Source organism: Aedes albopictus, chromosome 3 (assembly GCF_035046485.1).
Source record: "Aedes albopictus strain Foshan chromosome 3, AalbF5, whole genome shotgun sequence".
Taxonomy (NCBI): domain Eukaryota; kingdom Metazoa; phylum Arthropoda; class Insecta; order Diptera; family Culicidae; genus Aedes; species Aedes albopictus.
The window spans coordinates 5792684-5864772 of record NC_085138.1 but is presented as its reverse complement, the minus strand read 5'-3'; the positions used below and the strand labels follow the sequence as shown (position 1 = coordinate 5864772).

The 72089-nt window shown below is 39.5% G+C and overlaps 2 protein-coding genes across 2 annotated transcripts; both read left to right on the top strand.

The window, feature by feature from the left end:
• Positions 1–63555: 63555 nt before the first annotated feature.
• Positions 63556–64766, top strand: LOC109414201 (astacin-like metalloprotease toxin 2). The gene is made up of 5 exons (XM_062842442.1): positions 63556–63653; positions 63839–63915; positions 63957–64073; positions 64137–64294; positions 64354–64766. Exons 1-5 carry the CDS (start codon positions 63556–63558, stop codon positions 64723–64725), a joined length of 822 nt encoding a protein of 273 aa, XP_062698426.1. The 3' UTR covers positions 64726–64766.
• A 172-nt stretch (positions 64767–64938) lies between these two features.
• On the top strand, positions 64939–66569 carry LOC109414202 (hatching enzyme 1.2). The gene is made up of 3 exons (XM_019687998.3): positions 64939–65107; positions 65170–65349; positions 65569–66569. Exons 1-3 carry the CDS (start codon positions 64993–64995, stop codon positions 66303–66305), a joined length of 1032 nt encoding a protein of 343 aa, XP_019543543.3. The 5' UTR covers positions 64939–64992; the 3' UTR covers positions 66306–66569.
• The last annotated feature ends 5520 nt before the right edge of the window (positions 66570–72089 follow it).

Here is a 72089-nt window from a genome sequence, read left to right as displayed (position 1 = left end):
ATTTATTACAGTGGAGACGTTATGCCAAGAAGAAAAAGGAGAACATCTGATACGGAGCTATTACTGCCTTAAGCCTTCAGTACACGCCAAGTGTGCAAATTCTTCCGCACGCATAACCCGGCAGGCCAACAGCGGTCGCAACACTGACAAAACATCGGAAATGTCAAACGTTTGCATTTATGTTGGTTGATGCTTGCGGAATCGAGCCCGTCATCCCCAGCATAATCCTGCTGAATATCCACGCTTTTACAACTGTGGCTATATGGGCCCTATATAAGAGATTCAAGTCTCAAATTACCACCTTATACAACATCCACTTGTTTATGATGACCAACAAGTAAGGGAAAAGTAGTTGCAACTTATTAATTTTTATTTGTGGATCTATATTTTTATCCGGTACTGTACTTTTTTTTTCTAATGAGGTGCATTTGACATTTGTACAAGTAGTTTTATTTGATGAATATGATGGTTAAAATTACATATCAATAACATCATTTGAATAACTCTGCAACAAATTTTACAAAACTTGTTAAAGCGTTTATATTACATCTAGGTAACATTTGTTCAGCATATGTATTCATTGGTTTTATTTTTGATTTTTGGTACTTATCACAACGCCAAAATAACAGTATTATACCTTATTGCCAAGCCTGGCGAAATCTATCGAACTGTCAAAATATTATTAAAAGTAAACACCAACACCAATAATTCTGGTAATAGTCCATTGCTCGTTATTGTTTTGTAGTTCCCGTGGGATTTAACAAGAGCCCGAAATAATCCACAATTGTGCGGTTCACGGTTGGAAAAAATAGCCTGCAGCTCCCAGGGATGCGATCAATGGCAATGCAGTTCATCAGATCAAGACAGTGGCGGACCGCGACTCGTGGTGGTGATGTGACCGTGATGCGATGTAATGGCCGGATTGGGGATTTGGTTGTGGCTCCTTTTTTACCGACCAGAATGTGAAGCGCACCGACGGGATGCTAGCCAGGATTGCAGATGTTGATCCTTTGATGACGTAACGGGAAAAGCGGCGCGAATAAAGATGCGACCCCTGTAGCGCGTCTTGCAGGAGAATCCTGCTTGATAGATAGCTGGTTCTCAGTTGGGTGTCAAGCAGTTTCGTCCCATTTCAACTCAAGTGATGTTCGATTCTGCTGGTGTTTAGTTTTGTTAACAAGTAACTTTATATTTTGAAAAAAATCTTTGGTGTATACTTCGCTGATGAAAAAACAATTTGGCTGGAGCGTGGTCATAATGTTTGTTATGATTGAGTAAAAAAGTGAACATTGCGTATTGCCAAGATTATAAGAAGAACATAAACAATGCTCTATAAGTGTTGTATAATCACATAATCATCAAATTTCGAGCATGATGAAGTTAATTATATTCTTTGCTTATTTGTTATGAGCCAACATAAATAAAACTAAATAAAAACATAAGATGTTTTCTAATACGCTTATAACTCTTTTATAAAACATCTTTTGAAGTTAAGATTTCTAAAGATGTTTTCTGTGTTGATTGGGTACATTCCACCTGACACAGGTCCTTACAGGTCATGGTTGCTTCCGACAGTATCTACACCGTTTCGGGCATTCGGATTCTCCCGAATGCCCAGTGTGCAATGGTTTAGAGGAAACGGCGGAACACGTTTTGTTCGTGTGCCCGCGTTTTCGCACAATGCGTGACCGCATGCTTGCCACATGCGGGGAGGACACAACTCCGGACAACTTGGTCCAGAGAATGTGTAGGGATGAGATTAGCTGGAATGCCGTTTCAACGGCTATCACCCATATCGTCTGGGAGCTACAGAGGAGGTGGCGCGTGGACTCGGAGAATGGCTAGTCCAGATGCAGTACAAGAGGTGGTCCAGGGGTTCGGAGTCGGCTTCGTAGGTCATACCGGTGCCCTGCGGTCGAGATCGACCCTTACAGCGATTAAGTGGCCGCGGAGAGGAAGTCCCGGTAGCGGTGCTGTCGTGGCGTCAGTCTACTGGGTTGGATCCGAGCCCGCGGTTGGAAAGGGGTCCCCGGCAAGTGTCGGGGTAGGTGAGACCCTGCTGTCTGCAACCTACGGATGCATCTGATAGGGCCTGAAGGGTAGTGATACCCTTCCTTACGGGCAGGTCAGATCGGGTTGCATGTGGGCATCAGTTCTTGATGTCCGCTCAGCAGTAGGGCGCGGGCGGGGTTGACCCTGCCCGCCTTCCGAGGACAAAGGGAGTGGCGAGGGCCACTCGGGAAACTGGCTAAGCGCCAGCATGCTATCGTGATGGACTCTCCAGAGCGAGTCATCGATGTTCGTTGCTGCTAGGCTACGGCAGCTAACCTTGAGGGTGCGATATGCACTAGCCCCTCTCTGAAGCAATACCTTCTTGGTGGTTCCGGAGAGACGTAGGGTTTGGCGACCATAGGAATGTGTTTTAGTGGGTCGAGGAGAGAGTAGTCCTGGCTTCTACTGGCGTTGTAGAAGACGGCCTTAACCCCACACTACCCCAAACTTCCTGTTAGGGTGTCTGATGAGCAGATTTATCCCCTATGGTTTAGAAGGAAAAAAATACCGATAGTGTTGTGAGTGGAGCAGCGATCACTACACACATCAAGCCACTGTGTGCAGCCACTGACCCAGTGTTAGTCGGATGTGTATTTATTTAAAGGGCGTGTTATTTTTATGGATAGATACCTTACCTTACCTTACCTTGTTGGCTACAGAGTAACTTTACTCCAATGCCGAGCGTATAGTAGAGCACCATCTTTGTCGGTCTTGGGCGATGTTCCTCCAGTTTCCCCGAACGTGTAGGGATCGCAGATCTTCTTCAACCGCGTGCAGCCAGCGAGTTCGCGGCCGCCCACGAAGTCGCCTACCTCTACCGGGTTCTCTGCTGAATATTGTTTTCGCTATTCTTTCTTCCGACATTCGCACTACGTGTCCAGCCCACTGAAGTCTGCCGTATTTTATACGTTTCACAATATTCGCCTCTTCGTACACTTGGTACAACTCGTGATTCATGCGTCTGCGCCACACTCCATCTTCTTGTTTCCCACCGAGAATTGTCCGCAGCACTTTGCGCTCAAAAACTCCAAAAGCTTTTGGTCTACCTCCTTTAACGTCCACGCTTCGTGACCGTAGAGGGCAACCGGAAGAATCAGCGTCTTGTACAGAGCGAATTTTGTTTGCGTTTGCAAGTTACGGATAGAGGGATAGAGGGAATATGAAATTGCGGTGGAGTCAGCAAGTAATAATTGTAACCGCTGGTTACAATTTCTCAAATGTTACATCTGTTTGTCTGTGATTAATCCATAGGTTAATCTCAATTGATGGTTTCGGCACAGACAAACAGACGTATCACTGTGTGTTTCGGTGAAGGAGGACTAGGACTAGCATCCAAAACAACAAAAACAACCGAACATGATTTGCCGGTCAAGTTATTAATCAAAGAGAAAATCGATGAAGAGAAATCGATCATTGTAGATACACCCGTATGATACTGAGCGCGAGATTTCTATTGTATCTACCACTCGAATAATTAAGTCTAGTAGTAAAGTATTTACAACAGTTAAATATTTTCTGTGTAAACGTAGCAATCACCAAGGCAATCTTGGATTATTTTATTCGCAATTTTATGAAACATATCAAGAAACAGAGAATCATGGCTTACGCAGATATTTACGTTGCTTAGTGAACCCCCTTAATGTGTTCTATTCCAACGGGGAAGAGTTCAGTAGCAACGAATGTAAGGGTTAAACAAGTTTCTAGATTGTTTTTGAAGGTTAGGTATACGAAATAGCATTTTTCAATGAAACTGTGCGAAATCAGTACCATAACTTATTATGACCCCATGAAACTAGCATTTGAGTTGAATAGGAATATAATCTGCAGCACTACTTTTAAAATTGCCATATATTTACATACAGCTCTTCAAAGCCCGTAAACATCATGACGTGACGTGTCAATAAAAAGCAACCATGTGGATATTCTTTTCGCATCAAAACCAAATAACTCTATGAACTTTCAATATTTGCATCACTGGCAGACTGCTGCAAATATTGAGTCTATCACTTTTTCCATTTCTCCGTCGTTTCCATTTTTTTATCCTGCATAATTCTGTCCATGTCAGCATTTTTTCCCCTCTTCTTGTCGATGACGTTTGAGAAAATATTAATAAATTTCCAGTCAGCGAGCGGACCGAACCAACAACGTCTGGTAAATTTCCCGGATCAAGAGTTGGTCGGTGGGTACAGGTGACATTCGATAGAATGCACTCTCGAATCTTGATGAACCATACACATTTTCAAAGACCTCATATTGGGTTTTTAAATTAAGAAAAATGTATCGATTTTTTGATTTTATACGAAAGAGCACCTTTTTCTGAGCCACTATGATTTTTTTCAGATTTTTAGAACTTTATTTTGGTACCTAAAATTAATTTCAAAGAGATTTTTTGAAATCACCTTTTGACAGCTGGGTAACTGTTTGACAGCTCCACCCAGTACAAAATGCGACGAGGGGTGATTCGACAAATCGCTCCCATACAAACTTCAAATTGATTTTTCAATAGGTTCCCGGGCACCAAAATTCATGAAAATTTGGATTTCGGCTCAGTTTCGCATGCAGATTCAGAATATGGAATTATCTCAACACCGCTAAAGAAGCCAATTGCTTATTTTAAAAATCATTGTTCCTGGCAGCATGCAAAAATGCAAGTCAAATCGAACTATGTGATCATAGCAAAACATTTGTATGAAAACTTTTATCGATTTATAATTGTAACTAGTTTGTAATGAAAAACTTTATTACATTTGTTGCTTCGATTTGACGTAAAGCTGCGCAACGCGTACAAACAACTTAACATCGTACGTTATTGCGACATTTGCACCCATTTAGACTCGGCCGAAATTCATTATCATCACAGTCGAATTTCGCACACGACTTCGCAGCGGCTAGCATGCACAAGTTTGTGAGTTCGTGACAGTGGCGTCGGATGCACGACAGGTAAACAAAATAAGTTTGATTAGTGTAAAATTTCGAAAAGATTCACTGGATTCTCAAATTATCACAGTAGTCTAAACATTGATGAGAAACCCAATATAACGAAGCTTATCTGTAATTCGCTCTTCTGCCAGACAGAATCGTTTCTGCATCGATACCCGGCTCGTTTCAGCAGCGGGATGGCACCAAATTATGATCGTCAGCTTTAATGTCAGTAAACTGTAAATAAGGAAAGTCATTTTTTTTTCATATAATGCAAACAACTGCAACGACTAGGGTACGAAGCAACGTTGCATCTTTATTTCCCTCCCACCCCACCTAGAAGAAAAACTTTCGCAAAAACTATGTGAATAACGATAATATTCAACGGTTTTCATTAAAAATTTATAAACTGCTCGGTCAAGTTGATGATAGCGCGCGAAAGAAATCAAGCGAAACTATCAGCACCACTTTTGGTGCGGAATGGTGGCGAACGGAAATTGTGCTTGGGAAAAATGCATAAAGTTGGACGGGGACCACGTTGGCGCTGGATCGCGCGATGTTTATGAATAAGATGGCACTTTTTACCCCAAATGTCTTTTGTTGTGAAGAAACGATGAGCAGCGCCCATTATCATGAAGCAGATGACGATAGCGCAACGGTGGGGGTATCAGGCGAGAACGCAGCTGATTACACAGAGCTCAGTTGACACACTTTGATGCCCGTTCTTCCCAGCTACTAGCTGCTTCAACGGCGACTAATGATTAGGGAACAATATCTCAAAATGCTCCCATGGCGTTAGAGAAGGGCAACTTAATATGAAATTACGAATTGTTTCATTTAAAAACACATCCAGGACAACATTCTGTAACAGTAATTACTCGAGCAAAGGCAGATAACAAAATAATAACAAGTTTTGCTACCTGGTTATCATTCGTTTGATAATTGAGTTTGTTATTATTTAGGTTGAATTAAGAGCCAACATAACAAAAATGATAACCCAAATTTACTCCACGAATACCAAAATGATAAGAAGTTATGTTATCATTGAGTTCAAGTTGATAACTCATTGTGTTATACAGTATTTTATTCAATATTACATTTAGTTATCAATATGAAAAAATACAGCTGATTGATAACAGATTTTGTTATCATTTAGTCATCGTTCAGAGCTATTTTACCGACCAAAATAGTAAAAATCTACTTTACCGACATAGTTAGCAGTTGAAAAAAGTTTCTTGTAATTATAATTGATGTTTTCAACTATTGCGCCCAGTGGGTCTCGAACCCTGATCGAGTAATTACCGGTCACAGCCGATACAGCTGTACCAACGGGACTCAGTGAGAGGGAGAGTGGTTGAAGGCTACGCTTTCGTACTGCAGTCGCATTGAAGATGGAAAGCGGAATCTATTTTTAGATTCGAAGCCCACCAGACCCTTAGCTTTTGGAAAGCTTTGAAAAGTGCGTTTGGAAACTGATAACATATTTTGTTATCATTTAGTATTTTTATGTTATCGCGATAGACTAAAATTATTGATAACTAAAATTGTTATCATCTGATTATCATCAATTAGAAAAGATGATGACAAACATAACAAAATGATAACACCGATAACATAGCTCATTATCAAGGTGATATCACTTAGTTATATGTCTTTGCTCGGGTATTCATTTGATTCGTAAGGGGTCGTTCATCAACCACGTAGATTTTTTGGGAAAGGTCTACGCTCCATACAAATTTTGAAATTTTTGTATGGACAAAAGTCTACGAGGGAGGGTTTGTCTACGTGGTTTATAAACAACCCCTAATAGCTGTCTGTCAAGTGAAGTCACCGGACAGATAGGGCCTATCAAACAAGCCAAATTTGTCTTGCGTTTCGAATCCCACTCCCGACAAACTTGCAAAATGTGAGTTCTTCCTTCGGAAGGGAAGCAATGCGTGGGTCCCGAGATGCGTAAAATCTCGTAATACAGATAAAAAAAAACGTTTGAAATCGAACATCGAAACTAGGCACGTTGTATCGGAGAACAAACTTTTTTCTAAGTTTTGTTGAGAATGCTTTTTTGTACCGGAAAATTATCCTTCTTTTTTTTATTCATCTTCTTCTCAGCGTAACATCCCACTGCAACAAAGAATGCTTCTCATCTTAGTTTTCTATGAGCACTTCCTCTGCCAATGACAATTTTGGCCCTTTGGCTATGCCCATACATGTATGTAGAAAAAAAAACGCAATAGGCCAAAATATAAACGACTCATAAAGAAGTGCCATTTTCCGTAACAAAATCAGAAATTGCCAATAAAGAAGTAGGGATGGGATCTATAATAAACTACAAAATTTCCATAAACAAATCAAAAAGTGCATGAATAAATCAAAATTTCCCAAAAATAATTGGGAATAAATTGGCAATTAGAAGAATGATGTACCGATATTTGATATATTTTTATTACATATGAAAATGTTGATTGTTGCCAAATGCGTTTGTTCCCAAATCCAGGTGGGTAGGGGAGGGGGTGAATTCCAAAATCGGAATCCCACCGTTAAAGCAAGTCCCACAAATCCACAAATGTATGGGTGGCCATCAGAAAATTATATATCTGAACATTAAGAAAAAAAAATGCCGTGGCCCGTGGCGTAGTTGGTCACACGTTCGCTTCATATGCGGATGGTCATGGGTTTGATTCCCAGCCCCGGCACTTGCAATTTTTCGTCAGATGCTTTTCCCCCGAGAGCAACTGACACTGACCCTCTTCTGAGCCCCATGGCTCAAACGGACCCGGATACCTGGACATCGGCGAACTGCTACTCATAATGGACCCCCAATCGGACTGGAAAGGAACAACGGCCATCCATCATCATCCTTGTGCTCATCATTCTACTAGGTATAAAGTAGAAAAAGTGAAAGTAGCAGAAAGGCAACCAGTTCGATAAAGTAGAATCTAGGCGCTGTACAAAATGTAAGTCCAGCTGTCAATTGAGATTGCTCACGTAGTGCCCCAGTGGACAATAGAGCTGTAAAATTAGGTTAAGTGATTTTAAAAAAAAATTAAGAAAAAAAACATAAAAAAATTGAAAAATTGATTCCTAAAGTCTTAAAAAGTATTTATAAATTTAAAGTCAATTTGCAAAATGCCTTTGTTTTTTAATTTAACGATTTTTTTTTTCTGAAGAAAGGAAATATAATTGTTTAAAAGTTCGCCATACAACGCAGAATGATAACTGTGAAAGATTTTTTTGTTCTTTGTTAATTTTAAATTTACAATTATTATAATTTGTTCTTTAATTGTTTATTTTGAATGGGTAAGACACGATATCATAAAACACGAAATTCGATGTTCTGTTTGTGTCAATGAAAACTCAAGAGGTTTTATTCATAGAGGTTACTTTTTTATCTTACTTTTTTATCTTGTTAGTTATACATACACTAGCTGCATGTCCCGCCAAACGTCGTACTACCTGCCTACTTCGTTTTTTTACATACAGCTCCATAGAAAAGTGATCTGCGAATTCATTTGTAGAATTCCCTTTTTCCAGAGATAGGAGGGGTTTCATACCATGCTAAGAACCTTCCCCGAAACTCATACAAACGGGCGATTACCCTAAAACTTGTGAATATTTGAAATTTTTTAATGTTGGGAAAAAAAAAGATTGTAGAATTATCATTATTTTATATTATTTTATTGTCATAAAGATTCATCATGAAAACCTAATCTCAACGGTAGATATCTAAGAGAGTTCGACTAATATAAGAGACATACATGACACCGATAATCCTATGCTCAGCTTAACAAATAATGACTAATCAGAATGTAATTCAACCAAAAATACACCAAAATTCCCGCCACCAATAAATATCCCAATACAGTTTCCCTTCGAAGAAGACTCGCGATAGAGTCGAAACGTCGGGAAAAATCTAAAGCATTCGTTTTGGTTCCACAAGACTGTAGCGCCAATAAAAGTAGCTAAAACCTAACCTCAACTCAAGTACGGGTACAATGTACAACCCGGTACAAGGAACGGAGTCGATGGGATGGAAGGTTCGACAAAGACAATTTCGGAAGAGAAAAACGAAGCGCGGGCGGCAGGCAAAGCTGCAGAAAAGATTTCGGCAGAACGTGGAACAATACTTGCAGAAAAGGAAACAGCATTTTCTCTTTCGAGCGAAAAAATGGAACTGCGATGCCGTTCACAAAAAAAAAACACGGAAGTTCTGCGAGAAGCTCAATGCATACTGCAACGGCTTTGTGCAACGGATAAAACGTGAGCCTCTTGACGGACGGACGTGAGGAGATTGAAAAGTGGAAGCCACACTTCGATGAGCACCTGAATCGGCCACCTGCATGCACTGATTGAAAGTCAGTATCTGGAAAACCGAACAGCTACCGGAGGTGTGAAAGGAAGAAGTACTCTGTCCCATTCACAAGAAAGACGACCATTTGGCGAACGATCACCATTGCTCGAAGAGCAAGCACTTGTAGATTTCGGTGACGCGTGCTAAGGACGACCCACCCTTGGCGGTGTGCCGGAGATCAGTATGTGACGGCGAAGGATAACCACGAGTTGGCTGCACTGTACGGCAATCCAGCATCCAAAAGGTAGCTGGCAGGTAACGGTTAGCAGGGCGTGTTGCAAGAATACAATCTTGGTCCTTAATAGGGTAATATTCCAATTATTGCATAGCTAAAAACTCGCCTATTGCTGCACACTCCATGTTATTCTTATGAGGTGTGCAACAACTGGTGAATTTTTAGCAGTACGATACTCAACAAAAGTGGTTACAAAACTCCCTCTTGAGAGCATCTATAAACACTTCAATCCCTAAACGCTACTTCAAATGCCGAGAAGAGCTGTCGAGTTTGCAGCATTGATGAAATCAATAGGTAACAATATAGCGCATTTAGTTCACTACTGGACTATCGCACTAGTTTTCAAGAGTGCGCACTTATGAAGACTCAGTGCGCAGTCCAGTGGTGAACTAAATGCGGTATAATTGATGATTATTATTATTGCGTGAGGTTTTCAATATAGCACGTTGTCGAAAGCACCCTCTATATCAACCCGGGTAGAGGCTAATGGCAAACAAAGGATAAAATAATAACTGGCTTTGCCATCATATCTCGTTTTGCCATTCTTCTGTTATTTTAAAAAACTTAAAATGGCAAATCAATAGCAAAATATACAATCATAGCAAATCTTGTCATTGATATGTTATTCATGAATAATGCTTAATAACACATCAATAACAAAAATTATCATCATGGTAAAACTTGCAATTTAGCACCTTTTATAATGAATTGTATAAAATATCAAAACAATAACATAATTTACATTCCTAGCTAAATTTGCCATTATTTTGATATTGTGAGAAATTATTTATAAACATTAGGCACCATAACATATTTTTATCTTAATATATCATTAACTATTATAGCACCCCGTAGGGATTGCGATGGAGAAATCCAAAATGGTTAATAAGCATATTGCGAATGTTATCGCAAACAACCCTACGCTGCGCAAACGTCCCTAAATAGGAGAAGCCAGAGTAGATTTTTAAGTTTGTTCCGTTTTGAGTTTTTAATTTCCACAAAATAAAACTGTTTTTACATTGATTGATGTACTTAAATTTTATTAAAAAAAAAAAGAAATAGCTGAATCTACCATTATTTTAAAATTGAATTTGAACAACTAAACCTACCATTATTTTGATCGCCACATAAACAACTAAATTTGTTCTTATTCTGTTATCAATAACTCAAGAATGTCATATTTTGTTATTCACCGATAACAGTTAATTTGGGTCTTATTTTGTTATCAATATCTCAATAATAACTTATTTTGTTCTTCAATTTAATCCGCATGCTTTACCATTACTTTGTTACTACAATGGCAAAATAAGTTATTTTTAAGTTTTTATGCTACCAAAATTTTGTTATTATTTTTGTTATTTTAACTCTTATTTCAAACAAACAAATAACACATTTTGCCATTCAAACATTCTGTTTTAATGGTAAAATTTGCCATTCTTTTGCCATTAAGCTCTACCCGGGAAATAAAACGCGAAGGTTGTTAAGGCCGTAAAGCGTTGAATTCCTCGACTAAGACCCTTCGCATATTTACTATTGAACACCCCAACCAATTGTATTTCTTTTGTATTCAATACCGCTATGAGCAGGGCCGGATCTAAGGGGGGGGCCGGGGGGGGGGGGGGCATGGCCCCGGGCCCCCACATTTTAGGGGCCCCACAAAAACCAATTTTGGTTCAAATACTGCTCAAAAGCAAAGAAAAACTGTATTGCTCATCGCATTTGTACATCCGACGGGCCTTCACAACAGCTCGGGCCCCGGCCCCCCACAATCCTTAATCCGGGCCTGGCTATGAGTTTTCTATGAATAAGTGATATTTCATATGTATGTAACTAAGGGTTCTCTCTTTGCTCACTATTACAAGTACCAATGATAGAGACAAATTGTGTTCTACTAAAGATGGACATAAACCTCTTTGTAATTACCTACCACATTGTATAAGAACCATATATAAGTCCAAGTGACAATCATTACCAGGAGAGTGACATTTCGAGACAGTAATAGAAGAATCGTTACACCAATCAGTCGTAATACCAGTGAACTTTATCCGAAATATGTTCTGTTGCTACCAGATAGTTCAAGTGTACAAGTGAACTAGATACCGTAATAATCCATGTTTTAGTGATTTAATGATGATGAAACGAACCATCCCAGTGTACCTAAACCAGACCATTGTCTACGAATTGAGCTTCTGGCATTAACAAAGGTTATATTGCTTTAACCCTTTGGGGACGGGTGGGTCATATGTGCTCAGCCGAGAAAATCGACCATCACAAACGTGTTCTAGTCCAGCGAGGTGGTATCCAGAAAGGAGAAAATTCCGTCTCCAAAGGTTTAAGGGGAATTTGTATAGTTTCCACGAACTCATCGACTTTACGAAACTTGCCAAAACCTAAATGGTGCACCTACTATAACCTTCCCCTGTTTCATTTGAGTGCAAAATTGCAGCACTTTCGCCTACTTCAGGATAATGGAACACGAAAATCAAAAGAAAGGAAAACATGGCTGTTGAAGGACTCGCCTCTTTCGTCGTTTGACATGCTGTTAAGTTAATGAGGTAAAAACCTGTTGGAAGAGTTCAAGCCTCGGCAGTCAAGAAGAGTGATGCAAGTGCCACCCCGAAACAAACGTGAGTACTTGTAATGTCAGTAGGTCAGGTGACACATGATATTTGCGAACTGTTGTGATGATTGAAGTTTGGGAAAAAGGGTGATGAAAGTGACTGTGATATTCACTGGAGTTTTCAAAGACATAGTATACCTCAATCAAGTTTGTTCAAATATGAGATAGAATCTACTATCTTTCATGTAACAGTACACCTGAATTATACGAGTCCGACGTTCGAGCTCAAAATTGAATTTCTTTCCCATCAGTAATTGCATTCTTAGTTATTTTCGATATAGGTATTTAGCCCCAACAACACTTTTTCATTATCGTTTTCCTCTTAAACCACGTCAGAAGCATTTATTCTGTCCGCATTGCCAGTATTGCGTGAAATCAACCGTTACAATCTAGACCCATAAATTTCTAAATCCCTGCTCCAGTCCTCCAGTTTTCTTCCTTCCAGTTTTGCTAGGAAAGCTGCGTAGATCTGCGCTCAAACCAAGGTTCCTTTCCCCCATTGTGTTATTTTTGCCCCCAAGGCGAATGGTACAATCGTTTTCCGTAGAGCCGAGCATGTTCGTTCAAAATCCCGTCCCCGTAACTCAATCCCAACTTGCTCTTTTGTTTTTTCCTCTGTTTTTAATTCCGACAACTGCACCGTTTCCATCCAGTTTATTGTTTTAAAGTAGGAAAGAAAAGTTTTACAAAAGCATCTGGCTGGCTCGGTGCGGTGCCTGCCTCTTCCTTTACCATGCTCCATCGAGGAATCTTCGACTCCATCTTCGGCCATCTGGAAAATTCGTCTGGACGCAGATTCAGCTGTTCTTCGACTCTCCTCGCCGGCTAAGCTTAAATTGATATATTTTTCCGTCCCATTCATTCGTCCGTCTCTGCGCCAATGATGGATTTCGTTCGGCTTTACGGATTTGCTCATCCCGTCCACCACGTCACGTGGAGAATGGATATTGTTTTGGATGCGAATAAATTTAATTTTGCACGATTTTTTGCTGCGCGATGTCCTTTTTCTGCGAAATCCTTTGAAATGACTTTTCCTGCGATGGAACACAGAGGAAAAAAAATGAATCCGGCAAGAACTTTTCCGCTGATTATTGTCCTTTTAAAACATTATTCTCATTTCCTGAAGCGGACAAGTCTCATTTTTTGTTTAGTCAGTATGGAGGTGGTGCCGGCTGCCTACGCCCGGGAGGGATGCATAACAAAAAGACTGCATGCAGGCGAAAGAAATGGAACCGATAAAGCAGTCACCATTTTTTTTCTTCCGTGTTGCCGCACTTTTAAGTTCTCTGGCTGTCCACAAATATGGGATAAAAGACGCAAAAGTTTTCCGATTTCCTAGCAACTTATTGCCACCGAAGAGCAAAGCAAACAATGGAAAGCGAAAGAAAATGCGCGCAACTTTGGATGAGATGAAAATGTTATTCTCTCTCTCTCTCTCTCTTCTTGGCGTAACGTCCCCACTGGGACAAAGCCTGCTTCTCAGCTTAGTGTTCTATGAGCACTTCCACAGTTATTAACTGAGAGCTTCCTCTGCCAATGACCATTTTGCATGCGTATATCGTGTGGCAGGCACGAAGATACTCTATGCCCAAGGAAGTCAAGGAAATTTCCTTTACGAAAAGATCCTGAACCGACCGGGAATCGAACCCGTCACCCTCAGCATGGTCATGCTGAATACCCGTGCGTTTACCGCCTCGGCTATATGGGCCCTCAAAATGTTATTCAAATTGTGCATTTCTTTGGTATTTTTCTTTCTTGGGAGCATGCTGGGTAGCATCAGGTTGCAAAATTGCTGAAGTTTGCACTTGAAGGGTTGTTATTGCTGAAGACGATAGCCCTAAGGATCAGGTCTCATTTTTCTACAAGTGTTTCCGACATTGAAGACGAACATCGAATAATCCCAACATGGCTGCCATCATAATGGCCGGCTTATACCTAGTCACGCGTTACTTTTTGTGTTGTCATGTTTAATAACAACCGTTGTAACAAAAATGCTAAAAGAACTGAGTTTGGCCGACCATGAACTAGATGACGGTAGTGGGCAAACGTCAAACTCGATCAAAAACGATGCAAGCGCCATGGGTGGGCAGTTGGTCAACTATATTTTTTTTTTAATAGACCGTTAAATCGGCGTACGATGAGAATTATATCATGCTGTGTTATAATGTTACAATTTTTTATGTGACTTATTCAGTTGAAAACTAGATGCCGGTTTATAAATTGGAACCTCTTTGTAAGCGCATGGCTGGGGTTGCATGAATTAAAAGGATATAAAAAGAGGGAAATTAATGCATAAATTAAGTTTGGGCTTTAAAGAGGAAATCCAGTTCGCGAAAACAGGTCTTGCTCCTAGGCATTTGAAGTGGGGCTAAGGGGGTTTCCAGAATGTTTCCAGAGAGACCATAAGAGAGAATTCCAAGGGGCATCAGGGGAGGAGTTTCAGGAGGTTGTTTCAGGTTTTGTTGGCATTTTAATGGGATTACTAGGAATTTAGGGGCATTTCAATAGTAATAAGGGGGTGAGTATTGTGTTGTTCTTTGCTGTGCATGCATCGCTCCTGTAAGGGGTGAGTATGGCAGCATAATCGATCGCGTTCGCTATTGTCTCGAGTGAAAATCAAAACAGTAGATGCGCGGGTGTTTAGTTTTCAGTATTGTGTTGTTCTTTGCTGATTATTGTGTTGTTCTTTACAGAGAAGAACATTAATCAAGACAATTAGATGATCGGCATTGAACCACAAAAACCCCACAACAATGGATTACCGACAGGGAGTGCGTTCAATGTTGCTCAACAGGAGTAAAATCATTTTATTTTGTATGGCGAAAAGCATCTAAACTCGAATTTCTCGAAATGGAAAGCTTTAACCGAAAAAATATTTGGTAGGCACCAAACTGGTCATCATTGTGCACAACCGCTACCAAATATTTTTTCGAATAATGTGTTACACTTCGAGAAATACGCTATTAGGTGCTATTCGCCATACAATATTTTTGCGATTTACTTTTAGCGATCTTTCGCGCATAGAAGCTAGCGCCACGTTGGTCGATGCGGAGAGTAGGAAAACAGTCAAAGCATTTAATTCATTGGTGAGATCTTTCCAATATTATTTATTTATAAATAATTCTACTTCAGTATATTTACTGTATAACTGCATATAAGTTGAAAATTCGCTATTTTCAACATCCTTTCATCTATTGGAAGATGCTTCAGTTCTGGGCTTTTTCTAAGTTGATGAAGGGATTTATAAATGCTTGCAAGGACTTTGCCAGGTGTGTGGAGCTGAGTGAATCTATGACATTGTAGATAGTAGCGACATCAGCAATGTCAATGGAAATATTCAGCTTTGCAACTCCATCCAAGATTTGTGCAAGTATTCATGCTATGCTATGCTATGCATTGCTATTTCAATAGTAAGAAGGGGGTTTCAGAGACGCTTCAATGGGCTCTAAGGGCAATTTAGGGGGTCTCAGGAGCCTTTAATGGGCGTTGCAAGGAGTTTAAGCGGCGTTTCAAAGCATTTCAGAGAATTACAAGGGGTTTCAGGAACATGTTAATAGCGTTTCAAGAGGTTTTAGAGGCGTTTGATGGCATTCCAGGGACGTTTCAAGGGATTTTTGGAACCTACAAAAGCGTTCAAATAAATTTAAAAGGAATTTCAATGTGACCATAATGACTTCGAGGGCGTTACAATGGGATTGGATTACGGAGGTTTTAGAGGCGTTTCGAGGCATTTCAGGTCAGGGTTGTATCAGGGGGTTTCAAAAACACTCTTAAAGGGTATTTTATAGGTGTTTCAAAAGATATTGTGATGGGATCTCTGAATCCCCCCTCAGATCCTTTCGGATTCCATGTAACGTACCTGATTCACTCCGAAACACACGAAAACGCCTGCGTAACGCCTCTGAACCCCGCCGAAAATGCTCTAAAAACTCTTGAAATGCCTCTTAAATCCCATAAAACCCCATCTAACCCCATGTAACGCATCTGAGACCCTCCGAAACCCCCAAAATCGCCTCTGAAACTAACCTACCCAAGTAACAATTTTAGTTTTATCAAAGTTTTTTAGCGATTTAAAAACCCCAAACATAAAACCATTGATGCCGACTTGCAAATGCTCTCGAGTTCTTGTATGCCTCAATAAGCCTACGTTCTGGCTAGTTGGTTTAGTCTTTTTAGCGTCTACAGGACTTCGTATGCAAACCGGCTTAGAATTTCGGGTTGTATCATAGTTTTATCGTATCCCCGATACAACCGTCTAAATAAAACCATCTTCTGACTTGTCAAATATTTGTTTTGATTATTTTTCACTCTCAATGTTCGATCATCAGACTAAATTATGCTTAGTTGTTTATCCAGCCATCAATTGGAAAGATGCCGATCTGGAATTCAGATTTGTTTTCCTATTTAATACGTGCCAGGAGACATGCCACGGAAAATTTGTGGTGAATGTGACTGGTGATAATGACAAAAACTAAGTGCACCACACAAACTATGCATAATTTGGAAGTTGAATGCATTTGATTTACTCGGCGGAATTGGGTGCAAAAAGAGGTTTTTTCAACACAGCGGCGTTTAAAAGACATTATGTAATTTTTCTGACAAAATAAAATGACGCAAACGTGTTGTATGGTTTAATTAATTTGATCTTAAGCAGTACGTGAAATCATAAAATTGAGTCATGATTTTTCTGTATTTACATAAATTATCCCGGTTAAGCGACATATTTTTCTGATTAAACTCTGTGTTTCTGATGATTTCTCCAATAGGGCTAACCCTCCTGAGGTGGTCATAACTGAGCTCAGAATAAAACTAACGGTTTTATCACAGCATTTTTTGGTCTATGTTACGGCCACGAAATCTTTTGTTGGTTTTATGCATTGCCTAACAGTTTTGTGTATTTGTTTACAAAAAAACTCCGACAACAACCACAAATGCAAGTTTTATTGAAATGGTATATAATAAAGTGATAAAACCAATTCATGTCTACTTGCAAGTCTATAACTGAAGATGTTTATAGCAGAAGCAATATGATAGTTTTATGGAACGCCAAAGGTGCAAAGTTAAAAACTACCACATAAAACTAATTTAGAACAACTAGCTTTTTCACATGTCGTATAAAACCTGGATAAAACATGAATAAACCTTCAAGGCATGCTGATTGTTACTTGGCTCTGAGACTTCCTGAAATGCCTCCGAAACCCTTTTAACACTCACCCGGACCCCATGTAGCGCACGGAGACCCTCGGAAACCCCCGGAAAAGGTACCTGAAACGCGTCCGAAATCCGTCGAAAATCTTCTGAAACTCTGCAATGATTTCGACCCCTGAGAACTCCTGGTACTCCGCTGAAATGCCCCTGCAACTTTCCTTTGCTCTCTCCTAAGCACGCCCTGGCCGCCATTGCAATAGTTACCTTCAATAGTTACCTACACTGGTTCTGAGTAGTTTTCCCTCTTTTTATGCAGTGCATAAATCAAAAGTGCATAAAAATAGCATGCATAAAAAGAGGTTTAGTGTATAAAAATCACCGTTCCAATCAAAAACATAGCTTATTATGTTACAATTATATCAAAATTATAACAAACCGAGCTTTGGCTTTAAAACAACAGGTTCTGATATTCCGAATATCCCGGTATCATTCAATGCTGAATCAATTTTTCATTGTTTGCTTATAGACTGTCACTTCTTTTTATGCCTTGTATTGGGGTCCATAAATTAAAAATGAATGTAAATTAAAACAAAACATTAAAAGAGTAAGTTTTTCACATAAATTAATTCTGCACTTACCATGAGGGAACTTTATTCTGGAGAAGAGGTTTTGCTCCTGGGGGGTTGGCGTTTTAGAGGAATTCAGGGGGCTCCTGGGCCCTGAAGTACCTGAAACTCCTTGAAACACCCCTGAAAATCTCTTGAAACGTCATTGAGACCTCCTGGAACCCCTCTTAAAACCCCTGAGCCCCATGAAAAGTCCACTGAACTGACACCCCATAGAAGTCCCTTGAAACGCCTCTGAGACCCTCTGAAAATAAACCACCACCCCCTGTGGTATATTCCAGTATTCCTGACAACACTTGCCATGCCATGCTGCTGCGATAGCATTCGATGGGGTTGAATGTTTATGAACTGATCAACTTTCGTCGTGTCAGCATTGCATATGCGGTGCGGTCTCATGGTTTGTTCTGACCGCAGTTCAAAGACACACATCGATCGTATGATCGCCCAAGCCTCTCCCCAATCCAACTTTGTATGTGTTGGTAATTAAGTAGGTCTGAAGAAAGATCATGAATAAAGCACAAGCCATTATTGTCAGAACCAACAGAGAGTGCAGTTCCATTCCTTTAAAAGAACTCCTGGAAAACGTAATCTACCTCATCCCTCCAGAAACCATTTAAAGCCTCCTCAAGCACCCCGAAAACCTTTTGAGACTTGACAAGTGACAACCCCACAAGACATAAAGGTTCTTAATTTCTTAGTGACTGGAGCGCAGTGAAACACTACTGGGACCCCCATAAATCTCCCTAGAACCCCTTAAGAGTCCCTGAATACCCCTGAAGCGGTTCTCAGATCTCCTGATACTCCCTGAAGCCCCTGAGATACCCTTAAAAATCTCATGGGACCCCCTGACCGTTTCGTACTTTCGCCGTTCGACGACCCTCTTGAAACTCATTTAGACTCTCTGAAAGGCCTCTGGGGTGTTTCAGGGGATCCCAGGGGGTTTATCCCCTGAAACACCTCTGCCTAAGTACCGGCCTGGGACACGGCGCTTAGTATCAAAAGCTTCCGTGCTAAGCTGGAAAGTACTTATAGGCTAATGTGGCTGAGGGTTGCAAGCGCGTACTGTACCGTGTCACACGATGCACTCTGCGTCGTCACCGGTATAGTTCCTATCGATACCTTTATTGGGCCTACTTCGAAATACACGAAATAGAGGCATACGCAGGACTGCCAGGTTAGACTCCATGGTCAAATGGCAGCGCGCGTGGGACAGTTCCATCAACTGAAGGTGGACCCATATAGGTTGATCCTGAGGGTAGATACTTGACAGGCGCCATGTGGAAGTAACATTCCACCAGACTCAGGTCCTTTCAGGCCATGGTTGCTTCCAACCGTATGTACGTCGTTTCGGTCATGCGAGTTCTCCCGAATGTCCGGTTTGTGCTGGTTTACAGGAAACGGCGTGCCCGCGTATGCCCGCGTTTTCGCACAATCCAGTTTGGCTGAAATGCCTTTTCAATGGCTATCGCCCACATCGTCTTGAAGCTACAGAAGAGTTGGCGCGTGAACTCGGAAAATAGCTAGCTCAAATGCTATACACGGCGATCCAAGGGTTCAGATTCAGCTACGTATAGATCATACCGGTGCCCTGCTGTCGCAATCGACCCTTACAGCGATTAAGTGGCCGCGGTAGCGTTGCTGTCGTGGCGTCGTTCTACTGGGTTGAATCCGAGCCCGATGTTGGAAAGGGGTCCTTGACAAGGTCGGGGAAGGTGGAGGCCCCATGTCGGCACGTCCTTCTGTATGCTGGCTGATAGGGCCTTACTTACGGTCAGGCGTGGTGTCGGCCCTGCCTGCCTTCCGAGGACAAAAAGAGTGGTAAGGACTACTCGAAAAACTGGAGTCATCGATGTTCGTTACTGCAGGCTACGCAGCTAACTTGACGGTGCGATGTGCACTAGCTCCTCTCTAAAGCAATACCTTTTTGTTGGTTCCGGAGAAGGCGAAGGGTTTGGCGACCATGGGAATGATGTTCAGTGGATCAAGGAAAGAGTAGTCCTGGCTTTCCCTTTTTTGTAGATGATGGTCCTTAATCTCACACTACCTGGACCTCCCTGTTCAGGTGTCTGTTGAGCAGATTATCCCCCATGGTTAAGAAAAAAATAACGTTTTGATGACCAATAAGTCTTGTAGAAGTTTTGAGAACCGTTATAAGTTATCTGATTTTGGTTTTATGATGGTTCTGAGAACCTGTGACTACCTGAAATGCTCCCGAAACCCCTGGAACCTTCCTGAAACCTCCTCACGGTGTGCCAAAAACCGTTATTAACAAATAAAAATGTCCACTCAAGTGACACCCGGCATTCGAAAGATATACTAGGGTAATTCGCTAATTGTTGAACACCACCCAAATGTTGAACAGTTTCTGAAAATGTTATTATAAATCTAACTTAAGTAATTTTCGCTCATCGTAAACGTATGATGTAGATGCGTATACATGTGTGTCACGATATTGATCCAATTAAGTTACAAAATTATACATATTTTACGTCAAAAATATTGATCGCAAATTTCGTACCGCTGATGACACGAAAACTGCAAAATTCTTAAGATTAATTTTAATAAATTGCTCTTACGAAATAAGCTTTGCTGGCAAATCGGCCACAAATATCAAAGTCACACCATAGTTACAAGAACTGGAAGGATGTCCTTAACAGTTTAACATTGTTTGAAATCACATTTTCATTGTAATTTCATGTGTAAAAAATATTTTTCTTACCACACTATCATTATGCATCTGGGATCCAATTGTTGAACACTGTCATAACCTACGATGTTAGCATGGCTGCCAGATTTTTTTTTTTTCCATTTTACCTAATCGTGCATGTCATGGGGTTTCAAGGGCGTTCCAGGGATGCTCCAGGGGTGTTGCAGAGGGCTTCAGGATGGTTCCAGAGGTTTTCAATGGGTTCAAGGGAGTTCCAGAGGTGTTCCATAGGGATTCAGAGTGTTAAGGTGGTCCCAGAAGTATTTCAGGGCGTTCCAGAGGGGTTTAGGAACGATCCACGAGTTTGCAAGGAATTTCAGAGTCATTGCAGGGGTGTTCTAGGGGGTTGAGTGGGTCCCATGGGTATCCAGGAGTGTTTCAGGGGCTTTCTAAGGCGTTCTTTTCTTCAATCGTTTTCGCTTCTAGTCAAATCTTTTCAGTCATTTTTTACATCTAGTCATGTTTAAAACGATTTCAGTTCACTAGAGCACTTTTCAAATTAGAAGCGATTCCCTGTCATTTGAATAAATTGCCACTCAAATAACTTACTGGCCACAAAACACGAAAAATCAGGAAAAATTCCGCCAGAGTGAAAAATTATCGGATGTCGGGTCAAAGTCGGGTCAAATTTTATCAAATGTTGGACCACTGTTGGACCCACATCGGATAACTGTAGGGTCTATGTTGGGTTTGGAAGCCAAAATAAAAACAGGTCAATGATAGGTTGATGTCGGGTTATACCTCATCAACTACGAACAAAGCTTGATCCGTTCAACAATTAGCGAGAATCGTTCAACATTAGGATGAGCTAGCTTAAGGAAGCGTTCAACATTTGGGTAACAGGCTTCCCATACAAATGTTCTATTTTCTCTTAGAAAATGGAAATTAAGGGAATTTAAATTCAATGGGGAGTATAAGGAATGAGTGGATCTAGACTTTCACTGGATATTTTTCAAGTAAAGTGGAATTATGCACGGAAAAATAAACGAAAACAAAAATGCCAGTACTAACCGTTCAACAATTGGCGAATCACCCTACTCTAGTATCTCCTCTGAAAATTTGAAAATGTTTCATCGAGGGAAACTAAAGTTTTTGTAATTTGAAGATTTTGAGCCATTTCTATAGGATTTTCTTATATGAGTAAATATACACGCACGGTGTGCCTGATACCACTATTAACAAATAAAAATGTACTCCAAACTCACACCCGGCATTCGAAAGATATACTATTCTAGTATCTCCTCTGAAAATTTGAAAATATTTTATCGAGGAAAACCAAAGTTTTTACTGTTTGAAGATTTTCCTCTATTTTCATAGAATAAGCTCATATATGGCAATATTGTCATAGGATGTTTCATTGGCTCTGTTGGGTACACAACTTCTCTGGGGGTAGGTTCGTTGCACTTACCTGGATTAGCAGCACCAACGACCAAGCCAACGACTTACCCAGAGCCACCGTCTGCTGGAACGCCGACAACCGTGCGCGCCACGGTCACCAGCCACCGATGAAGGGATGCCGACGGCTGCGCTCGTTGCAGCCACCGACGGAGAAACACAATCGCTTCCGACGACCGTGCTCGCCACCAGCCGACGTTGGGGATTGCCGACAGCTGCACTCGTTGCAGCCACCGACCACTCAATGCCGACGACCGTGCACACCACGGTTATCAGCCACCGCTACCAAAAACCTCAGCTCGAAGGACCACGGCTGGATTGCCGAACTCTCGCTCGATCTGCCCGCCGCTGCTTGTTTGCCGACGATAACGCGTGAGGAGGGACGCCAAAAAGGAAGGAAAATATTTCCGAATAACTATAGAATAACTCTTGGCATCCACTCCTTCGGTATCACGACCAATCAAGCACGGCAATAACCACAGCTACTCCTCTCGATGCACCGAACCGACCGCACCACGGATCGGTTAACGACGACGCTGAACAGGACACAACACGTTCTCTTTGCGCACCAGCTCCGACACACACAAACTCGCCACCGGCTCGGGGTGGAAGGGAAGAGGGAAATGCCAGCCGATCCTCGCACTGATCGGGCTAGCCACCACTACCACTATTCTTTCGGCACACGTTCAGAAAAACACTTGCTGCTCCGTTCAAGACGACGGTTTAATAATGACTGAACTTGAAAATGACAATGACATACAATATATAAGATTTTACTTCAATGAAATGTGTCAGCCCGCACTCGCTTCGCCGCGCAGCAAGCTCCGCCCATGCGAAGCACAACATGCTAGAAACCGCCTGGCTGTCAATGTTCTGCTTGTATATAATTGACGGTCGACGCCGTAGTGGCCTTCATTTGCTCTGCACGCGTACAGGCTCTTCATATCATAAACAAATATTAATAAGTTTCACAAACACCATTCCAAAGATACAATATTCAAACAACTTCTCTGAAAATTTGACTGCATTTCATTGAAACGATTGCAAATTACAGTGGTTTGAAAATATAAGATATGATAAAGTATATTGAAAATGTAGAAACTTCATGGATTACTACTTCAATTTCTCATGTTAATCATTCCTCGCAATGAATATATATTTTGTAACTCATCTAAAACATTGATTATATATCACATTTTTTGCGATACTATTACAAAACTCAGTAGGTGTTTTTAACCATGTTTATAGATAAAGCGATAGTATGCATATCTCTAATGAAATTTAAATCAAAGCTTAAAATTGTTGTTAGTGATGATCATTCAAATATGAAATTTTTAAATTCACGGAAGACACGCTAGTAAAGTGACGTATAAAAGCTGGGTAGTAAAACGATTGGCATTTAGGTTTACTTTAAAAGCTTCAATATCTTAAACATTATACCAACGATTTACAAAGCTTCTTAGTAATAAAAAACATTTGGCTGTTAAATCAGTTTAACTCTCGTTTCACCATGAAACGTTTTCAAATTCACCGACAAGATACCAACATATTTAAAACGTGCTTAAAAACAAAAAAAACGGTGCTAACACTTAGAAAGTTTCTGTAATCAACGCTCACGGCGTTCCACATTTTTATCGAGTATGAAATATTAATAAGATTCTCAAACTACGGTAATTGGCATTCCTCTCAATGAAATGTTGCAAATGTGGAGCGGACCTGGTGTGATGGTTAGAACACTTGACTATCACGCCGAGTACCTGAGATCGAATCCCACTCCCGACAAACTCACAAAATGTGAATTCTACCTTCGGAAGGGAAGTAAAGCGTGGGACCCGAGATGAACTACACAGCAAAAAATAAATGCAACCCGCCCGATGTAACTCATTCCGATGTACTAAATAATCAATGTAATCACGATTCCTATGTACGATTACATCGTTTTGATGTAAAATCTTTTGTTCTTATGTGTACATCGTCCTGTGTAATATTCATGCTACCGATGTATTGATCGGGTTGCAGCAGTTCAGATGTAATATTACACAACAGTTTTTTTCTGTGTAGCCTAGGGCTAAAAATCTCGTTGATACAGATAAAAAATGTTGCCAAATTTTCAGAAAAGTTGCTTGAATATTTATTGTACTTTTGGAATTTGTGAAACTCACGACACCGTTCAGCACTAGTTCGCATTATGGGATGAGAAAATAATAATAATAGGGGTTTGGGACCCTAGAAACTCTAATGCGTATATCAATTGAACACCCCAAGTTCTGAACTGTGATGTTCCGTTCCAATATTTTTCGAAAATTCTTTCACTATGGCACTTCTTGGGTTCCAAAACCCTGTCCTTTTTTTCATCGCATAATACAAAGTTTTTTTTAAATTTTGTTTAGCAGTGTTATTATTTGTTTAAGATATGAAGAGCACCGTAGACAATATTTCCATATATGAGCTAATTCTATGAGAATATAGAAAATCTTCAAACAGTAAAAACTTTGGTTTCCCTCGATAAAACATTTTCAAATTTTCGGAGGAGATACTAGAATAGTGTATCGTTAGAATGCCGGGTGTGAGTTTGGAGTACATTTTTATTTGTTAATAGTAGTATCAGGCACACCGTGCGTGCATATTTACTCATATAAGAAAATCCTATAGAAATGGCTCAAAATCTTCAAATCACAAAAACTTTAGTTTCCCTCGATGAAACATTTTCAAATTTTCGGAGGAGATACTAGAATAGTATATCTTTCGAATGCCAGGTGTCACTTGGGTGGACATTTTTATTTGTTAATAACGGTTTTCGGCACACCGTGTCCTGAGATCCTCTGAATCGCTCCTGCGCTCCTTGAAACTAATTTAAACCTCCTGAAATGCCTCTTATACTCCTGGGACCCCTCTGAAACGGAGAGATGAACCAACCAAGAGCTGAAAGTCTCTTAAATAAAGACAAATCAATTAATCAACCCTCTGAAACGCTTCCGAGACCATCTGAAATGCCCCTGAGACACATGCTCCCTGAAACTCTCTGAGGTGACCTGAATCGCCTCTGATACCCCATGGGTACCCCCTAAAATGCCTCTGAGACCCATGTAATGCCCTTAAGACCCCTTTTAACATCCTTGAAACCTCCTGAAATGTCCATAAACGCCCCTTAAATCATCTAGAATCCCCCTGAAATCCCCTGAGGCCTCTTGAAGTGTCTCTGAGACCTACTGGAACCGCCATGAAACCCTTTGAAGCACCCTGAGGCCCCCTGTAGCGACCCTATGATCCCCTGAAACTTCCTTGGACCCCCTGCAATGCCTCTGAGACCCCTGGAACTCCCTAGAACACACTGAGATCCATCCCCTGAAACGTCCTTGAAACACCTTGGGACCCCCGTGGAGCTTCCCTGAGATCCTCTGAATCCTCCTGTGACCTTTCGAAACTCCCCCGAGAATTCTTGTAATGCCTTTTTCTGGTAGGAATTGGTCAAGAAACTTCTTGAGCGATTTCTTTTGAACAAGAAACTGGGTTTATTGCACATCCAACTTAATTGGTTGAGGTTCGTAATATTCCTTACAATAGCTCAAATATCATAGCTCTATAATCTTCCTCTGTCAGGCAAAACTCTCGGCTCGGATGTGAACAAAAAATTATTTGCTATTTTTGCTGCACTAGTTTAACTGGGATATGATGATCCACCATTATTTCCGATACATTATACTTTATGTCATCGCATCTCGTCGCACGCTGTTCGTCTTTTCTGCTGGTCTTGAAGATATCCGCTTTTGACGAGTGGCAGCTGTCGCCTTCGTTTGTCACCATGGTGTGTTACACAAATGGCATACGCACTGCGTTGCCATATCAACGAGGCCGTTTTTTGAAACAGTGTTGTATTTTTGAGGTACAAGGCAATCACAATAATACGATGATGTAATTCAAAGCATGCTATGTTTGTAGTTAAAAATATCAGACCCAAGAAATCATTAATCTGAACTTATGGATTAGTAATCAGTAAACTAAGCTGATTTTTCGTCTGACATCACTCGCCAATCAGAAATTTCACCATCTGCTTCGACATTGTCCCTGTTATCCTCGCTTTGACAGCGCCTCCATACCAAACGCTTCATTCGTCAATTACTGTTATCACGGTCACTTACGGTTGGTTGCACCCTTGATTCCCTGAAAGTGTCTCATTCGGTTGTCGGTTGGTTAGACAGAGATCTGAAAAGAATAGCTCCGAACCAGAAACCCAACCAACTGCCATCTCATCTGCTGGTGGCGGCAACGACCGACCGACAATACCAACCAAACCAACGCAACGAGACCAACAACAATCGGAGCTAATGCCGAATATTTCCAGCTGATTTCCTCCCAATGGCGACGAGATTTTCGACGACCGAGCAAACTTAACAAGCTTAGCAGAGGGACAGAAAAAAAGTCCCATTGCACCAAACAGAACATACGTAACGTAGGTTCCATTCAGTTCAGTTAGGGCGAAACTTTGCGGAAATTCTGTAGGTAGATAATGGAGGAAATCCCCTCCGAGCTCTGTTCAAGCATTGCATGATTTAGCTCAATATCGGGGTGTATAATCCCTTTTCTGGTTCGACGCAGCAGGCGTGGTAAACGGAAAAGAAGTCAAGTGCTACTCTTTAGTGAGGTTATGTGCCTTCCATAGTGTCCTCTCTTGGACCGTACGAGGAGGAAAATCGGCAAATCTTCTGGAGTCGTTAAATGAGTTGGATGAAAAATCATTCCGTAGAAGTACTTGGGTAAAAATAACTTAAAATATAAACATTTATGAAGAAAAGCATATAAAATACGATAAAACACTGTAATCAATGCTAATGGCCCTTTAATTCAGTCAGTGAAGAGAATTGTCGGACAAAAGAGGCACAAAACAACCAACAAAGAAGGCGCGACGATTACTCTTTATCCCTTGTTTCGTACTTTTCAACTCATGAATAATCAATCATTCCTAACCCAAAGTCGAAACTGTTTGATGGTAGATCTTCAGCAGAGTTGCAGTGTTTACCGCCTCAAAGTTACCGTTCGAAAATCGCAATGAAAGGCTTAAAAATTTCTAAACTCGTGATGTACGATTTTTATCCTATTATTTTCAAGTTGGGACAAACTTATGTCGCATTGGGTGGATTGTCGCAACAAATACAGTTTGCGACATTGTCATTATTGTTGCGCGATGATTGAATTTTGATTCACTGAATTCAATACTCTGTGAAAAGCTGGAAAATTGAAAACCAATGAATGGTGGTTGGGGCTAGTCAACCATGCTGAATTTGTACAATTCAAAATCTCAACATTGATAATACCAATAATGACGTCGGCCACGTCCGTACAGGGATTGAACAACATAGGATCGTAAAAATATAACATAATCCTAATAAATCAAGATATTTATAACTCATTGTGGTATAATCATGTTCAAAATCCTTGATGTTTTCAAAATACTATAACTCAATTATATCACATTATGTTATAAATGTTGTTTCATAACTCATTGTATTATAATTTAGATTTCGATCTTCGACATTTGGGAAATAATGTAACAAAATTATATCAAATTATGATAGAAACCGGTAATCCTGAGGCTAAAATTCATATCACAATTTGTTATAATTTTGATATGATTATAACAAAAAAGGTTATAATCTGGATTAGACCAGTGTACTTTTTATTATAATTTTAGTTATTTTAACATCATCCTGCAGCTAGTTTATAACATAATAAGTTAGAGAAAAATATTATAACATCATAACACAATATGATACAAATTTGATATAATTTTCTAGTCGGGATCTGAATCCACGGTTCATGTTCGCCATAAAATATGTAGTATAGAAAACATTTTCAGAGTACCATTTACCTTCTGCTAACATCGTCCCAAAAGTGCATTCCCACAAAGACCGATCATCATTGGCGGATTAAATTTTACCGATACTTCTCTACTGTCGTCGTTTCTTCATTTTATGTCCCTCCCCTCCTACATGGGCGACGTGGTGAAAATTTTATGTCCTTGTACCGTCTGAAAAAGGGCCCAGAGCCTTCCTTGGTTCGTTCGCTACACAGAGCACCGTATGAAGAAAAGTGACACGACAAGTATTTTCACATTTATGGTGTAGGTTCGAAGGATTACCGGTTTATGGGCGACCCATGGATTGGGACAGTCGACAACTATGAGCACTGCTACTCGCTGCTGGCTGCCCTTATCATTGACGACTACTAGAAGCGCAGCCAGGCCGCTTGTTGGCAAAGAAGCGGTCCAGGCTAACAAGCTTCCGGCTATTGGTTTTAAGAGGGAGCAGCTTTCGGGGACAGGGGGCAAATAATTGCACTTTATTGGAGTTTATATGTATACAATGTAGTGGATTTTGAGCGGTGATTTATTTGCTCGCTTGTCAGTTGCAGAATCGTTCGGAACCTTTTGCTTTCCGTCTTTTTAGCCATCCTGTAAGCGAGTGTGTTCATTTTGACCGATCAGTTCCAGCGTGGAACGGAATCAAAGGCGTCGTTCACCTAATTGAAAGCATTTAAAAACAGTATAAGCCTCATTGGATTATTGCATGACTCATGCTGAAAAAATCTATGTTATTGTTCCACATCGACACTAACACGTACGTGTTAAGAAAGCAGACAAAACAGACTAATCAGTCAAAATAGAGAGAACAGACAGAATTTCCAAAACAAACAGAACAGACACAACAAAAATAAAGAGGTGAAACGAATAGAATAGACAAAATTGACAGAAAAGACCAAATAGACAGAAAAGATAAACACGACAGAAAAAAAAGAAAATAAAACAGAAAAGACCGAACAAATATAACAGATAGAATATCCGGGACAGACAAAACAAAAAGAAGAGATGGAACACGCAGAACAGACAGAATAGTTAGAACAGACTGAACGATCAGAACAGACCGAACAAACAGTACAGACAGCACAGATAACTTGTATTCTATCTAGGTTTCTAGGGTGTTTCAGCTCCAGGCGTATTCAAGATGGTCTCAGGGTGTTTCAAGGGTTTCCAGGGGTGTTCCAAGTATGTACCAGGCCATTTTAGGAGCCTTCCAGGTGGTTTCAAGGAGTTTAATAGACGTTCCAGGGATATTTCAAAAGATTAAGGAAGCATTCCAGGGATTTTCATAGGGTATCAGAGGTGTTCCAAAGGGGTTCAGAAAATTGCGAAAGATTCAGGGGCGTCATCGGGGATTTCAGGTGCGTTCTACGGGTTTTAGGGGTGTTACATGGTGTTACAGGACCATTCTAGGGGATTTTAGGGGATTCCCAAGAGGTTTCAGAGCCATTTCAAGGGATTTTCCTCTGGATTTGAGGTGCATTCCAGGTGTTCCAGGCAGTGTTCAGTTTCAATACCCACCAACTTTAAAGCTGAATTTGAGATAGACGACCGTTAATTTTTCTATTGATCATCGAGATATCATGCAATTGACTCCAACCCAGGCATTGTTTAAAAATTTGTTCGTCATTGACGATCTATAACTCGGCATAAACCTAGCATTGATCTATTTTTATTTGACCACCAAACCCAGCATAGACCCAAAAGTTATCAGATGTGGATCAAACAGTGGCCCAAATTAAGGCACGAATTCCAACTCATCTGGTAAAGTGTCTGTAATAAAACGTAGTAAAAAAAAAGTGGCCCAACATTCGATAAAATTTGACCCAACATCCTATAATTTTACAATCTGGCGGAATTTTTCAGGGTTTTTCGTGTTTCGTGCCCATCTAGTCATTTGAGTAACTATTCATTCAAATGACAAGGAATACATACATCGCTTCTTATTTGAAAAGTGCTCTAGTTGACTCTAGAATTATTTTATACATGAAAAGAAGTTGTTAGTTACCCTAGTAACATTTTTAGTCAAATAGACTAGAAGAGGTTTTTAAAACCATCATAAAACCAAAATAAAAGGTATTAGGTTTTATGACGGTTTTGAAAACCGCTTCAAGACTAATTGCACTAGTTTACAAAATAAAACGAAAGTCGTGAACTTCTGTCAACGACCAAAACTTTTGAAGCACAATTTAGTGCTGATTTCGAATCCGACCTTCAAAAAATTTTAAGTAGAACAGTTTTTGAGTTTTAGCTCAATATCGAGTTTTATAACTTTTCAAAATCTTGTTGATTTTCCGGTGCTAGTCTTTTTTACGGCTGGCTCGCAGGGCCTGACACCAACCCACTAACCCAGGGAGCTGGGCTTACCTTCCCGGAAGCTACGGGTTATGGACGAGAACAGCTTTCCCGGGAAGCTGACTAGACTGATAAGAGCAACGATGGACGGTGTGCAGAACAGCGTAAGGATTTCGGGTGAACTATCCAGTTCATTTGAATCTCGACGGGGACTACGACAAGGTGATGGACTTTCCTGCCTACTATTCAACATCGCCCTCGAAGGTGTCATGCGACGAGCCGGGCTCAACAGCCGGGGTACGATCTTCACGAAATCCAGCCAATTTGTCTGTTTTGCGGATGACATGGATATTATTGCTAGGACATTTGGAACGGTGGCAGAACAGTACACCCGCCTGAAACGTGAAGCAGCAAAGGTCGGACTGGTGGTGAATGCGGCTAAGACAAAGTACATGCTGGTAGGTGGGACTGAGCGAGACAGGACAAGCCTTGGCAGCAATGTTACGATAGACGGGGATACTTTCGAGGTGGTAGAAGAATTCGTCTACCTCGGTTCCTTGCTAACGGCTGACAATAACGTGAGCCGTGAAATACGAAGGCGCATCATCAGTGGAAGTCGTGCCTACTATGGGCTCCAGAAGAAACTGCGGTCAAAAAAAGATTCACCCCCGCACCAAATGTACCATGTACAAGACGTTAATAAGACCGGTGGTTCTCTATGGGCACGAGACGTGGACGATGCTCGAGGAGGACATGCAAGCACTCGGAGTTTTCGAGCGACGGGTGCTAAGGACGATCTTCGGCGGCGTGCAGGAGAACGGTGTGTGGCGGAGAAGGATGAACCACGAGCTCGCTGCACTTTATGGCGAACCCAGCATCCAGAAGGTAGCCAAAGCCGGAAGGATACGGTGGGCAGGGCATGTTGCAAGAATGCCGGACAACAACCCTGCAAAGTTGGTGTTTGCTAACCATCCGGTTGGTACAAGAAGGCGTGGAGCGCAGAGAGCACGATGGGCGGACCAGGTGGAGCGTGATCTGGCGAGTGTTGGGCGTGACCGACGTTGGAGAGCTGCAGCTGCAAATCGAGTATTATGGCGGCAAATTGTTGATTCAGTATTATCATGAATTTGATGTTAACTAAATAAATGAAATGAACTTTTCAAAATATGTAATTTACTATAATTCAAATATATTGCGTTTTGTTCAACCAATTTTAAATCTTTTTCCATAAATTAAAAGCTGAATACAATACCATTCGATCATCTGAATACAGGTTTTGCGTCAGATTGATGAAATTCAAGATATTGGCGAGTTTTAGGGACGATCTCCTTAAATTTCAGCAAAATTCCCAAAAAATTTTGAAGAAATGTATTTATTTCAATAAGAAAAACCCGATTTAAAAATTCTTTCTCAACGTTTATTTGACATATCATATGTAGCCGATATACAGTAAAAATTTCAGCTCAATCGGAGCGTTGACTACGGAGGATGATATATTTGAAGTGAGCGACTTTGCTTAAACATAGAACAAAAATCGATTTCAAATCATCACCCTTGTATGGAAAGTCGAAAAAAAATCCGCTCTACTGTAATTTTTTTCTTTAGCGTTTTCGAACTCAGGGCATGATTCTACACCAAAAATGATCATCAGCTTACCGAGTTCAAAAATGCTGTAAACTAGTGTTGTTACTTGGAGCGGACCTGGTGTGGTGGTTAGAACACAAGACTATCACGCCGAGGACCTGGGATCGAATCCCACTCCCGACATACTCACAAAATGTGGGTTCTTCCTTCGGAAGGGAAGTAAAGCGTGGGTCCCGAGATTAACTAGCCTAGGGCTAAAAATCTCGTTAATACAGGCAAAAAAAAAATAATTGTTACTTGGGTACTGTTCAATTGAATGAAGTGAGTTTTTGCAGCCCTGGTTCCTGTTTTATTTTCAGAGCATTTTGGGTGTTCCGAGGGTTTCAGGGCGTTTCAAGAATGTTCGAGGGGATCTCAAAGAGTTTTAGAAAGGTAACGGACGTCGCAATGAGTTTCAAGCACTTTCAATACAGTTGCAGGGGTGTTTCAGGGGAATTCAAGAGATTTCAGAAGCATTATAGGTGTTTCAGGTGATTTCCGTAAGTTTCGGAAGGTTTGGGATGTATTCCATGGATGTTCTAGGCTGTCATTCTACGTATAATTATCCCAGGTTGTATGGAAATCCCTATCTACATGGGACAATTATGCGTAGAATGGCAGTAGGGGTCTCAAAGACATGCGGGAGCGTTCTAGATGATTTCAAAGGCGTCCGCTCAATCTTGCTCAAATTCCTTGAAAAGCCCTGATACATACCTGAAACCCCCATAGAAAGCTCCCTGAGACCCCCGGAAACCCCTTCGAAACCCTTCTGAACCTCACAAAAAACTTAAAATTGAAAATCTCCCAAGACCCCTCCCTAGGTTACGAGCTTGGCGCCCTCACATAGCCACCAACTTGTGACATAGTTGGGGGAGTTGGGGACAAAGCTCTCATAGAAAGGACGAGCTTTTCATTCGCACCATCGCAATTATGTTTCATAACAAATCCGGAAATCAAAACAAAAACAAAAATAGAGTTGCCAAATTTCAATGAGCATGGTGGTGTAGGGTGATCAGATTGTCGAATTGAAAGTTTACCCCGGTTATTCGACAACAGTCGGTGTCGTATTAGTGGGGTAATACGGTACAAAAATAAATCGTTTGCAATGAAAATGTATTCATTGTGTTTCGGATGCAACATGGAATATAGTGATTATATTTTTAATGCATACATTTTTATTTTGAACGAGAAAACTTCCTTCGAAATGTTAATGATGACGAAGATGTCAATGACAATGAGAAAATCAAAAGTTCCTCCAGAAATTTCGCATAGAATAATTTCGAAACTGTTCCACAGGCTCCTTCAGAAATTATTACGAATATTGCTTTAGAAATCCTTCCAAAAATTCTTTTGGAAATTTTCCAGCAGATTACTTCAAAAAGTTCAAATAAGATTATACTATAAATTTGTCCAAGGAAAACTTTAGACTCTACCAGAGGAATTTATCCGAGATTTTTTCTAAGGAAAGCTCCAAAACTCCTCCACGAATTACCTAAGAAATTTATTCAAAAATATTTCCTAGAAATTTCTATGGATTTTTTTTTTAGAAATGTCTTAAAAGTTTTTTCTAAGTATCTTTGCAGACGCTTTACTATGCATTTCACCAGGTATTTCAACGGCTTTTTTGAGAAATTCGTCTTATTTCTCCAGGAATAGTTTCATAAAAACCTACACGAATTTCATTGAAGGAATTTTCCTGGAATTTTCGTATAAATTTCTCGCACTTTTTATAGGAACTCCGCACCAAAGTTATCCCGACAAGTATCCCGGGAAGTTTCTCCAGGTATTTTTCCATTTCTACTGAAGTTTCCAGTAATTCCTTCAGGTGTTCTTCCAGAAATACCTGCTGGGATTCCTTCTGGAATACCTTTGAGGAAATATTTTTAACTTAAGAAACTTCTTAAGAATTTAAGGCACTCTTGAAGAATTTCAATTTAAAAGTTCTTGCGAAAAATGTCTTTTCAAACCCCTAAAAGGATTGCTTCGGAAATTCTTCCTAGGGTTGCCCCAAAAAAATCTTTGAGAAATTTCTTCAATGATTCCAGCAGAAATTCCTGCAATTCCTTTATCAGAAACATCTGCTAGACCTAATCCCTGCAGAAATTGTTTAGATGTTCCTCCATGGCTTTTTCAGGAGTATTTCAAGAAATTGCACAAATATTACTGAAGTATTGTACAATCTTTGAAAGAAAATTTATTTTAAAACTCCCGGAAATACAATTGGAAACTCCCAAAAAATTCTTGGAATTTTTAGGGGCGCTTCCAAAAAAAACTCTTCTTAAAGCAATTTATGATGTTTTCTCTGGAGTAATTCCTGGAAAAAATACCCAGAAGAAAATCTGAACACCTTAAGATACCCCCTTAGTTAATGGAAAAAAAATCATGAAAACGTTTAAGGTCAGTCTACGATCCAAACAAATTTCGAAAACTTTGTATGATGAAAATTCCACGAGGGAGGAGGGGGTCTGAGTTGGCCAAAATATAGTCTACGCAGTTTATGGGCAGCACCTTTGTGAAATTTGTTTGGCTGTCACGAATTTTCGTCTCGCGTGAGTTTCGACCTGATATCGCGCGTACAAAACTTCATCGTCGACCAGCAGGCAAATTCACATGCATGTAGGATTCATGTGATTTCTAAAACTTTACTACTAATACTCTTTATTTCAGCAGTAAAAGGTAATGATTTTTATTGACGCTTACAAATTCCAAGATGATTGTAGCAATTTGTTAACCAAGACAAAGCCCCTAACACATCTTCCCTTCCCGTATCCAAACTCCTAGTGATTTCTTGTAGTAACGCAGAGAATTCCTCGGTTATTGGCCTAAGCGAGAAGCACGTCATCACTTCCTTCCCTATCCTAAATTGACCTGCATTCGGACGCGGCCGGCGCTGGTATTGCTTATTGAAAAGTATTGGGATACCAGCATTTACACACTGAGGATGCGGCTAATCCCAAGCATCATCCGTTGGTTCTTTGTGAAAATGCAGCTGTCCTTGCAATAACAGAGGAGCAACTGCGGGCGGTCAATCATGCTCATGCTCATGCTCATGCTAAAAAAATCATGAAAACGTTTAAGGGAACTTTGCGAATAATTCCAAGGAAAAAATACTTGAGAAATTTCTGGAGGGATTCCTGAAAAAAATCTGTAGAGGAATTTCCGAAGGATTTTCTTGAACGTGCCTGAAATAAAATGCAAACAAAGGTATTGGAGGAATTATTGAAGAAATCCCTCAATAAATTTGTGAGGGATCCCTGAAGGATTTTCTGAAGGAATCCTTCGAGGGATTTAAGGAAGCGAATTCCAAATGAAAGTTCTGAATAAATCCGATCAATGCCTGGAAGAATACCTGAAAGGGGGAGAACCAAATGAGGATCTCTTTTAAAATGCATAAATATAAAGAAATTGAAAAAAATTATCCTAGACCGACCAAGAGTCGAACCATCCTAAGTTTGAACTTTCGGAAAACCCTGTGTTTACCACTTCGTTTATATGAGCATTCGGCGAATTTAACACTTAAAGCGCATTTTCTTAACTAGTGCAACTTACCACGCTGCTTCCAATCTTTCTCCCAATATGAAATAAATGAAGCTGCTCCTTCTTTCGATTTTTCCTCTTCCGGTTTCAGCAAATGGATCGAAACGGTTTTATGCAAACATTCTGCCTTGCAAGGCGTCGGAAAAGTAACAAACTCCCAGCCCAAATTTATGCAATCATTCAAATGACCACTGAGCCGCTCAAGAAATCCAAACTGCTTTCCTTCCTTCACCATCCACCCACGGCCGGGGCGAAAGGATTGATGAAAAGCCATCAACGTAATGAATCTTTCCGACTTCACCTCTGAATAAGAGAAAAAAAAACCATCAGAACACCAAGGACCACCAAAAGTTCAGGTGAAATAAAATCATTTTTCAGCAGGAAAGAAAAGTTTGGCCATGATTTGAATGTAGGGGCGGCGACGTGGTCCTACCTTCCTATCCCTCCTGTCCTGTGGATCAGAATTTCCGAAAGAAAGCAAGTTTTCTTCAAGCGTCGGAAATGTCGGTCTTTTCGGAAATTCCCCAATGTCCTCGGGTGAAAGGAGATTTGTCTCGGTGGTGAAATGTGGCGGCTGAGAGCTTGTGTGTTATCCAGCACTCGGGGAGTAAAATTCAAAGAAGTCTAATTTTGATAAGTACTTTTGTGAATGAATTTAATTAGTTTTGGTATCAACGGCATGATGTCTAATTTTTTACAGAACAAGGCTGATTTGTTACCAATCATACTTTTTCAGCTTCTTCCTCCCGGCGTTACGTCTTAACTAGGATACAGCCTGCTTCTCTTCGTATACCGTGACTAGCACGTGGCACAGTGATCCAGATTTGAAAATACCTGGCGTGACACCCTCCCTGTTCGCCAGATTTGCGTTGTTCCGCAGTGGTCGAGGACGAACATTCTCTAAGAACACTTCTCTCTCTCTCTTCTTGGCGTAACGTCCTCATTGGGACAAAGTCTGCTTCTCAGCTTAGTGTTCTATGAGCACTTCCACAGTTATTAACTGAGAGCTTGCTCTGCCAATGACCATTTTGCATGCGTATATCGTGTGGCAGGCACGAAGATACTCTATGCCCAAGGAAGTCAAGGAAATTTCCTTTACGAAAAGATCCTGGACCGACCGGGAATCGAACCCGTCACCCTCAGCATGGTCATGCTGAATACCCGTGCGTTTACCGCCTCGGCTAAGAACTCCTCTAGGAATTTATTTAGTACTTCCTTTACGAACTGTTTAGATATTCCCTTCGGAATTCCTCTTGAAATTGCTTCCGAGATTCCTTCTGGAGTTTCTTCAGGAATTCCTCTAGGGATTTCTTCAGGAACTGCTTCAAGGATTCCTTCACGAACTCTTCTAAGGATTCCTTCAGAATTTCTCAAAGAATTCTATCTGGTATTTTTTCGGGAATTACTCTTGGTATTCCCCTACGAATTTCTTAGGAGATTCCTCCAGAAATTTCATCAGGAATTCATCCTGAAATTCTTCCCGGAATTCCTATGGGAATTCCTGCAGGGACTTATTTAAAAATTCCCCCCGGAAATCCTCCAGATATTTCGCCAGATATTCCTCCAGGAACTCCACCAGAGATTTCTCCAGGAGTTCCTCTGGTGTTGCCCTCCGGAATTCCTACAGGCATTCCTCTAGGGTATGCCAGGACTCATTCAGGAATTCTTCAAGGGATTCCTCCATGGATTTATCCAGAGACTCCTACAGAAATTCATCCAAAGATTTCTCCAGGAATTACTTCAGTGATTCCTCCAAGAACTCCACTAGGCATTCCTAGGCATTCTTGCAGGAATTGGTCCAGGAATTCCTCCAGGGATTCCTTCTTGGATTCTTGCAGAGATTCCTCCTGCTATTCCTTCATATATTCCTCCAGGAATTGCTTCAGGGACTCTTCCAGAATTTCATCCGGGAATTTCTGGAAATTAACCCCATGGATTTCTTCAGGGATATCTCCAAGTATTTCACCAGGAATTAATCTGGGAATTTCTTCATTAATTCTGTCAGCAATTCATCCAGGAGTTTCCTCAAGAAATCCTTCTCGGATTCCCTCAGAAATTCGTCCAGGATTTTCTCTATTAATACATTCTGGAATTTTTCCAGGAATTCTTCCAGAATTTTCTCCATGAATTACTGCAGGGATTCCTCCAGGAACTTCTTTAGGGATTTTGCCAGGGATTTATCCTTTGAGGATTTTTCCAGGAATTCCTCCAAAAATTCCTCTAGAAATTGCTCCAGAAATTCTCAAGGGGTTGCTTCCAATTTCTCCCAGAGTCCTCCAGAAATTCATCCAGTAATTGTTTCAAGAATTCCTCTAGATATTCCTCCAGCAATTCTTTCAGGTATTCTTCCTTCAATTCGCACAGGAATACCTCTAGGCATTCCTCCAGGAATTTCTCCAGGAACTCCTCCATGAATTTCTCTGGGAAATAATCCAAGAATTGCTCTTGGACAAACCTCAGAAATTTTGTCATCAATTTTCTCTAGGAAGTCCTCTAGGAATTTCTTCTTCTTTTTCCATGATTTTTTTCGAGAATACGTTCAGGGATTTTTTAGCGATTTCTCCAGGAATATTTCCAGGGACTCCTTCAGGAATTGCTTCAGGGATTCCTCCAGGGATTTCTCCACGATTTTTTTCCAGGGATTCCTCTAGAAAATCCTTCGAAGATTTCTTCTGGAAATCCTCCAGAAATTCCTCTGAGGATTTTTCCACAAAATCCTGTAGGGCTCTCTGCAGAAATTGTTCCAGGAATATCTTCAGGATTTTTTAGGCATTCCTCCAGGCATTCCTCCAGAAATTGCTTCAGGGATTTCTTCACAATTTCTTTCCATGGATTCCCCCAGGGATTCTTACAGGAATTTCTTCGAGGATTTCTCCAAAAATATAGGAAAAATAGAAATATAAATAGAAATCTCCCAGAATTCCTCTACAGATTCTTCCAGATATTCATCCTGTACTTCTTTCAAGAATATCCCTAGAAATTCATCCAAGAATGCCTCCAGCAATTCCCTCAGAAATACCTCTAGAATTCCTTCAGTTTTTTTTCAGTAATTTCTCTTGGAACTCCTCCAGGAATTACTCAAGGAAATGCGTCAAGAATTCCACCAGAAATTTTCTTGGAATTGCTCCTGGACTGCTTTCAGAACTTATGTCAGCAATTTCTCCAAGAATTTCTCCAGGAAATTCTCTAGGGGTTTCCTTAGAGATTTTTTAGGGATTCCTCCACGCATTCCTCCAGATATTCCTCCAGGGATTGCTTCAGGGATTCCTTCAGAGATTTTTTCACGAATTTCTCAAGGGAGAGATTCCTCCAAGAAATCGTTCGAAGATTCCTCCAGGAAATCCTCCACAAATTTCTCCAAGGGTTCTTCCAGGGAATCCTCCTGGAACTACTCAAGAGATTTTTTCCAGAAATTTCTCTCAGAATTCCTCTAGAGATTTCTCCAGGAATTCATCCAGGGATTTCTCCAAGAAGTTATTCAAGAATTTCTCCAGGAAAATTTCCAGGAATTTCTGCTGGGTGTCATCCAAGAATTGCTCCAGGAATTCCTCCAGGGATTACACCACATATGAATTCAAAAGTTCCTCCAGGCATTCCTTCAGGATTCTCTCTAGAGATTTTTTCCAGGAATTGCTTCAGGGATTCCCCCAGGAATTCCTTCAGGAATTTCTCCAAGAATTCCTCCAAGGATTTCTTCAGAAAATTCTCTTAGATTTCCTCTAGGAATTCCTCAAGAGATTTCTTCTGAAATTTTTCGAGCGACTCCTTCCTGTAATTTCTTAAGGTTTTTTTTTCCAGAATTCCTCTGGAGATTTCTCCAGGAATTCTTCCAGGGATTACAAGAATTTATCTGAGGATTTCTCCAGGAAATATTCCAGAAAATCCTGCTGAGTCTCATCTAAGAGTTTATCCAGGAATTCTTCCAGGTATACTTTCAGAAATTCCTCCGGTAATTCTTCCAGGGATTGCTCTAGGAATACCTGAAGTGATATCTTCAGAAATTCCTCTCAGTTTCTCTTCAAAAATTCATTAGGGAGTTCCTTTAGAAATTTCAAAAATCCTCCAATCATTTCTTTCAAGGATGTACCCAAAAATGTTTCCAGAATTACCGGATGATTTTTTTAATTACTTCAAGAATTTCTAGAGGAATTCCTCTACCGACTAGTATTGGAAGATAAAAAGGATGCATACAGGAAGCAGGAAATTATCCAGGGATTCTTTCAGGAATCCCTCCAGCAGGTTCTTCAGAAGTTTATTCAGAGATTCCATTAGCAATTCTTACAATAAGCGAGACAGTAAGTCCTTCAGTGAATCTGAAACACATGTAGAATGTAAAAATCACTGTGACTTACTTTAAATATATAAGAACTCACATGCTAAAAGTGCTTTTATACATTTCTCCAGGAAATCCTTCAGGAATTCATTCAGGAAAGACTCTTTCGGAATCCTTCCAGGGATTTCTCTAGGGATTTCTCTAGGAAATGCACCATGAATTTTTCTATGAATTCCTTCTTAAATTCCTCCAGACATTTCTTTTTGAATAAATTCCAGGATCTTTTCAAAAATTCCATTATTTGAGAGTTCTCCAAAACTACCTGCAGCAAAATTCTTCAAGAACTTCTCTAGGCATTTCTTTAAGGAATTCTCCCAGGAATAATTCGAGGGTTTCCTCAGTGATAGTGGTTTTTATGAGAATTCTTTCAAAAATTCTTCCAAGAATCCATCCGGGAAAACGTCAATTGACATTTCTATAGGATTATGCTCTGAGAATAGTATATGCAGTATATGAGTATGTAAAACCATCTTTAGGGAGAATCCGGCAAGGATGTACTCGGAACAATTCAACTGAAGGTTTATTCTTAGAGGAATAAAGGTCCAAGAATGTCAATAAGCAAATACAAACTGGATGATTAATTACTGAAAGAAGTTCAGTTAGTCATAGAAGATATTATGTAGACATTTAAAAAAATCTTCGGACGGGTTACCATTATGTTGTATTGGAAAACATTGTTTAAGGAAATCATAAAGAAAATTCTGGATTGATTCTCAAAATAGTTGGTAATTCCCAAAAGAGTTCAGCTATAACTTCTAACGAATGTTTTGTAGATATCACCAGAAAAAATCTTAGGTCCAAAAGTAACAATGCCCGAGTAATCCTAAAATCCTAAAACTTCAAGAAATTGTCCACCGTCAACAGCACCACGTTGATTTGTGTAGAACAGGTGACCCAGACAACCAGTAATCGTATAAGATGTTGCATAAGATGATAAAGTGGAGGCCATATGCGTGCATGCCTCCATTTAGGCGCATGTAAAATGTCCGTATATCGCCTCCACTTTAACATTTTATGCAACATCTTATACGATCACTGGTTGACTTGGGAGCTTTTTTCAACGTATTGCACAAAATACAACAGCGTGACTGTCGAAGGGTTAAATACTGCTTTTAGAATTTAATGTTATTATATTCAATTTCATCGAGTTGCGTTTAGTTATGAAAGCAAGTATTTTCCAAGGGTGCTTGACCCCTGACCGAAAAGCTGGCTACGCCCTTGATAACATGATGTCAATTTTGAAGCCAAAAGAGTTATTTAGATCTCTTTCTCCATTACAGACTCCTAATATACACAATAACGTTTGCATTAACTTTTGGAAGCAGTTGAATTGTTCATATTAACAGACTATTCTAGTGGTTAAACTTGTTTATGTTCTTCATCAAAAATTCAGCTTTTTTCCATCAGCAGCTATTCAGTGCCGTAACAAGATACAAAATCAATATTTTCAAATTCTTTAAGAGCTATGCAATGCTCATGAAATAATAGACGAGAGCTCGATATACTGTAACCCATTAGAGACAAGTTCAAAAATTGAGTTTCTGCCAGCTTTTCTCAAAATTGGACCTGTGTGCGTAGGTCCAGGTAGGCCAAACAAAAATTTGTTCGGAAATTCTTGACAGTTCCATGCTTTTATAACTTCTTCAAACATAGTTAGGGTTTTGACAATTATCGTCAGCTTACACAAGATTCTTGCAAGAAAGATTTTAACCCTAGTCGTGCATTGGGGTCATTATGAAGCCTAAACGTGCACTAGATCAGCGAGGTGAGCGCAAGCTAATGCACGAAGAAGGTTAAGAGAATCTCACAGTTTTTTTTCCAGAAACATCTACTAGTTCAAGAACTAGGATAAAACTTACCAGACTTTTGACTAGAGCTGCTATTTGCTCTATTGTCACGTTTTCAACTCCCCTGCTTCAAACGTTTTTTCCAAGTTTGTAAACCTGTGTCGACTGTGATATGTTTTTTATTATTCTCACTTTTCATTGCAGCTATTATACTAAATTACACATTCTCTCCCTATCTCACTCTAGTTGATGAGCATACGTGAAATTATTTAATTAAAAACAAAAACATTTCGTCACCTTAACCAAATCATCCCTCCGAGGTTTCTTATGCTATATAAGATCTCGTATCAACACCCTTATTGTCTCCTTTTCTTCCACGTGGACAGACTATTGATAATTGCTGATAATCCTTCCCTGTAGTAATCTGCACAAAGCGTTTTATTGTACTTCTCATTCCAAAATGTCTACAAGAAAAAAGTGTAAAACGAGAATAATCTTCCAGGAAACAAAAAACCCTACCCTAGACTGTTACTTGTACAGTTTTTCAAGATCCCTTCGCTCCTATCCCACCATCCAACCCGTCGTCGTTACACACATTGTACGTTTCGACGACTCATCAGCCGTTTTCAACAAAAACATTTAATTTCCTTTAGGCCTCGTCCCCGCCGCCGAAAAACAGTCCCTCGACGAAACTATACAGCTTTTTAGCCTTTCACCACGCACGTATATGCCAAACAGTGTGGATTGGCTTTGGTCCTCCGCCTCCCCCATATCCCCCCAATTGCCCCATTAGAAAAAGCCTTTGCCGTCGTCGTTGTCGGTCGTCGTTGAAACATATGCGCCCTCTTATCTGCAATACGGCAACGATGATGACGGGGCTGTGCTGCACGGTGTCAAAATTTCGATTATTATCGAACATTCATGTACCTCGGATTTTTCTTCGAAAATGAATAGTATTTCGGCTATATATTCATAATCGGAAAACTAGAAAATATTTCATCGGCGAAAATTTTTCCATACATTTTGTATGGGACGTTTTTTTGGGCTAAAATAGTATTTATTGATTTTTAGTATGGAAAATACCGAAAAACTCATCTAACTCAAATTTTCCCCGATAGAATATTTTCAAATTTTGCATTTATACATTATAGCCGAAATTATAACATTCTATGAAGAAAAATCCGAGGTACATGAAAGTTCGATAATAATCGAAATTTTGACACCGTGTGCTGTAACTGCCTAGCCTACTAGATTCGGGGCCAAAAGGATACGGAACGACACGTCCGCCTACCGCGATGGAACCCCCATTCCCGTTACTCACTTCCACCACCGACCGAAGCACTTTCCTCAATAATATGTGTAACATTTCTGCATAAATGTAATATATGTCTCTCTGGTGAGTAGCCCCCCATTGACAGACGCGCGCGTGGTAACGGGTGGCACGGTACGGTACCGTAAAGTTTTGAGAAATTGATCGGTTTTCAAGAATGAAAGATTATTTTGCATTTCTTCAGGGGTTCAGGGTCTTCCAGGAAAATTTCATAAGGTTTCAAGAAAGTTTCAAAGAGATTGTAAGACGTTTCAGAGGGTTTCGGATGATTTCCGGGGCTTTCAAACAGTGGTGCGAAGTGTCAGTATCAACCGACATTTAAAGCTGAAATTGAGAATGGTAACCACTCATTTTTCCATTTACTATCGGAATATCAATCCACTTATCCGCGAGCGGTAATGGCGGCGGCGGGCATATTCAACCGGTTCGGATTTTGACGTTTCTTGGGGGAAAGTCAAAACAGTTTCATTCTCCTCCTCACCTCTTCACCCACCGTTCGGTGGCGCCAACCGATTGCGATCCCCAAGAAACGTCAAAATTCGAATCGGTTGATTATGCCCGCCGCCGCCATTACCGCTCGCGGATAAGTGGATTGAATAGCCTCTGATCATTCAATTGACATCAGCTCCAGCCTCAGTCAAGGCACATATCATTTAATTGAGCCCCAGCTAGGAAGCATAAATGTGTGGTGTTGTAGGTTCAAAGCTTTTACCATCGTTGATGACGTCAAACCCGACATCAACCTATCATTCACCTATTTTTATTTTGGCCACCAAACCCAACTTAGACCCAATAGTTGATCGATGTTGGTCCAACAGTGGCCCAACATTCGATAAAAATTGACCCGACTTTGACCCGACATTCGACATTTTTTCAGTCTGGCGGATTTTTTCGGGGTTTTTCGTGTTTCGAGTTAAGCTACTCATTCGAGTGACAATTTATTCAATTGACAAGGATTCGCTTCTCATTTGATAGGTGCTCTTATTGAATGAAATCGTTTTGAACATAACTAGAAGGAAAAATGATCGAACAGATTGGTTGGTTAGTGGTCAAATGAATGAATTGATTTTTTGCAACACTGCTTTCAAATGAGGTTCACTTCAGGGATTAGCAGGAGAGCTTTCGAGCGGTTCCAGAAGAGGTTCAACAGCTTTTTGGAGATTTCAGGGGGGCTTCTATGAGAGCTTTAGGGTGTCTGTAAAGGGGGTGGTAAGGCATTTCAATGGATTTCAGAAAGCTTCAAGGAGTTTCAAATGGCGGCATCACTTATAAGGGAAGACCCTGAGGATTTCTGGGGGATTAAGGCATCTCAAAGCGTTTCATGGTGTTTCAGGGGGGGGGGGGGGGTTTAGGCTCAGTAGAGTTTTAAGGGAAGATTACGGGTTTTATGAGGTGCTACAAAGCGTTTTAGGGCGTTGTTTCGAAGTGATTCAAGGACCTTCAGTGAGCTACAGTAGCGTTTGAGGGATGTCTATGGGGGTCTCAGAGGGGTTTCTATACGTCTCAAACCGTTGTAAGGCGTTCCTAGAACTTTCAGAGAGCTTTAGTAGAGTTTAAGGGAAGTTATGCTAGTAAATCTAATGATCAAGAGAGTTCCTAGAAACACTTAAACTCCATCCCACATCAACAATAAACTCGCCTTGAGGAAATACGTCTTGGAATAGGAGTTCAACATTGCTCAAGAACTTCAAATGCACAAACCTCAAGAAATAAACTTCCAACAATAGCGAATTTTTGATTTGGACTTGCTCACATGCAGTAAGCTTAAAATAAGAAGATCCGGTTTGGAACATAATTTAGTTTTTATGATATTTGCGCGCTTGAAATCATGAGGTGGTACGAAAGTCGGTCATTGCTGTGGCCATCTTGGGATTCAAACGAGCTTCTCATTGCACAATCTTCGACTCCCCTTGTACCCCATCCCAGTAAACCCTCCTAGTTGGCCAACTATTAAATTTTGAAATTGATCGTTAAATTATTATATTAGAGTGTTACGCCCGTTTGTCTGTGGTATGTCCATACACTGAAATAAATTTTGTTGTGAAAATTACCGATTCCATAGTAAAATTACTAACCGCACCTATGATTCTTAACCGACAACAAAATCTGTTAAGTTCACTGAAATATGATTGAAGTAACAATGCATTGCAGTAAGTTTGACTAAAAGCGTAGTCGCCTCAACAACAAAACATTGTCAATTTTTTTGGACACGCATCTTACAACACGGTATGGTTAAAAATACAATGGCCAGCTGTTAAATTTAGATTATTTTTGGTAATGTTAACAGCACTGCTAGTTAAATTGACAGTGTTTTAGTGGAATTAACAGGAAATAGCTGTCGGTTGAGAATCATAGGAACGGTTAGTAATTTTACTATGGAATCGGTAGTTTCTACAACAAAATTTATTTCAGTGTAGTGTTGGTGCCTTAGAAACACATAAACATAAACATACGTAAAACATAAAAAAATCTAAAGCTGGTGAAAGATATTTTTTGGGGAGTGCTAGGTTATCCAAACTGTCCTTGAGTTTACAGCATGAAGCTTACGAGTGTAATGGTATTTACATCATTCAAATCTACCATGTTCAGATAATCTTCAGAAAGTAGAGCGAACATCTGATGTTCGTTATCCAAAATATTGTTAACCTTTCAGGACGCGTGTCAGTTTGAGCCTGAAATTGCACCGCACTCGCGCTGTATGAAGCGTTGTGCAACCATTTTATGTTGTCGCACATAAGAGCGTCTGTGGTAGTCGGAATCAGTCGGACACTAATCGATCATAATCGCGATGATACTGAACACAGAGTTATGCAACATTATCAACCGTAAGGACTGTACCTCCGTGGAACTCAAGAAACATTGACCCAAACTAATGACAGTGCCACAATGAATCAACTGAACGATTGACTGGGAGTGGTCAACAATTCTCACTGTGCACGCTTCAGAGGCTCTCTTTAACGGTACATTAACGGCGCCGGCCACGTCCTTGCAGTCAGGTTGGAAGGGGGAAGAAATCTTAGTATCAACCTTTGTTCTGTGAAAGTTGGCGTTTACCGCACGTCTCCACCACACAGAGAAACAGACGTAACACTTAGAACAAATTTCATTAAAAAACATCGTCATAAATCGCCCCTATTCTAAACGTCAGACAGGAACAAAAACGATACCAGCGCCGCGAGTGGTCAATCAACCTACTACTGAACATTCGAATCAACCGTTAAAAAGGTGATCGATGAGAAGCGATGAGAGTGTGACGTCTGTTTTTCTGTGGTTGTAGGAAGGGTTGCTTGTTAGTAGGGAAGGTATCGTTGGATCTGGATTCACTTTGATAAATAATATGACCTTCACGAGGAAGACAAACAATCGACCACCCGCGTTTTTTAGTATTTGAGTTTTTTTTTTGAATATCGTGTGTCATATACTTTAATACTAGCTGCTCTAAAATTGCCTGATAGTGTAAATCTTCATAAAACTATGCCTTGTATTGCTTTTTTGAGTGATTCCTGGTCTTTTTAGTATCCATACATGTATAAGGGTTCAAAATATAATCATATTTAAAAAAAAAGTTTTGTATGAGAAAATTTTCCCTTTTATTAAAAATTTATTAAAACATAGGTATATCAAAAACTAAAAAACATACATCTCTGATTTTTTGATATGTTACGTCAAATTTCCTGAACTTTCTGATAAAAATATAAAAATAGGAAACCTCTTTGGTCCCAAGACCATAAAAACGTAAAAAAAAACTAATAAATTTGTATATTTTTTGCACAAAAACAGAATTTGGTCAATTGAACGTATTTTTTTCTGAAAACTAGAATTCAATAGCTTTCAAACAAAAATAAAAGTTTTAAATCGGTTAACTGGTTCAAAAGTTATGATTTTTTGAAATTTGAAAATTGGTCGAAATAAAAAAAAATACGGGTCTAATTATTTTCGATGAACTAAAAACCACCAAGTTTCACGATAATCGGAGTTGCACCATATCGTTTTTCTATGAAATGGCTGTATAGAAAATAATTCTACAAGTAAATCACATGAAAACATATGGGAACAGTTGATAATATGAATAACTAACCTGCATAACAGTTTGGTTTACACAAAAAAACACAAAACTATGCATGTTTACTGTAGTCTGATGTAGATCTGAAGTTCAGCTATTCAGAGTAATTTATTTCCAAAAAAAATGTTAGAATAGTTCGTACAATCCCAACGGTGACTTAGATTATAGTTGGAAAACCATTTATTACTAAAAAAAACTGCTGTTCAGCTGTAGATATCAAGGATTATACTCCAAGACAGTTTAAACGACCCTGAATATTCCAAAAGTATATAATAACTAGCTGTCCCAGCAAACGTTGTACCATAGACTTTATAGTAAGATATAAATGTCAGGAACAAATTCAGTTCGATTTGTGATACTAGTTTTCCCCCACGTTTCCCCCAGAAAATCGCCCAATACTGTTTTTTTTTAACGCGACATTTCTAATGTTAGTTTTCTTCACCCATCGTGACCATGACAATGATTTCTCGGATTATCTCGGCACGGAAGAAAAAAATATCTACTACAGAATCTTCCACGAAAATATATTCGTCAGAATCCTGATTAGAATATTTCCGAAGCAAGTTCCGAAATTGACTTCTTAAGTGATGTTGAGATAATTCCATATTCTGAATCTGCATGCCAAACTGAGCCGAAATCCAAATTTTCATGAATGTTGGTGCCCGGGAACCTATTTAAAAATCAATTTGAAGTTGGTATGGGAGCGATTTGTCGAATCTCCCCTCATCGCTTTTTGTACTGGCGGAGCTGTCATACAGTTGGCAAGCTGTCAAAAGGTGATTTCAAAAAATCTCTTTGAAATTAATTTTAGGTATTTACCAAAAAAAAGTTCTAAAAATCTGAAAAAAAATCGTAATGGCTCAGAAAAGGCTCAAAAAATCAATATATTTTTTAAAATTCAAAAACTATATATAGAATATAGATACTACTTCCAGGCATTCCTCCAGATATTCGTCCAGACATTTCTCCAGGAGTTCCTCCAGGAATTCTTCCAGGTATGTCCATGGGCATTCTTCCAGATATCCCTCTAAGCATTCCACCAGGAATTTCTCCAAGCATTCCCTTCAAAAACTTGTAACGTAATGGAAAAGACGGCGAATAATAAAACTCGCGACACGAAATAATGATAATGAACGTGGAAAGATTTCAATTTATTCAGTTACGGAGTGTACAATAAAAAGGCGACCGATCGATGTACGGCTCAAACCAACACTAACTGGTCATCCAAAATGATCGTACGGAACGCACCAGTGCCTGCTTGCAATGTCCGTTACAAACTCCTATAGGGATTCTTTCCAGAATTTATTCAGATATTCCTCTAGGAATTCATTCACGCATTCCTCCAGGTATTCCTCTAGGCATTCCTTCAGGTGAAGATATGACAAAGCCACACCTGGATTTTCAAAAGCACAAATCTGCAGAACCATGTCAATTTGCGATGAAAAGTTGATCGATTATTCACCAGTGTGATTTCCTAATATCTTCACCTTCAGGGGTTCTTCCAGGAGTTCCTTATGGATATCCTCCAGGAAATCCTTCAAGAATTCATTAAGGGATTTCTCTAGGCATTCCTCCAGGGATTCACCCAGGAATTTCTATAGGCATTTCCGTAGGAATTCTTGTCAGATTTTCTCCAGGATTTCATCCAGGAATCCTCCAGAGATTCTTTCCCAAATTCATCCGGGGCTTTCTCCAGGAATTCCTGTTGGCATTTCAGCAGAAATTCCTTTAGGGTTTCCTCTAGGAATTCCGCCATGAATTTGTCCAGGCATTCCACAGCGATTTGTCTGGAAATTCCGACAGGTGGATTCCAGTATTTGCGAATTCTCTGGAAATACCTTCAAGAAAATCTTGGAGAATTCCTCCAGGGAATTCTTACATGAATACCTTGATAGTTTCTTTCAGTGATATCTTCAAGATTTTTTTTTTCGGGAATACGTAAATTAACATACCTATAGGAGTATGCTCTGCGATGAGTATATGCAGTATACGAGTAGATGAAACTATCTTTAGGGACATTCCGGCAAAGATGTACTCAGTACAATACAACTGAAGGTTTATTCTTGAGGAATAGAGATCCAGCATATACCAAGATTGCAAAAATGCTTAGACAAACTGGATGATCAGTTACTGAATGAACTCGAGTTAGCTATGGAAGACATTACACAGCAAAAAAAATCTTGTGATATCACATCATTTTCGCTGTACATTAGTCGCTTCGTAAAAATTATGTACAAACTACATCCTTTCCACGCAGCAAATCAGCCGCCGCAGCTTGAAAGCGGGTCTAGCACTCGATAGAACCGGATCGACAGATGAATCATATATAAGTAAAATATTGGCATGGATTCGTAAACTGATCCGTTGATTGTGAGGCATTTCCCTTACCTCTCGACTATTTCGCCGAGTTAGAAGGTGGGTGATTATTATGATACTCTTTCTAGGTAACTGTTGGAATGGGTTTGTTTGACACTTTTCAATGCCAACCAGGGTGTACATGGTGAGTGTGTTAAATGTTCAAAAATGGATCAATCGCCAGAAATTACGCACCTGGATATTACAAAATTATTTGCTGTGTGTTCAGTGTTTCTTCACAAAATGGAAACGGGAAAACTGCCTGCATATTTAGAACAAGGAGTTCAGTATAATAGTGATGTTCATCAACACAATACCAGAGGAGCTGCGGACTTCAGACTCCATAATAGGGGAATATGGGAATAGGGGAATAGGGGAAACCATAACTCAGAGATCATTGTGTTATAGGAAATTTAAATTTTCAACTCGTTGCCAAGGATACGACGAACCTCGCAGAATTTAAACGTTTGACTATTGATTTTCTTAGAGCACATTTTAATTAGAATATGACGATGGTAAAACGCTGATGGACATACACGGGATCGTGACACAACGAAAGATATAGTAAAACATGCTTTTTACTTCTAAGATGCGTGTGGGGTAGAAGGTAGGACCCACGAGGCCTAATGGGACCATCAGAATAAAATACCATACCCCCAGGGATGCGGCAATTTATCGAACGACCTGAGTCAATCCCTGGCGTGCGACTATCAAAATTCATAAATTTTCAGCCCTAGCTCGTTCGGGGGAGTTTCCTCTGCTTGTGTAGTGTATATCGTGAGGCAGGCACGAAGATACACTATGCCCAAGAAAGTCAAGGAAATTACGTTCATGAAAAGTTGCTGGACCGGCCAGGAATCGAACCCGTCACCCTTCGCATAATTATTATACAATTCAATATTCATATTCGCATATTAAATTCTAAGACTATTCCGTGCTTATCATTTTCACAATACTTATACTGATTTAACCCAATCCTACGGTACTCTGTTGCGACTTCACTGAAGAAAAGTACCGCGTTGTACGTACGTACGTGTGTCGAACTACATCGTATGCCTTTTCTGTCTGTAGAAACCGCACACTGCGTACCAGTCTGTTACTTGTTCGACTTAACCACACCACGGACGGCGTGCTTTCAGCTAGCAGGAATAGGAAATGAGGCCATCCTATCCCATACAGGAGCATAACAGGCTAAGGCCCATACATCATGAATATCATCTTGCACATTATTGTGCCTGAACGAGGGCCGTCAGATATGTAGGTACGCGCGAACGACAATAGAGACAAGTAAGTGTAGGGAGTGGGAGTATATCGGTATGTGGATATTCAAAATCAACGCTGCCGTATCTCCACCGTCGACATTCCAATAGCGTGAAAGTAGCTGATAAATCTAGAACGGCTAATCGGGACACGGAGGGAAACAATGTCAGACTTTAAGAAATAACTAGGTCTAGAATACTAGCGGTCGAGACAAATGAGTTGGTTTATTATTATTATTATTTATTTTAATTCAAAATTTAGAAAGAAGGAAAAGCCCCCTTGAGCGATTTAAATGAGTTGATTTAAATAAGAATGTTTTGAAAGTGAGCATCTTAAGTAGTTAGCTGAGGCTGCTTAATCGAGATCATGTTATTGCGTATTCCTGAAATCATACATCTGCATCATGATATTATGATGCAAGAAATGTTCACGCATTTTAAAATTAATACAAATGTAATTTTTACCAATGTGATTGAAAAAAAGTCACTGTTTTAAATTTTTGATTCTAGTTTGCTCTGTTATCTTTATTTCAAAACAATTTGAATTTGAACGCGGCTGATGACTTTTTGTACATATAAGTTTAAGATGAAATTATTGAGGGTTTTTCCTATATTTTTTCAAGGATATCCTTTCAGACCTATGTTGATTGTAGCCGTTCAATAACAGCAGTATTAGTCTTGTACTTATTATCAATTTTTCAATATTCTGTTAGCTTTTCTAGTGACGTTTCAGTACATATGATTTCCCAGAGTGATTAGCTTTCTCCGAAACTGCAAAATCAGAACAAAAACCACAATTTCCAACACTAGTCACTAGCAAGATAAATAGCATATTGAAGCTGCCAGCAAACAATAGAAAACACCCCTCGAACACCATCATATGATAACGTTCCCCCATCAGCAGCTCCCAGAATCAGCACCGTGACAGGGGAAAACTTTTGATTACGTCGCCTCCACTATACAACACACAGTCCCCATCGAACAATGCCCTTCAACAAGAAGGTTCCGGGCTCACACCCACCCATGGCATGGCCTACTATTGCCTATTGTTTGCATGCAGCACAGTTCGTTCTCATGTCGCACTCTCGGATCACAGTAGGCGCCCCAAACACGTTCGTTCCATTCAAGCCAGTGCCTACTGACTACTGACTGCTACAACTAGGCCCATAAGTTATGGGGAATTTTTGATGAATGGCTGCGATGCGTATGCGATTTTACCCATTCATATGTCCCCTGGGTGTTCTGGCGGGAATGCGAATCATGCTACGGAATAGGGTTTTTAATGGAACCGCATGTGATGGGAATTAAACTTTGATGAAAACTTGGCCAGGATTGCTCTAAACTTTGATCAGCCACACGTAGGGTAAGAAATCAAACTTTGAACTAGTCAAATTGTAATCTTAATTTGAACCATTTCTAAATTCATTAAAACGACGTACTTTTCAGGCAAATATTGTACCGAAAAAGATGTTAAACAGCTTTCCGTAATATAACCTGATAACATGGACTTTAAAAGCATTGAAAAAAGCGTTTTTATCATGGAAAACAGGCAATTGAAAAATCAGTGTGATTTCACCCATTTCCCCCAAGAGAAAGCACATTTTCGGTGCACTCGTTCAGCTCATGCATTGTATCACACGCAATATGTGAACACGTCAAATGAAAGCTTATTTATCGTAGAATCGACCAACCGAATAATATTGCGCATTATTTGTCATAAAATTATCAAATTTAAGTGATTCTTACTTGGAGAATGTTATCTTAAGTTGAACCATTTGTAATCTAAATTTGAACTAGTAAACGGTGGTGAGCTTCTAGTGTTGGCCTGTAGATTGCGCTAGTGGTTGCTTTGTTTACTCTTGAGAGATGAAAAAATCCAAATTTAGTTTCCAAATTCCTAAAGAATTCCAAACATTCTGAGTTGAAATTCTACTGCCTAATGAAAAATAGGTATGAGAATTAGCAGATTCATGTGATTTTTCATTGTTTAGCATGGAATTGGCTGTTTTGGGAGTTGCTCGAGCTGCTGCCGCCAGTAGTTCAAATTAAGATTAAAATTGGTTCAAATTATGATTACGATGGTTCAAATTAAGATTAAAATCATTGTTGATGAAAAATCAAATGTTTCAATGAAATTCGGTGCAAATACAAAATTTTTACCATTTAACAGAAAGCTTATACCCGTGGCTTTCAGCAAATATACTATATTAACAATATAGGTCACTCTTACGATTTTTTGGCGACACCTTTTTAGTGAATGTGGCGCCACCAAGCGTCAGAAGAGGTACTACTACACACTAAATGCATGCGCTATCCGAATGACGTTTATTCTGTCGAACTGTCATTGCATGGTGGGGATGCCCATTTCTTCTGAAATAATCGATTAAACATTAATCATTTTTTTTAACTACGCGAATTAGAACAAATTTAATTCCCTCTTCTTGAACAATTTCTGGCGTATATTATCGTCGCAGCACCAAATCGAAGTCGCGACTCGCGCGACATGCGAAGTTGCAGATGAGAAGTAAATTTGAACCGATAAACGTTCATAACAGAGACTAAAACACAGACGACCCAAAGCGAACTTTCCGTTAGCGAGTTATGAACGGTATTTTCTCCGGAAATTACACAAGAATTTCCTTGTGGGATCCCTTTAAGAATTGCACACTGGATTTTTTTTCTCCAAGATTCCTCCAGAAGCTCTTGGAGGATTCCTCCTAGAATTAATTCTCGAATTATTTTAGGAACTCCTTTCGGGATTGCTTAGGGAAAGCGTTCCAGCGTTCCTCCTCCATACTCCAACATTGTTTTTATCTGGGATTACATATCTCCAAGAAAAATAACGCAGTCAGTGAAATACTAGATTTGTAGTAATAAGCTGAATTTTTATATAATGAGAAAGTAAACTCTCCGTTGCTGCAATAAAATGGTAATTGCAATAATGGTAACAAAAAAGGAAGGGTTTTATGACTGCTTGTGTGATTTGATGCTGTTTGAGCAAAACTTTGTTATATTGACGACGACTGTTTTAAAGACTTTCGAATAGTTTTGGCGTTTCCGTCTTTTCGGGGTCAAAAACAACTAAATGTTTTCTTCTTCCAACGTTTCGATCCTTATTGGATCTTTATTCGATTCCCTGAGGAAGATCCAATAAGGATCGTAACGTTGGAAGAAAAAAACATTTAGTTGTTTTTGACCCCGAAAAGACGGAAACGCCAAAACTATTCGAAAGCAAAACTTTGTGTAACTGTGTTGTTGTATTCTCATTTATTGCAACTTCAACAACATAATTCCCTAAAGTTTTGCTCAAGCAGCATCAAACTAGGCTAAGAATCATAATACCCATGAGTTTGCACCGTTTCAATGCAGAAACGGAGAGTTTAGCATCTCACCATACAACAAACCAACTCATTACTACAAATCTAGTCTTCACTTATTCCTTCTGGGAATCCCGGAAAAAAATACTTCTGAAGACATTCCAAATGTATAGAAATCTCGGAAGAAATCACGAAAATAATTCCTGGAAGATTTCTGATACTTCAAAGAGGGAACTTCTAAAGGAATCCTGGAAAGATCCCTCGGAAAATATTTATTAAATTGTTCATATAAAATCGCGTTGGAGTTTTACAAAGTCACTTCGGAATTTCTCCGGAATTTCAAACGAAGTTCCTTGAAGAATCCCAAATTTTCACTCGCTGGAAATTCTAAAAGGACGGAGTGAATTTCGGAAGGAACTTTTGGAAGAATACTGGTAGAAATCCCGGTTGAAATTCCCAGAAGGAGGAATTTTTGAAGGAACTTTTGGATAAATCCTTGAAACAACTCCTGGTCGTTCTTGGAAAATTTTGGAGGAGTTCCAGAAGGAACTTCGGGAGGTATTCGTAAAAAAACGCCTGAGCTACTGCAGGAATCCAAGAAAGACTCCAAGAAACTCCTATAAGGAAATCCTATACCTAAGGAACTTTTTGACGAATCCTAGAAGAGAATTCTTGAAGATTCCTATAGAAGTAATTTTTGAAGAAACATCAGAAGAAATTGCTAGAGTAATTTCAGTAGGCATGGGGGTCCCTCGAAGGAACCTCTGGAGAAATTAAAGAAAAAAAAACTTTAAATCAATCTCTGAAGGCACACCTGGAGGAATTTCAAAAAGAGCTCCTGAATGAATCTCAGAAAAAAAAACTCTAGAAGAAAACCAAGGAGAATGACATATCCTTTTCTAATCGGAAAATCCGTATGCATATATCCGTTCCTAACCATTGCTAACTGAGTCACAGGTGCAGTTAGACGCGGTTAACGACGGTTAGCAACGGATAAATGCGGATTTTTCCGGTTAGCAAAGGAAAAGAGGAAACTGAGAAGGAACTTCCGTTAGAAAACCAGAAGGAATGCAGAAAGAACATCTGAAGGAATGCCTGACTCAATTTATGGAGGATTATCACTCTGCAGCAGGCGAATTTGCCAGAATATTTATTTTTACTAACTGAAGTTCACCCAGAAGCCCATGACTGTACAGTAGACGGTCGCTCGGTGCAAACGCTTTAACTGCAATGATTTTTATGTGCAAGTCCGCTAAGTGCAACAATTTTGCAGTTATCGCACCGCTATCCGTCAAAACGAAATGTCAACAGCGATGCGATGTTTTTCGCATGCACTTTTGTTGCAGTGCAACGTTTTCCGTATGCACATTGGTTGCATTCTGCAGCAACTGACAGTTCTTTGACGTCTGTCAGTTGTTGCAGTTATTGAGTTTCATTTGCTAAGTGAAACGTAAACATGTTGCAGTTATCGAACGTCTACTGTATATTTAAAAACAATGAGCTTTGCAAGGATTTCGCGACGATTGTGTGAATGTCCAATCTTTGACAGCACAATGTTCACACATCCAACAACAAAGCCGATTAGTCCGGAATAAAACAATCAGTATTCGAATAAACTCACAGTTCACTCCGGAAGAACAACGAAATTAATCGAAAATAACTCATTTTTTGTAAGCACGGAACGCTAAAACGTTGAAATTATTAAGTTCGTGCATCGGTCCATTAGCTTGTGGTGCACCCTTGGATCCTTGGATTCAATGTCTTGCACTCTGCCACAAGAAATTTGACGTGCACTTGGTTGGTGATCTTCCGGATTTTTTGTAAGCTATTTAATCCGATGTATGTATGTCAGCGTGGACATTAAGAAAGATGATAATTTAAGCCATTATCAAAAAAAAATAGCAACCTCCAGGGCAAAATATAAGTTAATTTTGAGGGCGAAAATTTTAAATTTCTAAGTGAAATGATTTCGGTGACGTTACAATGAGGGAGCATTCAAATTCTTCTACAGATGTATTCGTAGATGTCATCTAATGAAATATTATTTGGTTTGTTTATATTGTAAATCGATTATTTATAAATCGATTATTTGGGAACAAAAAACTTTGACACCCCTAAGATCTTTTTTCGAGAAATGTCACCTTGCACGGTAAACAAAAATTGATCAAAATACAATTATTGACTTTTTCTGACAACAGGGTGTGCTGTAATCATTCGTAAACGGCGTCTCCATTTCGTTGTATGTGAAAACACGAAGTGACCTATATTGTTAATATAGTATATTTGCTTTCAGGTGCATACGATTTTGCCGTAGTAAATTATTCCCATGTGGGAGAAAAAATGACTTAAAATTTGCACTGCTTCAGAAAGCCGCAATTTGGTTCAAATTTTGATTACCTACCCTACCTAGTATGATAACTTTCACTACTGGATTCTGGCTTTGCTTCCACTTGATTAGACCAGAGTCACACAGAGTGCGTACGCTATAGAAAGTCTCAATAAGCTGGATGAGAAATCCACAGAAACAACTCGTTCCCATGCCGAAAATAACGCCTCAAAAACTTCCAATCCGGATGTTCGCTAATCAAGGACATGGAAAAGCTTACCTGCTGGAACGAGAAAAATTCCCAATGTCTCGTGTTTGATAGCTAGTTTACACATCTAGTGAGCAGTGACGTGGAAGATTTGGATCCCAGCAGCCTGTGTGCTTCTAATCGGGCCACTGGCGGCAAAACTTTTCGATGATTGATATTAAAAGGAAACTGGAAACTCGGTTTACCGCATCAGGAAATCAATTAACGCATGAAGGGAAGGTTCGTTGTTTGTAGGTAGTAAGGGAATGTTATGTCCGTGCGCCTCAAGGCGGTGCGGTGGATTGGAAAGTGGGTAGGTAAGTGAAGCGGAAAACTTCTCCAAACGCTCTTGATGGGAAATTATATCGGGTCATTAGAATAAATTAACAAGTCCTCGACTCAAGTTATGATCGAATGGGGATGGAAAATTCAATAAATAATTGCTAAAGTTTCCCGGTTGGTTAGGTATTCATAGATGGCGCGGGGGTTCTCTCAATTTTATGCGTCAAAAGATTCCACAGTATGTTTGAATCGGTTCAAGCTTTTCAAAAGTTGGGAATGTACCAAATTTTACCTCACAATCCATATTTTATATGTGAAAGAGTAGAATTTTATCTTTCTAAGTGCAATCTATGGAGCCTCGTATGGAGCGATGAAATGCGATTCAAAACTTTTAAAGAATGTACTTTTTGCCTTTCTCGTACACCGAAGTGTACCGATAGGCTATATGTTCACTTAAAAAACGAATTTTCGATAGAAGGCTCGAAGAGTCAAGATAGGTATACCAATCAACTAAGTTCAATGAATTGTATGTATGTATGTGTGTGTATGTATGTCTGTGTACAAAAAAGCCACTCATTCCTAAGGCACTTCCCTTGGTCGATTTTTCGAATTTTTGCTTGAATCGAACCGGAATTTTACCGCATTGTTTGCTATTAAAAATGGTCCGGTTCTGTCAAGGCGCTCCAGAGTTATGGCCATTTAAATGATCCAGACCAGTACTGGTATAACTGGCCCAGCTAGAGTAATTTCTAGAAAAGAATAAATAAAAAATATGTAACACTATTTCAAAATATTCTGAGGATCGCTGTTGATTGCAAACTAATCAAGTGAAAAATGTTGACACTTTAATCAACAAATTACAACGGTCTACTAGGATAGCATCGAACTGAAATTTGGTCGTCGGCAAGAAACGTCATATTCGAATCACCCCTCGCGCTAGCGTAAAAAGCTGGATATAAAACTGAACCTAGCCTCATCATGCGGTACATCAAACTGCGGCGATTTTTGTAACCTTCTGCATGCTTGACGAACTTTGTGTAGAAATCAACATTGGAGACCAGAAATTTCACGATGTCGGCCCAAAAGTCAAGATGGCAACCTAATATTCAAGGTGGCTCAAAATTCATGGCGGCTGTTTAATGGTGTTTAGGCTCTAAAACAACGCAATATGGGTATATTTTGTATGGGGAAGAAGTCCGGATTCCAAAAATGGTGATCAGAATATCCAAGATGGCGGTCTAAAATTCAAAATAGTGGCTCTAAATTCAACATTGCGCTTAAGCTCTTTAAGCAATCCTTAGTAGAATTGCTTGAGAAGATGTTAAAGAAATTTCTTATGAAATATTTAAAGAAATTCTTGAAGAAATTTTCATAAGAAAAAGACAACAAAAACAACAAAAGGTTTCCCAAAAAAAAATCTTTGGAATAATTCCGGTAAAATCTTATAAAAATCCAATCCATGTATTTATCACTTTATTCTTTAAGAGGTGTTCAAGACATTCTCGAGTTAATTCTTGGAGGCATTTCTAAACAAATCTATGAGGAAGCACAAAGTACATCATTGTTGAAAAGCTTGAATAACTTTGTTACAATAACAAGAAAGATATTTGAAGAAATTTCTAAAGGAATAACTGGAGAAGTAGTTGATGATATGCTTTGATTTTTTTTAAGAAATTTGGAAAGGACCCTAGATTCCTGGAAGCAATTGCTTAAAAATTTTTGATGAATGGCTATAGTATTCCTAAGATGAATTTTGAAGCACTCTTTAGAGGTGCTCCAGAGATATTTTTCGAAAAAAAATCCTTTAGATTTTCTTAGTAAACCTACTGTAAAAGTCCTTGCGGGATTTTCCGATGAAATCTTGGGAAAAATCTTCAAAAAGCGCTTAAAGGAATTAAAATTTCTCCTTAGAGAATATTTGAAGCAAAAAATTTAAGAAATTAATAAAGAAATTAAAATTTCTCCTTAGAAAATCCTAGGAACACCTCTTTGAAGACTTCTTAAATATTTTTTTTTCTAGAAGAAACCGATTCAGGAATTTCTAAAGAAATCTCTGAAGGAATTTCTGAAGATTTCTTTTTGTTCAATTTTCAAAGAAATTCCTCTTAGAATCCCTGAAAAACTTTGGCTGAAATTAGAAAAAAAATTCTGAAAAAAATCTTGGGAGAACTTCTGAAGAAATCTTTAAATCAATGTATTTGGTCAAACCTAGAAGGAATTCATGATAGATATCCATGATCGAATGCTTGGAGGAATTCCTGTAAGGGTGCTTGGACAAATTTCGGAACAAATATACCAAAAATACTTGATAGTTCTTGCTGAGGGAACCATTGAAGACTTTTAAATTCTTTGGAGAAATGCTTAATGGAATTCATGTAGAAGGGAATTCTTGAAGAATCTTCTGAGAAATCGCAAGAGCAATATTTGAAATCGCAAGAGAATTACTTGAACAATCATTCAGAGTTCAGAAATTTCAGAAGAAATCCTTGGAAAAATTCAGGGCGAAATCTTAAAAAGATATCCAATGGAATCCTAGAAAAACGTCCTAAGTTCTTGAAGACAGCGCCAAATCCTAGGAAGAATTTCTGAAGAAATGCTATATAAAAAAGGAATCACTGACGAATTCTTAAAGGAGTTCTTGGAGAAAATTTCAGATGAAGATCCTCAAGGCATTTCTAGATGAATTCATAAAAAATACCTTAGAATATCATAGGAAAAATTCCTGAAAAAAATGAAAGAGTTCTTGAGGAAAACGCTGGAAGAATTATTGGAAGAGTTTCATGATTCTAGTAAGATGTTGGAGTGAATATGGCCCAGACAGACACGCTTAACGTGTGCTATGCCAGCGTCTTTTAAGAGAATCTTAAGAAAACCTTGAATGAAGCTCTGATGAAATTCTTAAAAGAATTTTCTAAAATATCCTTGACGAGCTCCGTTAGTTGGGGAAATTTCTAAAGTAAAACATGGAAAAATTCATAAAGGAATGATTTGGGAAGTTTTTGAAAGAATTTTTGGAGGATTCTTAGGAAAAATTTCGAAAGTGATCTTTATGGGAACTCCAACATAATTGATTGGAAAAAATCGCAAAGAAATACTTGGAAGATTGCCAGAAACATTGTGAAACATTCTTGAACGAATTTCTTGAGAAATTGTTGAAAGCTTTTTTAGGTAAATAATTAAAGCAATCCCTGAAGTAATCCTTGGAGGAATTTAAAGTCCCAATTGATAAATTCCCAAAGCAATACTATGAAAAATACTCTTAAACTTAAAGAAAAAATCTCTCAGAAAAATCTTCGTGGGCTTCGTGGCCGAGCGGTTAGCGGCGTCAGTCGTTTAGGTGTCTCGTAAGCCTCGGAGTGTGGGTTCGATTCCCGCTCCAGTCGGGGAAAACTTTTCGTCAAACGAAAAATTCTCCACTGGGCCACTGGGTGTTATATGTGCTGTCCGTTGTCTAATGTTAGTAATGTTCAGTCTGTGCGGCCCCTAGCCGAAGACGGTGTAAGTGTCTTTAGTATTCCTTACAGAAATTTCTATAGGAATCCTTGATGAAATTTCTGTAGAAGTTTTTAGAGGAATTCATAGTAAACGTTTTGAAAAATAAAATCTTCTGAAGTATTTTCTTGGAAACTTATTGGAAAAGCTCCAATAATGCATAATGCAATTATTAAAGAAAACCTTTGAGAATTTTCCAAAGGATTGATTTTGAAAATATCTAATTATTGTTGGAGGTATTCCTGAAGAAACGCGCTGTGAGAATCGGAAGAATTTCTGAAGGAGTTTTGGAGAAATTCTTTAAGAAATACTATGAAAAATTCCCTAATTGAACCTTGCAAAAATTAACCCAAGTCGTGCATTGGGGTCATTATGGCTCCAAAACGTGCACTACGTCAGCGGGGTGAGCTTAAACTAATGCACGAAGAAGGTTAAGGGCGAATTCCTGGTGGAATTTTTGAAGGAATTCTTGGGACAAATTCTGAAGAAGTTCTTGTTAAATACATACTTGGAGAAACTGCTGGACTATTCTTTGCAGAAAATTGAAGAAATACTTGGAGAAATTGTTGAAGGAATTTCTTAAAGGCTTGAAATAATTATGATAGAATCCTTGGAAAATCGCTAATGAAATATTTCGAAAATTCACTAAAAGAATTCTGAAGGTATTTCTGCAGAATTCCTTGCAAATACACCCGAAGAATCCAATAGAATTTCTTGAAGGAGTTTCTGTAAGAAACTTGCAGAAAATATTGGAGAAGTAACTTGATGAAATTCTTCAACTATGTATGAGAGAATTTCGAAGAAATCTTTAAAAAACTTGTCAAAGGAATTATTGGAGAATGATTTATTACTTGGAAGATTATATTATGTAATAACTCTTTAAAGGAATGATGAACGTCTGAAGGAAAACTTCGATAAGATAAGAGGATGTTCGAAGGAATGCCTGGAAGATATCCTTGGCAGTAAAATTCAATTTCTTTTCAATACTCATACCTACACACTTAATTTAGATTGCCGGGATATCAGCATTTTTCCATTCTTTTGCCGAGATTTGCACAGCCGAGTAATCAGCAAACAACAATTTTGCTGAGATCTCAGCAATTTTGACAGTTCATTGCTGAGCTTCGGCAATCGTTTTGCTGAGAGTCAGCTAACAAATGTCACTTTTTGCTGGGATATCAGCTGATAGTTTTACTGAGCAGACGGCTGTGCGCGTTTTTGCCGAGCCCGCAAATCTGTTTTGAGTGTGTACACTCACTCCTCATTCATCAATCTTCACTACTCACGCTATATTCCTCATTTCTCACTACTCACTTTATCACATACTTCTCTTTTCACTGCTCATTCCTAACACTTCTCTGATTGCTCCGTCTTCACTAGTCAATTCTCACACCACACTTCTCACTCCTCACACCACACTTAATACTTCCCACTTATATCTTCTCACACCTCACCCCTCACCCTTCAATGTTCCTTCATCATCACTATTTTTTTATTCCTTACAATTCACTTCTCACTGCTTTTCGACTGCTTATTTTTCACTTATCACTCTTCCCTGCTGACGCTTTACTCTTCACTGCTTATTTTTCTATACTAACTTCTCACTACTCGTTCTTCATTGCTCAATAATGAGAAATTACTGCTCATTCCTTCTACTCACTGCTCACTCTTCGGTTCTAACTGCCTCACACTTTTGACTGCATCACAGCCATTGCTTGACAGTCTACATTGTTCACTACTCACGCCTCACTAATCACAGCTCACTCTTCTGCTTAGTCAAAAAAATAAAATGGGACAACTATGCTGCACAACTATACACAGTAGTACAAATGTGAGGGTTTTAAGGACAAGCGTCTTGGCATCTCAGCTCATCATTGTTCCATAACCAATAATATGTATTTGAATATTCAGTTCAAATTTTCTAAAATGAATCAAGCTGATACAAATTTCATTTTGACTTTTTGTCTGCCCCCCCCCCTTCCATAAAAAAAATTGGCTAAATTTCAAATTTTGAGGGGGCAGAAAAAAATATTTATCATAATATCCAAGACACAATACGCTTCTTTTTTGATACTTTTGATTCTAGAAAAAATATTCTGGCCTGTGACCCTAAATTGGGAATCACTGAGCTTTGTATGGAAAACGAAAAATATTTTTATTTCATCCTCACACTTTGGATTCTTGGTAAATTCGCTTGGTCCATGGCCGTAAGTTGGGAACCACTGGGAATCACCTTACAAAACAACTAAGTAATTTTCAAGCTAAAGTAACTTATCACATTTAAAGAATTTTGTAATTTTGATCGTCACAAACTGAATCCCGTTTACGCACAACATCCCAAATAGCGCTCCCGCAATTTGCGCTCAATCTGAGTTTACGATCCTCAAGTTTCGGTCGTAAAATGGGGTTTAAGTGTAGTTTAATTATGATATTTTAATGCTATAAATTGAGCAAAGGTTACCTTACTTGACGTTTGCTCACTACTGCCACCTTTAGATCCTTGACCATGTACAGATAAACAGACGTAACACTCTTCAAAACGGATTGGCACATCCATTTAACCATCAATTCAAATTGCATTCGATTTTCGCGATCCTTCCACCAGAGGCGCTAGTTTTCGATCGCTTTGCCGTTTGCCAGTGTATACGTTGCTGAATGATGCAAACGATAATTACAGGCGATTCGTGTAGTAGTGTAAGGGTTAGACAAACGTCAAATTGAAATTCATCATGACCGACAGTGTCTCGTGCGGCTCAACCAACAGGTGGCAGTGTGCTCATTAAAAAGACATCAGTAAAAAGTTATTGATGAGCATCCTCTAATAGTTACGTTTATTTGTCTGTGGTAACACCTAGAACAATTTTCATGAAACCCAATTCACGTTTCCATCACCTGGTGGACATGTTGCACAAAACACTACGTTGTGCAATAATATCAACAGAAGGCGCTAGTGTGAAACGTCAAACGCAAAGACAAACGATTCGCGCGCCTCTGGTTGTGTAGGCCACAACTTTGAATATTTAAAATGAACGTTATTCGATGGTAATTTTGACAGTTTTACGTCTGTTTGTCAGTGCTTTTGATGTAATTCGCTATGTGTGTGCGTCTTTGGATATGAACAAGAAATTTATCTAATGTAGGTATAACTTGTTATATCTTTCCATACAAATTTTCAAACGAATTTACAGTTTCAAATTACATCCAGCTCAAATCAACAAGTTCGACCAGGCATTTAATTATTCACCTTGCAACCGACAGGAAACCTTTCCGAAACGAACGATGTGTGATACCCACCCAGCTTTGCAGCCAAAGTTCCGTCCATGTGTGTTTGAAGTTTACTTAGCCGGAATGAATTAAGGCTCCGTTCGTATCTACGTTCGTTTCTGCACCTGAAGCCGGCATTCGATGAATGCTGTGAATTGTTTAAGCGCTCAACTCAAGGTATACTACGGTGGTAAGGTGGTGGTACCGTTCCCTCCTCGGCTCCATTATGTGGCCAAAAGGTAAAGATGGTCTGTCTCTGTTGATGAAATGTTGTGCTCGTTGTTGCTTTTGAGTTTGTATATTTCAGTTGACTTTTCAAAGAAACTTTTCCCGCAGAACATCGGAGTTGATTGGGAGTGTTAGTGCTTGGTGCTCTCGGTAGTTATCGCTTTGAGGGACAAGTAACATCCGTGGGGAAAATCAGAATGACAAAGCTCGGGGAGCTTCTACTGATTGTGATAAGTTGTCAGCTTAGCTCGGTGGAAAGTATAACAGTTTTCTGTAACAATGAATATGAATAATTCATAACAAATACGTAGTAGATAAACCAGAATCGCAGAATGAAAGCTTTACTTATGGAAACGCAATACAAAATTTCTTACCACCAAACTACAAGTGGTTGAACGCAACAGTCATTTATCAAATCGACGGTCATTTCAGTAAGCATATCAGGAAAATTCAATACATAAGCGCAAAAATGATCAAATCGTACGTTATAACAGCTGGTGATGAGCTTCAGGCAATCAAGCAAGCCATGAAAAGCATCGAGTTGATTTCTTGCGTTCGATTCGTGGAAAGGAAATATGAAGTAGGCTACGTTAGAATAACAGCCGAATCCACTGGTTGCTGGGCTGACACAGGAAGGTCTCTCGGAGTATCGGTGCATCCAAGGCCTTCTTTGAGTAAGAATGTCGATTCAAACTGCTTTTCTCGTTCCAGGAACTCAACCTAGGTCCCGGATGCTTCGACTCCGAAGGAACTGTTCTCCATGAGCTTATGCACACGTTAGGATTTCTACACCAGCACACGCGTCCTGATCGTGACCAGTACGTGCAGATCATGTACAAAAATATTATCCAAAGGCCTGAGATTTTGTTCAACTTTGAAATAGTGGAACCGTGGACGAGTTTTGCTTTTCCGTTACCCTACGACTACGACAGTATTATGCACTACAAACCTTTCATGTATAGCAAAGACCCGCAGCGTTTGGTTACTATAGCTACAAAAAATACAGCTGTTACTACGATTGGACAACGAGATCGACTCAGCGCGCTAGATATCATTTCGATCAACTTTCTTTACTGCGTTTGAAATAAATAACAACCCGATAAAAATGGATATAAGTGTGACTATTTTTTTTGAACATCAGAAAACATTGCGGTTAATGTGTTAGATTGATGTGATAAATTCTATTGACGTTGTTTGCTAATATTAACAATACCTCAATTCCCATTCGGGGTGGTACAGAACAATGGACCATTTAGTAATACAGTTTTGAGTATGCCCTTGAAAACAGACTCATCTTTGGGATTATTTGGCATTTCTACGAAAACATTACGTCTGCTTGGCAGCTAGAAGATGTACGTATTTGTTCTGGTAGCCGGTTTGGTCTACCACGTCGCAGCGAAGTTCAGCGTAAGCGATTTGTCGAGTTATGGAACTGCGCTGTATCGAACAATTGATCCGAGAGTTGGTAATTTGTTATTCTATAACCTATTATTTCTTACATAACTCACGCTGTCTTCTCCATCATAGACGAACTGATAAGAAAGTTGGACCCTTCTTCAGGAATCCAGCCATGGCAACTGGGAAACTTGGTAGGAGGTGATATGGCTCTGCCCATGCCGAAGTTGCGAAACGCACTTGTTGGAAACTCCAGCTCATACTTCCGATGGCCGAATGCTACCGTAGTCTACGACATGGACGGCTCATTTAGTAAGTTGATTCAGGGAAGCTTTATTAGTCTACATACACCCCAGACAACCAGTCATCGTATAAGGTGTTGCATAAGATGATAAAGTGGAGGCCATATGCGTGCATGCCTCCATTTAGGCGCATGTAAAATGTACGCAAACGGCCTCCACTTTAACATCTTATACAACATCTTATACGATGACTGGTTGACTGGGACACGATTCACAAACTTTTCCGCAGATAGTACCGAACTTCGATTTATCTACGGAGCGATGCGGGAATTCGAGAAGTACACCTGCGTACGGTTCAAAAAACGTACCACGGAACAATCCTACGTATCGATCGACAACCGACAGTACGGATGTTGGGCCGATGTCGGCCGAGGACGTGGCAAGACTCGGGTTCATCTACAACCGGGCTGTGCAAACGCCCTCACAACCCCCATTCACGAATTGATGCACGCCCTTGGATTCCACCATGAGCACAATCGACTCGATCGCGACGACTACATTGAAATCATCTACGATCACATGATTCCGGACCCATCGGTGTACTTCAACTTCCAACTGGTAGAAGAGACCGAGACGACCAACTTCAACGTACCGTACGACATTGGAAGCATCATGCATTACATGAATACTTCGTTCTCCGTCAAACCGCAAACCCTGCGGACAATGGAGCCCCTGATCCCGTGGAATGGAACCTTCGGGCAGGGCCCAACGCTCACCAAGTACGACGCCCTGTTGATCAACATCATGTATTGTGGAGTTCCGGAGCCAAAGGAACCGCTTCCCGTGCCACAGGAATGGATTCCGGCTGAACCGATCCACAAGGTAACAACGCCGACTCCGAAGGTCTCCACAACCAAGCAGACGGTTAACGTTAAGAAGACTACAGCTTACATGAAAATGTCGAACAGCAACAAGCAGAAGATGGAGGAAGATCTTAAGAAAATGCTGGATTCCAGAAAAGGATGACTTTTCAAATCAAAAATGAATTCATTATGCTAGATAGAATCAGCAAACTTTCGTTGAAGGTGTTGTTATTCATGTTTGGTAGACTAGGTAGTATAAACCTGATTATTGTACTGAATTTTCGAACCCTTTAAGCAGAATACCCTCTTTAAATGAGTGTAATCAGTTTTGTGTTATCCTTGGCCATCCAAACTGCTCTTGAATTCAGATCCTGAAGTCTACGAGAGTGACGATAACTTCTTTCATTATTAAAATCTATGATTTGTATTCCATCATGTCCAGTAAGTTTTCTTAAAGTTTGAAAGACGGCATCAGATCAGTCGGAATAACCAAGGTCTTCCAAACTGCTCTTGAGTTTAGATCCTAAAATCTACGGGTGTAACAGTAACTTCTTTCATTACACAAAGCTACGATTTGTATTCCATCATGTCCAGTAATTCTTCTAGAAGTTCAAAAAACAGTATCAGATCAGTTCAGATATCCTAGGCCATCCAAACTGTTCTTGAGTTCAGATCCTGAAGTCTATGGGTGTAACAGTAACTTCTTTCATTATACAAATCTACGATTTGTATTCCATTATGTTCAGTAAGTCTTCTGAAAGTTTAAAAGACGGTATCAGATCAGTTCGGATATCCTAGGCCATCCAAACTGTTCTTGAGTTCAGATCCTGAAGTCTACGGGTGTAACAGTAACTTCTTCTATTATACAAATCTACCATTTGTATTCCATTATGTCCAGTAAGTCTTCTGAAAGTTCAAAAGACGGTATCAGATCAGTCGGAATAATCTAGGTCTTCTAAACTGTTCTTGAGTTCAGATTCTAAAGTCTACGGGTGTAACTGTAACTTTTTTCATTATACAAAGCTATTTGTTAGGAGATACGTCTGTCCCGAGAACGAATACCACATTGTAAGATTGGATAGTTATGTAAAAATGTATTCCATTATGTCCAGTAAGTCTTCTTAAAGTTTGAAAGACGGTATCAGATCAGTCGGAATAACCAAGGTCTTCCAAACTGCTCTTGAGTTTATATCCTAAAGTCTACGGGTGTAACAGTAACTTCTTTCATTACACAAAGCTACGATTTATATTCCATCATGTCCAGTAAGTCTTCTGGAAGTTCAAAAAACAGTATCAGATCAGTTCAGATATCCTAGGCCATCCAAACTGTTCTTGAGTTCAGATCCTGAAGTCTATGGGTGTAACAGTAACTTCTTTCATTATACAAATCTACGATTTGTATTCCATTATGTTCAGTAAGTCTTCTGAAAGTTTAAAAGACGGTATCAGATCAGTCGGGATATCCTAGGCCATCCAAACTGTTCTTGAGTTGAGATCCCGAAGTCTACGGGTGTAACAGTAACTTCTTCTATTATACAAATCTACGATTTGTATTCCATTATGTCCAGTAAGTCTTCTGAAAGTTTGAAAGACGGTATCAGATCAGTCGGGATATCCTAGGCCATCCAAACTGTTCCTGAGTTCAGATCCTAAAGTCTACGGGTGTAACGGTAACTTCTTTCATTATACAAAGCTACTATTTGTATTCCATTATGTCCAGTAAGTCTTCTGGAAGTTCAAAACACAATATCAGATCAGTTCGGATAGCCTAGGTCTTCCAAACTGTTCTTGAGTTTAGATCCTAAAGTCTACGGGTGTAACAGTAACTTCTTTCATTATACAAAGCTACTATTTGTATTCCATTATGTCCAGTAAGTCTTCTGAAAGTTCAAAAGACGGTATCAGATCAGTTTGGATATCCTAGGTCATCCAAACTGTTCTTAAGTTCAGATCCTAAAGTCTACGAGTGTAACGGTAACTTCATTCATTATACAAAACTACGATTTATATTCCATTATGTCCAGTAAATCTACTGAATATTCAAGGTCATCCAAACTATTGTGATGTTAAAAATCTACCATCTACAGCAATTGAAGTTTCTGTTTTGGCTATATAGAGTGATGTTGTATAATCTATTATACTTACTGGAGCTACAATCAGAGACTATGACCTAGCTTCGGGATATTCAGAATCGTACACTAATTCCTGGATGATGGATATGGATAACATGAAACGTGCTCTCTACAGTCGTAATAACATCTTTTTCGCTGTTTTGAGTTACAAAACATTACCAACCAATGATTGTGTATATTTCCTTTATTTGGCGTTAATAACAATTGTAATACACCTGAATCAACAATTCTTCACCAACCAATTGGTTCGTGGCTGCAGTCCTTATCCTCGGCCACGTCTCACATTTGCCTTCAAATTTGTGCTTGAGTTGTGGCTTCGGTATATCTTCACCTTAACTGGAGTCATGGACGTAGCCAGAGGGAGGCAGGGGGGATCTTATAGATTCCTTGAGAATTTCCTTCGAGGATTTCTCCAGGAATTCCTCAAGAACTTTCTCTAGAAATTCCTCCAGGAATTTCTCAGGGGTATTTTCAGAAATTTCTCCCATGGTTCATCTGGAGATTTCCCCAGCATTTCATCCAGTAATTGTTGCAAGAACTCCTCCAAAGATTCCTCCAGGAATTCCCAATAGAAAACCTCCTGGAATTCCTCCAGGCATTCCTCCAGGATTTTATCCAGGAATTTCTCCAGGAACACTTCTAGGAAATTCTCCAGGAATTACCCCAAGAATTTCTTCAGGAATTCCTCCAGCAATTTCTCTAGGAATTGATCGAGGAAATGCTTCTGGACATCCTTCAGAAATTATGTCAGCAATTTCTCTAGGATTTTTTCCAGAAAATCTTTTGGAGATTTTTTTTAGAAATCCCCAGGAAATTCTCCAGGATTATCCTCAGGATTTTTTTAGGGATTGCTTCAGGCATTTCTCTAGGAATTTCTTCTGAGATTCCTTCGTGAATTGCTTCAGGGATTCCTCTAGAGATTTCTCCATGGGTTTTTCCAGGGATTCCTCCAGGAAATCCTTCGAAGTTTCTTCCAGAAAATCCTCCAGAAGGATTCTTCCAGCAATTCGCCTGGAATAACTTTACCAGGAGTTCCTCTAGAGATTCTTCCAGGGATTGCTTCACAAATTTCTTCAAAGATATCTCCAGGGATTTCTTCAGGAATTCCTCCAAAAATTTCGCTTAAAATTCCTCCAGCACTTTCTCAAGGGATTTTTTTTTTCAGAATTATAAAAATAATATAAATCTCCCAGAATTCCTTATCCAGTAATTTTTTCAAGAATTTCTAGAGAGATTCCTCCAGGAATTTCATCACGGATTCCTCCAGCAATTCCCACAGGAATACCTCTAGGAATTCCTCCAGGATTTTATCAAGGAATTTGTCCAGGAACTCCTCTACGAATGCCTCTACGAATTACCTCAGGAATTTCTTCAGGAATTTCTCCAATAATTGCATCTCTCAGACTATGTAAGCAATTTCTCTAGGGATTCCTTCAGGCATTTGTCCTGGAATTTCTCCCGAGATTCCATTAGGAATTGCTTCAGGAATTCCTGCAAAGATTTCTCGACGAATTTCTCCAGGGATTGTCCCATGGATTCCTCCAGGAAATCCTACGAAGATTCTACCAGGAAATCCTCCAGAAGTTCCTCCAAAGATTCTTCCAGGAAATTCTCTTTGGAATTCTTCAGAAATTTTTCCAGAAAGTTCACCAGGAATACCTTCATGAATTTATCATGGGTTCCCCCAGGTATTCCTCCAGGGATTTCTCCACAAATTTCTTCAGGATTCCTTCAAGGATTTTTCTAGGAGTTTCGCTTGAAATCCGCAAGAACTTTCTCAATGGATTTTTTTCAGAAAAAGAAATAGAAATCTCCCAGAATTCTACTGGAGATTCCTCTAGAAATTCATCCAGTAATTCTTTCACGAATTCCTCTAGAGATTCCTCCAGCAATTTCCACAGGAATACACCTGGAAATTCCTCCAGGCATTCCTTCAGGATTTTAACCAGGAACTTCTCCAGAAAATACCCCAGGGATTTCATCAAGAATTTCTCCAGGAATTGCTCCTGGACATTTTTCAGAAATAGTGTCAGGAATTCCTCAAGGAATTTCTTCAGGAAATCCTCTAGGAATTTCTTCAGAGATTCTTCCAGGAAATTCCTCCAGACATTCCTCCGGAGATTAGTCCAGGTTTTGCTGCAAAGATTCCTCCAGGGATTTCTCTACAAATTTCTTCAAGGATACTCCCAGAGGTTCCTTCACGGACTCCTCCAGAAATTCCTCCAAAGGTTCTTCCTGGAAATCCTCCTGGAATTTCTCAAGGGATTGTTTCAGAAATTTCGCCAGCAATTCCTTCTAGAATTTCTTTGCAGATTTCCCCAGGATTTTTTTTCCAGGGATTCCACCAAGAATTCATCCAATAAATTTCTCCAGGAATTCCTGCTGGGTCTCATCCAAGAATTCTTCCAGGAATTACGCCAGGAATTTGTTCAGAAGTCTCTCCAGGCATTTCAGACTCTAGTTTAATTTAAAAACACTTCACTAATACTTCACTTTTGCAAAAGAAAATAAAAAATGAATAACCCTTTTAAAGAAAACTAGAAAGGACGAGCAAATTCCTTTTAATTCTACTACTGTGCTTATCTTCGGACAGATAGGCCTATTTCGTCTGTGACTTACAGACTTCTTCAGTGTCAAGTGCTCGACTGAAGAAAACCTCGCATTCGTTGTTGTATTTATACTAGGAGTGTATGTGTAGGTACGTGTGTGGGTAAAAGTGTAGGTATAAAAATGTAGGTACAGATTTGTAAAAAGGGGGTGTATCTACCTGTTAGAAAAGTTTCTTTTAGATTTCCTCCGAAAATTCCTCAAGAGATTTCCTTATGAGATCTCTTCAGATATTTTCCTAGGTATTCTTCCCATAATTTATACAGGAATTCCTCCAGGTATACTTTCAGAATTCTTTCAGGGATTCCTCCGGGAATTCCTCCAGGGATTCTACAGGACTTCCTCCAGATATTCCTGTAGGAATTGCTCCAGGAATTCATCCAGGTGTTTCTTCAGGGATTTTTTCCAGGGATTGCTCCAAAAATTCTTCAAATGATTTCTTCAGAAATTCCTCTCAGGTTTTCTTTAAAAATTCACCCAGGAGTTCCCTCGGAAATTACCGAAATCCTTCTATCCAGCGAATAGTATTCGAAGATCATTTTAAAAGGACTCATGCAGAAACCACGAAATTCTAGGTTAGTCCGTAATTCCCAAATGAGTTCAGCTATAATTTTTCATGTATGTTTTGTAGACAATAACAAAAAAAATCAGAACAAAATAATGCACGAATAAATAAAAATCCTTAATCTTCCAGAAATTGGTCACCGCTATCAGAACCACGTTGATTTATGTAGATCAGGCGAGCTTTTTTAACGTATTGTACAAAATACAACAGAGTGGCTGCTGAATGGCTAAATAATGCTTTTAGAAAACAATGTTATAATATTCAATTACATCGTATTGCGTTGAGTTATAAAAGCTAGTAGATACAAATTTGCTAAGGGTGCTTGAACCCCCCCTGGCCGAAAAGCTGCTGGAGTTCTTAGTTATAGGGAAGTTTAGTAATCCTGAAATATCGCAAAGGTATTTTGGAATGTCTCTGAGTTTCACAGAAGTCACGGATCTGGGTGGGTTAGACTAGGTGACGTAACCTTTTATAGCACAAATAATGATTACAACGAATGCAGGTTTCATAAAAATTTGAACAACCTTAAATGTTTCAAAGGTACAGAACAATGCCTACTAGTATTCGAAGAATAATTGTAAATATAAATTCATTATGTATCATTATTTAGTGTAACAGGCTAGCACTGCAAGTGTAGATATGA

Coding starts and splice junctions, on each gene's coding strand:
- LOC109414201 (XM_062842442.1), top strand. CDS start 63,556: ATGAATGCTGTGAATTGTTTAAGCGCTCAACTCAAGGTATACTACGGT. Junction 63,916..63,956: donor GGAAAGTATAACAGTTTTCT/GTAACAATGAAT, acceptor AATACGTAGTAG/ATAAACCAGAATCGCAGAAT. Junction 64,074..64,136: donor TCAAATCGACGGTCATTTCA/GTAAGCATATCA, acceptor ACGTTATAACAG/CTGGTGATGAGCTTCAGGCA.
- LOC109414202 (XM_019687998.3), top strand. CDS start 64,993: ATGTACGTATTTGTTCTGGTAGCCGGTTTGGTCTACCACGTCGCAGCG. Junction 65,108..65,169: donor AACAATTGATCCGAGAGTTG/GTAATTTGTTAT, acceptor TCTCCATCATAG/ACGAACTGATAAGAAAGTTG. Junction 65,350..65,568: donor CGACATGGACGGCTCATTTA/GTAAGTTGATTC, acceptor ACTTTTCCGCAG/ATAGTACCGAACTTCGATTT.